The sequence below is a fragment of the Scyliorhinus torazame genome, chromosome 17, assembly GCF_047496885.1.
Source record: "Scyliorhinus torazame isolate Kashiwa2021f chromosome 17, sScyTor2.1, whole genome shotgun sequence".
NCBI classification, from domain to species: domain Eukaryota; kingdom Metazoa; phylum Chordata; class Chondrichthyes; order Carcharhiniformes; family Scyliorhinidae; genus Scyliorhinus; species Scyliorhinus torazame.
The window spans coordinates 181,111,067-181,178,887 of record NC_092723.1 but is presented as its reverse complement, the minus strand read 5'-3'; the positions used below and the strand labels follow the sequence as shown (position 1 = coordinate 181,178,887).

At 46.4% G+C, this 67,821-nt stretch overlaps 1 protein-coding gene across 1 annotated transcript; it reads left to right on the top strand.

Annotated features, from left to right (window-relative positions):
• The first annotated feature begins 7,308 nt into the window (after positions 1-7,308).
• LOC140394470 (small ubiquitin-related modifier 3-like) lies at positions 7,309-41,483 on the top strand. Its single transcript, XM_072481764.1, has 4 exons — positions 7,309-7,487; positions 18,527-18,670; positions 39,478-39,549; positions 40,293-41,483. Exons 1-4 carry the CDS (start codon positions 7,464-7,466, stop codon positions 40,353-40,355), a joined length of 303 nt encoding a protein of 100 aa, XP_072337865.1. The 5' UTR covers positions 7,309-7,463; the 3' UTR covers positions 40,356-41,483.
• Positions 41,484-67,821: the final 26,338 nt, after the last annotated feature.

Below are 67,821 nucleotides of genomic sequence, written 5' to 3'. Positions count from 1 at the left end.
ACTGACTTTGCACATCTTTGGGTTGTGGGGGCAAAACCCACGCAAACATGGGGAGAATGTGCAAACTCCACACCGACAGTGACCCAGAGCCATGAACGAACCTGAGACCTCGGCGCTGTGAGACTGCAGTGCTACCACTGTGCCACCGTGCTGCCCCCCTTCCTTAATCCTGGCCATCACGTGTGGTGATTACCCTCTTAATTCATGCTGAAGCTGGGCGAGTGAGATGTTTAACTCCGGACCGGACCAATTACTTCTAAAGTTAGACGTGTGCCATCTGGGGTGCCAATATGTTGCTGCCCTTTGCTGGCAGCAACTGACAATACAGATAGTTAAATTTATAAGGCTTTTAATATTTCTTTAAGACTTCAGTTATGTGTTTAATTAAACTGTTACATACGTTTCAAGGCTCACAACGTGAACAAAAATACTACCCGCTAGAGAGAACTTGGCCAGGCTCACTCTGGAGGCTCTGCTCTTGTGAGCTCGATACTCAGGTCTGCCTTGTGAATGTTTATCCCAGAATTATTGCTCGCTCAAATATCGAAGTGGCTGCTTTTTATAAGGTTTAAATTAAACAATCCTGTCGTGGATGGGCATCATTAAGCCTTGTTCTCGATGTTCCAAAACAAAATATTATCAGTGAAATGTCCAGTTGCAAGCCGCTGTCCTGTCTGTTCCCATGAATTTCATTCTGCTTAAGCTGCACTTTCCACACACACACGCACAAATCTGTTGGCCTCTTTTACCATCATGCCTCACGGCACAATGTTAGCCACCTTTCCTACTCAGCGATGGCATCGTGGTCTGGGGTCATACTCTGCAAGAACATGATGCACATCATTGTCTCAACCTGGACAGTCTCAGGACCGTACAGCTGAAGCTTAACCCAGCGCAATGGAGAATCAGGGTCAACCAGGTTCCTTATGTGGGCCATTTACTCACAGCTGATGGTGTAAAGCCTGATCCTAGCAAGACAATGGCTATACGACAGATGACCATTCCTGTTGTAAGGATCCTTCCTGTTGATTTCCTTAGTTCCCGTTTCTTTTATTGTGACTTTATCGTTTTTGGTCCATGGATTGTTGATGGAGACACACCTTTAAGTCGAGCAGAGGAAGTAAGGAACTCAAAGTGTCAAAATGGTACACTGCATTATAAAGTTTTGTATTTTGGACAGAAGAACCCAGGCTTTATGGCACCCAAGAGACTTAAAAATTTTTTTTAGAGTACCTAATTATTGCTTTTTCCAATAAAGAGGCAATTTAGCCAATCCGCCTAACCTGCACATCTTTGGGTTATGGGGGTGAAACCCACGCAGACACGGGGAGAATAATAATAATAATAGTAATGATAATAATCACTTATTGTCACAAGTAGGCTTCAATGAAGTTACCTGAAAAGCCCCTAGTCGCCACATTCTGTCGCCTGTTTGGGGAGGCCGGTACGGGAATTGAACCCACGCTGCTGGCCTTGTTCAGCATTACAAGCCAACTGTTTTGCCCACTGTGCTAAACCAGACCCTAATGTGCAAACCACACGAACAGTGACCCAGGGCCGGGATTCAAACCCAGGTCCTCAGCACCACAGTCCCTCAGGGCCACAGTCCCAGTGCTAACCACTGCGCCATGTGCCACCCGGCACCCAAGAGATTTGAGGGGTTTGTTCTGATTGGTTGGCTAGTGGTCAGATTATTGGCCAGTGACAGTATTCTGCCTGGCAACCGACAACGATTGTTTCCTGTCTGGTGGGGGGGTTCCAGAGAGAACCCAGGAGAAGCCACCGGACACTCAAGGTGGAAGCAGATCGCTCTCTCTCTCTCTCTCTTTTTCTCTCTGCTGCTTACTGCCTGAAGGCAGAAGCTTCTGGATCCTGAAAGAGGAATCTCCCTCTCCCTCTCGCTTTCTCGAATTCTGGCTGCCTGCTATTTCTGTGAGTCTACAATGAAAACCATTACAAACTGAAAGAAAAGATCACATCCGTCTGAAAGCCCAGACGTCCATCAGAAACCAAGACTTACTTTGACTTTCATCATTATTTTACACCCCTCTTTCCCCTCTGTGTTTGTTTGTCGGTGTGTGTGAAGATGGTGGGGTGCGTTAAAAGGAGGGGTTAGAGATTAGATAGTAGTTAACCAAACGCATCGGTGACTGTAGGTTTGGGCAGCTGAACACCTCATGTATTTAAACATTAGTTAATTTCAACCATGCTGTGACTACGGGTCAAGTGAGGCTGGAATTGGCTGCGCACTGACCCAGGGTCACTGTGGACAAGCACACGTTGCAGCCTTTTCTTGGTCTGGGAAATTATCTTTCGAAGTTAATTCCGTGTTACACTGAGGTCACTGGACCTTTTTGTCCACCGGGACATCAAATCGTGTCGGCAAGAGCTCCACACAGCGTCTTCGAGAGACTCAAACAGACCCTCGCAACCCCGGTGCCGCTGTATTGTGATGTTCGAGCACTCCTATTTATAGCAGCAGACATCTCCCAGCACGGACCTGGCACAGTCTACATCCAGAATGGAAGACTAATATTGATTCAAGATCCCTCACTGACACTGCGACTCGCTATGTACAGATCAGGAGAGAATTCCTGGCTTTCGTCTTCGCCTGTCCAAAGTTTAATGGCTTCATATGTGATTGTGCTGCAACTGTATCTTAACAAAAACTATTCACACTGTTTCTGTATGGTGGCGAAGCATGATGTTAAAACTGCAACATTACAATTACAGCATCATCTACAAACATGGTTAGGAGCTGTGCTTGGCTGATGCCCTCTCCAGGGCCGCCTTACCAACCACAGACCAGGCAGATCATGAGGAAGACATAGACATCATGACAATGATAATGACTGTGATCGAGCATCTTCCAGAGAAATATGCCCGTATCGCACAGATTACTATCCTGCACTCCTCAGCCTGTGAAATCAATCATGACAGGGCCTGTCCTCGTAAGCACAATGACCCTTTTCCAGGCGTATAACCACGGCTCCTACTTCTGAGGCTCTGCTGCAGCCCACTCAGGACCAATGTGAAGGATGCCCTCATGAAACGCCGATTGAGAAACAAAATATGCTGAGGGTGAGATGCCCACAGCCTCAGTCCTCTAACACCTGGTCAAAGGGTCAGGATTCAGGCCGCAGGTGGCCATGACGAGTTGGCGATGGTACGCAATAATGACCGGCAACCAAACAGTTACGTGGTTGCCTCAGATGGTGCCCACTATGCACACAACCTCCGTCACCTCCTACCAGTCCTGGAACCAGCACCAACAGATGATGGCGTCCAGCCTATGGCACAGGCCCTCAACACCAGTGGACATGCAGACTCCTACAGAGGCCAGCGCAGTGAGCCTGGCACCCATAGAACACACTGACGGAACGTTCCGGGTCATCCACACTAAGGACACCAACGAGAGAAAGACTATTACACCACCAACCGGTGTAACCAGATGCTCAATCGCCTGAACAAACCGAACACAACCAAAAAGGAAAAAAACAGTTCAGACCAGTATCGTACTTCCCAATTTTGACTGGTGTTCCATTTTAAGGTGCACAAGCCCAGTTCGGACCAATATTCTTATTTCCCCATTTTTATTGGGGGTTTTTTCCTCTGCGGTTTCAAGGCACTATTATCATCTAGCCTGGAACTGGCTTTCAAATCTCATATTTCTAAAATGAAAAGCGGGGATGGGGGAAGGAGACGCAATGAGTTTGCACCAGTTGCAACAGCGTAATACGTGCCTCACTACAATATGTAAATGCGTTGCTAGTTTGTTCAACTTGTATGTTGCAGAACGGTCTGTACATAGTTTCCTGTGGCGCACACTGTTACGTCTCATGCCACCATATGGACCACGTGGTTACGTGATGATGCAGCCACATAAGAGGTCATGTGCCGGGAGCGTGAGAGTCAGTTACCCCCGGACTACTCACCCTTCCCGTCCTTGTGGTCTGTGATCTGGAACGCAACATATTTGCAGTTGACTCTAAACTGCGGTCTGAAATGGCCACTCAGTTCAAGGGAAGTTAGGGATGCGCAACAAATGTTGGCCTCGTCAGCAACACCCGCAGCCCACTGTTTTAGACACTCCCTTCCAACCTCCCAATTCACACTGACTTTGTATCTCTCGTCAGTTCAACCTGCCATTCTACACCCGTTCCAATTTAGCCAGACTGGTAATCTATTCCACTTCCCCCATTGAAAAGGTGCCCTTCCCTCTCCCCCCACTGAGACACCCCCTCCCCCATGCTCGCTCCCCATTCCCTCGCACATAATGCTAGTATATTTCAGGTCATGTTTCTGGAGCAATGCTTGAATCGAGAGATGAAGTACAGGTCCCGTCCAGCACATTAGCCAGTGGACTTGGGAAAAGCAGGACAGGAATACAAAGGAGACTTGGTTGTGTACATTTATGTCAGCAAAACAAATATGCAGCGCCTAAACCATTTATATGCTGTATGTATGTGGGAGGATTCAAGTTTACTGACAGGCCCAACCTAAATATCAGTGGCTTGGGAGAACAAGCATTGTTTGTATTGATTTAATCCCATGAATATATAAGTAAATTCATAGAATCATAGAATGGTTTCACTTTAACTTGAACTGTCTTTGGATGCTCCCGAAGATCAGATAGGAGGCCAAAATACCAGACACTGAGGTGCTCACTCGAGCAGGCATGCCAAGCATCCAGACCATATTAAGACAGTCACAGTTGAGTTAAGCCAGTCATGTAGCCAGAACCTGATGCTCACTAACCAAACTAGATCTTCCAGGGAGAGTTTGAGTCTGGGCTGTGCTATCATGGTGGATAAAGGAAACACTACAAGGAAACTATGAAGGCGTTGTTTGGAGATTATGATATCAACCCTCAGTCCAGGCAGACGCTCGTCTGCAATCACTGCTGCAACCAAATTGATGCACGATCAATTACAATCAAAGACGAGGTAGTAACATAACTGAAGGCTTTAATAGACTAGAACTGTTCCCCAGCAGCTTTGGTACAGAATGAGGGCTGCTGGGACAGCACCGGTTCTTATACCCTGCCTGTCAGGGCGGAGCTACATACCAAACAGCCAATGGTAAACTCCTAGGTTTCACCAATGGTCTTCAGCCTCTCGGGTACTGCAAAACCTGATAATGCCACACAAATTAAAAATGATGTGCTCTCCTTTGAAAGCAGGTGCGTGTCAAGAGGCAGAGGAAACATTGCGAGAAGAAATCCCAAGCCAGTAACTCATCGAAAACGCAATTGTCTGTGGTATCCTGTCCTGTTTACAGCAAAACCTTCTGGCTGCGATCAGCCTTAGTAGCCACCTACATACTCACTGGAGCCTGTCCCTCCCAAATACCACACCTGATTGACACTTTCACCTTGGAGAATGCACAGAAATGACATATTGCCGAAAAAAAAGGCTTGTTGCCAAAACTTTTTGTCTTGCAGTATAAATTGTGATGTGGAGATGCCGGCATTAGACTGGGGTGAGCACAGTAAGAAGTCTTACAACACCAGGTTAAAGTCCAACAGGTTTGTTTCAAATCACTAGCTTTCGGAGCGTAGCTCCTTCCTCAGGTGAGGAAGGCTGAGGAAGGAACAGTGCTCCGAAAGGTAGTGATTTGAAACAAACCAGTTGGACTTTAACCTGGTGTTGTAAGACTTCTTACTGTATAAATTGTGATCGTTTGAAATTTGGCATTCTTCCATTTGTCCTGATGAGTGCAAAAAGAAAAGCTTGAGTACCATGTCTCTCATTTTAGCAATATTCAAGAACAATGTAATTATTATGTAAGTATGTCACTGTGCACTATACATAATAAGAAGTCTTACAACACCAGGTTAAAGTCCAACAGGTTTATCGCTGAGCAGAAACTTATAGCCAAGCTCCGCACACATGAGTAGGCCTCAACCGGGACCTTGGATTCATGTTGCATTACATTCACTCCCCACCATCTGGCCTGGGCTTGCAAAATCCTACCAACTGTCCTGGCTTGAGACAATTCCCATCTCTTTAACCTGTGATTATCCTTCTCTCCAGTTATTCCATCTGGACCTGTAGACTTAATTACCTGCAAAGACTCGCATTCAAAGTATCGTATTGCATCTTTGACTTTGTCTACGTATATCATCGAATTTACAGTGCAGAAGAAGGCCATTCGGCCCATCAAGTCTGCACTGGCCCTTGGAAAGAACACCCTACCTAAGCCCACATCCCCACCCTATCCCTACACCTCCACCCTATCCCTGCATCTCCACCCTATCCCCGTAACCCCACCTAACCTTTTTTGGACACTAAGGGCAATTTAGCATAGCCAATCCACCTAACCCGCACATCTTTGGATTGCGGGAGGAAACCGGAGCACCCGGAGGAAACCCACGCAGACACGGGGAGAATGTTCAGAGTCCACACAGACAGTGACCCAGCGAGGAATCGAACCTGGGACCCTGGAGCTGTGAAGCAACTATGCTAAGCACTGTGCTACCGTGCTGCCCTGTTTCTGGAACCCACCTCTTCATTCACCTGAGGAAGGAGCAGCGCTCCGAAAGCTAATGATTTGAAACAAACCTGTTGGACTTTAACCTGGTGTTGCAAGACTTCTTACTGTGCTCACCCCAGTCCAACGCCGGCATCTCCACATCACTGTATTAATGTTGCCATTCTTTATTTTGTGGGCCCGGAAACTTGCCATGGGGCTTTTTCTGCTCCCGTCTGGTGAGACTGCGAAAACTCAGCCCCCCCCCCCCGACAGGGGGAATCTGTCCCAAGATAGCGGGAAGCACCAAAGAATGGGTACGCGATGAGGGTGCCTGGAAACAGGTAACCCCGGGCTGGAGCTGATATGGGAGGCAGGGCAGGTTGCCAACTTTAATTAAATGTATTCCCTGGGTTTTCATCGTGTGACTTTATTGAACTGTACGTTCCCTCGGCCGCAGGAAAATACTTTTCACTGTACTTCGGCACATGTGACAATAAATATCAATCAATCAAAGTGTTAATGTAAGCCTACTTGTGTCAATAATAAAGATTATTATAATTAATTTCTCAATATTTCTATATCTAGTGAAAGGAAAAAAAAAACATTTATCTCCAGTTGTGTTCAATTGCTGGAGACTCCAGGCCAATCCTGGAGGGTTGGCAACCTGAGAATCACCTGGCCCCGGGTGTTGGGGGCGGAGGATGGGAGCACGTGACCGGAGGCTGTGGGGGCGGGGCTAGCGGGCGGCTGGGAGCACGTGACCACTCCCCGCCCCACCCCCTTCGCGCGCGGGGGCGGGACGAACGTGGCGACGCCGGCCACGTGACCCTTTGTGGGGTTGTCAGGCACGTGACGGGGTTGCGGGCCAATGGGCGAGCGCGGCTGGCAGCGCGCGCGCGGGGGACACGAGGAGAGGCCGCGAGACAAGGAGCGGAAGCGAAGAGGCCAGGCCGCCATTGAAAAGCCCGGAGTCCGACCGCAGCCGCGAAATGGCCGAGGATAAAGCCAAGGGGGTGAGCACCTGCAGCCCGGCCGCGGGTTGGAGTCCGCGGGCCTCCCTCATCCCGGGCCAGAGCCGCGCGGGGAATCCGAGGCCTACACGGGCGCATCCTGAGGCCTCGGATCACCCCCCAACCCGGCCCCCGGGTTGCTGGAGGCGGAGGAGGAGCGGGGCTTTCCTGCTCTGCAATGCCCGGGGCGGGGGAGACGGAGGGGGGGTCTCCTAAAGTCGCTGCAGTAGAATCCGCCGTCAAGGCCCGAGCAGCGCGGCTCAATCCCCGGCCTCGAGTTGCGGCCCGCCCGCTGCGAAGGCTGCACCGCTGCGGAGTAAACCCGCCCGCTCACTGATGCCTCTGCGGAATGTACAATCTTTGCTGCGCATATTCCTGCATTATTTTAGCTTCAATCTGGGGTTGAGATCTGGATTTCCCTTCGATTGAGAAAGCTGTTGATCGCCGTCAGGATGCGGTTGTCCCCCCCCCCCCCCCCCCCCAGAGCAAGAGCCTAACCGGAGCAGGTTTAATTCCTGCTCCAGGGTCGCGATGGAAGGCCGGCTGATCAATGCACAATAAACATGTCCGTGCTCCCAAAAAAGTCACAGTCCTTTCTCTGCCCAAGAGTCACCCAGACCCGAGACGTTCGCCCCCGCCTCAGAAGCTGTCAGACCCGCTGTGATTGTCCAGCATTCTCTGTTTCTGTCATAGTCCAAGGCTCATGATCACCTGGAAGAACAAACTGCTTTACTGTGTAAAATCCGCATTAAATAAATCGCAGCTGCCTTTAAATCCTTGTTTCTAGACAGCCCAACGTTTTGTTTGTGGGCAGGTGTACATACATACATCCTTATTTTTTTAAGAACAGCTTTGTTATGCAGAAGGTATTTTTTCTTTTAATGGGATCTTTTCCACCTGGATTAAATGCCCTTTTATGGATTTTAAATGATTTGTGTGTAACTTTGTGGCTCTCCTGTCACAGTCGGCCCACATTGGCAATGTTTTCACATTCTTCACCTGCATTCCGGTGATGGTTTTTTTCATTGTGCATGGTGGATAATGTTTGAATTAGTCTGATACTGTAGTTAGCTGGTTTTTGAAATTGCTTTCATAGAATCCCTGCAGTACAGAAGGGTCATTCGGCCTGTCGAGTCTGCGCCAACCCTCCAAAAGACAGGTGCTGGAATGTGGCGACTAGGGGCTTTTCACAGTAACTTCATTGAAGCCTACTTGTGACAAGCAATTATTATTATTACCTAGGCCCCACCACCACTCTATACCCTGCACACATTGGTCATGGCCAGTCCACCTAATCTGCATATTTTTGGATTGTGGAAGGAAAGTGGAGCACCCGGAGGAAACCCGCGCTGACACAAACCACGCGCACACACCGAAGCCCGGAATTGAACCCAGATCCCTGGGTCTGTTCTATTCAAAAGAGTGTTTTGGGGAGATCTGTATTTGACACACATGCAGGACAAGTGATCCTAGATTTCTTAAATTCAAAAAGACTGGATGCTGGATATCCAATGTAACAAAATGCTGGCAGAACTTAGCAGGCCAGGCAGCATCTGTGAAGAGCAAAACAATATTTCAGGTCAACATTCCCTTTTTCGGATAATCGCTGTGCGGCAGAACTCTGTTGCTTGCTCCACAGGTGCTCCTAACTTACTGAGTGCTTCCAGCAAGTTTCTGTTTATCTTCTGTGCTCTTCAAACACTTGTTCTGTCATTAAGTCTGGAACTTTCACTGCAGCATAGTGGTTAGCACCATGGCTTCACAGCACCAGGATCCGAGTTCGATTCCCGACGTGCTTCACTGTACGGAGTCTGCACGTTCTCCCTGTGTCTGCGTGGGTTTCTTCCAGGTGCTCTGGTTTCCTCCCACAAGTACCAAAAAGGTGTGCTATGGACATTCTGAATTCTCCTGTACCCGAACAGGCGTCGGAATGTAGCGACTAGGGGCTTTTCACAGTAGCTTCATTGCAGTATTAATGTAAGCCTACTTGTGTTAATAAAGATTATATTTTTTAAGAACTCATCGTTTTACCTCTGCAATATTGCTTTTAAAACACCCATTTGTATTTTCTTTTTTTTTAAATTTAGAGTACCCAATTGATTTTTTCCAATTAAGGGGCAATTTAGTGTGGCCAATCCACCTAATGTTCCACATCTTATTTTGGGTTGTGGGGGCGAAACCCACGCAAACACGGAGAGAATATGCAAACTCCACACGGACAGTGACCCAGAGCTGGGATTAAACCTGGGACCTCGATGCTGTGAGGCAGCAATGCTAATCACTGCACCACCGTGCTGCCCCCACTCATATTTTCATTATCTCTGGCTTTGATTCCAGCACCTACATCTCTTAAACCATCCAAAATACAACACTTGCTTGTTCTGACGTTTAAGTTCTGCTTGTCAATATACAGGCCAGCAGTGTCTAGTGTTACCGTTGGCAGGGGGGGGGGGGAAGAGAGAATCGTACAAATTCAACAGTCTAGATTCCTTTTTTTTGCCTCAAAGCATAAAACTTCAGCATAGTTTATTCTGGGCGGTGTGAATTGTATCATGCAGCAGGGGGTTGTGCAAATACTGCAGCCTAGATTTCTTATTTTGCCTCAAAAGCATAAGATTTCAGCATAAATTGTATCATAAATTGCTGCCAAAAGTATAGGCCTGGTGCTTGCTTAATCTATTGCATTATACTGAAGCTCTTCTAGTGAGCGGCTCATAATCTTCATCAACATGGTTATTGAAGCAGAAACCATTTTACACTGAACTCCAAATCTGAATTTTAATTCCCTCAATCATCGTGCACTTGTGGTTATTTCTACCTTTTTGAGATTGTTGGACTGAATGGTAATTCTTACAGATGCCATTACATCATTTCAACTAGGTTTAAAGCCCTGTTTTATAAAATAATCCACAATCCCAACGTGTTCTTCTATAGCACGATATTGTCATCCAGACACTTTTTAATTGACTACATTACTTCTGTGTTCTTGTTGCTTTATTAGTTTGGTAGCATTGTGGATAGCACAATTGCTTCACAGCTCCAGGGTCCCAGGTTCGATTCCGACTTGGGTCACTGTCTGTGCGGAGTCTGCACATCCTCCCCGTGTGTGCGTGGGTTTCCTCCGGGTGCTCCGGTTTCCTCCCACAGTCCAAAGATGTGCAGGTTAGGTGGATTGGCCATGATAAATTGCCCTTCGTGTCCAAAATTGCCCTTAGTGTTGGGTGGGGTTACTGGGTTATGGGGATAGGGTGGAGGTGTTGACCTTGGGTAGGGTGCTCTTTCCAAGAGCCGGTGCAGACTCGAATGGCCTCCTTCTGCACTGTAAATTCTATGAAAAAAAAACAGTAATCATGGGGGTCTTCAATATTCAGGTGGACTGGGAAAATCAGGTAGGGAGCACGGTTACACAGTGGTTAGCACAGTTGCTTCACAGCTCCAGGGTCCCAAGTTCGATTCCTGGCTTGGGTCGCTGCTGAGTCTGCACGTTCTCCTCATGTCTGCATGGGTTTCTCTGGGTGCTCCGGTTTCCTCCCACAGTCCAAAGATGTGGAGGTTAGGTAGATTGGCCATGCTAAATTTCCCTTGGGTGTCCCAAAAGGTTAGGTGGGGTTACGGGGATTGGGTGGAGGTGTGGGCTTAGGTCGGGTGCTCTTTCCAAGGGCCGGTGCAGACTCGATGGCCCATCGAGTCTGCACTGTAAATTCTATGAAAGAAATTTGTGAAATGTCTACGCAATAGTTTTGTTGGAGCAGCTTGTGGTGGTAGTGTCCACTAGTAAAAAGGCAATTCTGGATTTGATGATGTGTAATGAGGCAGATCTGATTAGGGGGCTTGAGGTGAAGGAACCCTTAGGGAACAGTGACCACAATATGATAAAATTCACCCTGCTGTTTGAGAGGGAGAAGCTGGAATCCGATGTAACGGTTTTACAATTGAATAAAAGTTACTACAAAAATATGAGCGAGGAGCTGACTGAGTTGATTGGAAGGGGAGCCGAGCAGGGAAGACCGTGGAACAGCAATGACAGGAGGGTTTGGGGGTTATTTGGGAGGCAAAACAGAAATTCATCCCAAGGAGGAGGAAACATGCTCTGAGGAAGACAAAGCAACCATGGCTGACGAGGGAAGTCAAGGACATCATAAAGCAAAAGAAAAAGCATACAGTGTGGCGAGGATTGTTGGGAAGCCTTTAAAAGCAAACAGGACAACTAAAAAAGCAATAAGGGTGTTGAAGATGAAATATCAATGAAAGCTAGCTCCTAATTTAAAAGAAGATGGCAAGAGATTTTTTCAATACATAAAGTGAGAGAGGGGCAAGAATGGATAATTAATCACTGGAAAATGAGGCTGCAGACGTAGTAATAGGTAACAAAGAAATGGCAGAGGAACTGAATAGGTACTTTACATCAGTGGCACACCAGAACTTCGAGAGAGTCAGGGATTAGAGGTGACTGGTGACTGTAGTGGCCATCACTAAGGAGAAGGTGCTGGGGAAACTGAAAGATCTTAAGTGGATAAATCGCCCAGAACGGATGGACTAATTATAAGGCTAATTAGAGATATGGATCAGAAATTGGCTAGCTGAAAGAAGACAGAGGGTGGTGGTTGATGGGAAATGTTCAGAATGGAGTTCAGTTACAAGTGGCGTACCATAAGGATCTGTTCTGGGGCCGTTGCTGTTTGTCATTTTTATCAATGACCTAGAGGAGGGCGCAGAAGGGTGGGTGAGTAAATTTGCAGACGACATTAAAGTCGGTGGTGTTGTCGACAGTGCGGAAGGATGTAGCAGGTTACAGAGGGACATAGATAAGCTGCAGAGCTGGGCTGAGAGGTGGCAAATGGAGTTTAATGTAGAGAAGTGTGAGGTGATTCGCTTTGGAAGGAATAACAGGAATGCGGAATATTTGGCTAATGGTAAAGTTCTTGGAAGTGTGGATGAGCAGAGGGATCTAGGTGTCCATGTACATAGATCCCTGAAAGTTGCCACCCAGGTTGATAGGGCTGTGAAGAAGGCCTATGGAGTGTTGGCCTTTATTGGTAGAGGGATTGAGTTCCGGAGTCATGAGGTCATGTTGCAGCTGTGCAAAACTCTGGTACGGCCGCATTTGGAGTATTGCGAACAGTTCTGGTCACCGCATTATAGGAAGGACGTGGAAGCTTTGGAGCGGGTGCAGAGGAGATTTACCAGGATGTTGCCGTGTATGGAGGGAAAATCCTATGAGGAAAGGCTGATGGACTTGAGGTTGTTTTCGTTAGAGAGAAGAAGGTTAAGAGGAGACTTAATAGAGGTATACAAAATGATCAGGGGGTTAGATAGGGTGGACAGTGAGAGCCTTCTCCCGCGGATGGAAATGGCTAGCACGAGGGAACATAGCTTTAAACTGAGGGGTGATAGATATAGGACAGAGGTAGGTTCTTTACGCAAAGAGTGGTGAGGCCGTGGAATGCCCTACCTGCAACAGTAGTGAACTCGCCAACATTGAGGGTATTTAAAAGTTTATTGGATAAACATATGGATGATAATGGCATAGTGTAGGTTAGATGGCTTTTGTTTCGGTGCAACATCGTGGGCCGAAGGGCCTGTACTGCGCTGTATCGTTCTATGTTTTATACCCCAGGGTTCTGAAGGAGATAGCTGACGAGATTATGGAGGCATTGGTGGTGATCTTTCAGGAACCACTGGAGTCAGGGAGGGTCCCAGAGGACTGGAAATGGTTAATATAACATCCCTGTTTAAGAAAGGAAGGCAGAGATGACTGGGATTTATAGGCCAGTTAGCCTGACTTTGGCTGTTGTTAAGATTTTTGGTCAATTTTAGCATGGCCAATCCACCTACCTGCACATCTTTGGGTTGTGGGGGTGCCCACACAGAAATGAGGAGAATGTACAGACACCACACGGACAGTGACCTGGAATCGAATCTGGGTCCTTGGCGTTGTGAGGCAGCAGTGCTAACGACCGTGCTGCCCGCTCATTGTTAAGATTTTAGCGCATTATTAAGGATGAGATTGTGGAGTAGTTGGAAGTGCATGATGCGATAGGAATGAGGCGGCACAGCTTCATCAAGGGGAGGTGTTGCCGACAAATCTGTGATAATTCTTTGAGGAAATTTAGACAAAGGAGAACCAGTGGACATGATCTATTTGGATGTCAAGAAAGCCTTTGACAAGATGCTGCACAGGAGGCAGCTAAATAGGATAATAACCCACAGTGTTTGGGGCCGGTACTGGCATGGATAGAGGATTGGCTGACTGGCAGAAGACAGAGAGGGGATAAAGGAGTCTTTTTCAGGATGGCAGCCGGTGACTAGTGGTGTTTCGCAGGTTGTGTTGGGACTAGTGGTGTTCCGCAGGTTGTGTTGGGACTAGTGGTGTTCCGCAGGTTGTGTTGGGACTAGTGGTGTTCCGCAGGTTGTGTTGGGACTAGTGGTGTTCCGCAGGTTGTGTTGGGACTAGTGGTGTTCCGCAGGTTGTGTTGGGACTAGTGGTGTTCCGCAGGTTGTGTTGGGACTAGTGGTGTTCCGCAGGTTGTGTTGGGACTAGTGGTGTTCCGCAGGTTGTGTTGGGACTAGTGGTGTTCCGCAGGTTGTGTTGGGACTAGTGGTGTTCCGCAGGTTGTGTTGGGACTAGTGGTGTTCCGCAGGTTGTGTTGGGACTAGTGGTGTTCCGCAGGTTGTGTTGGGACTAGTGGTGTTCCGCAGGTTGTGTAGGGACTAGTGGTGTTCCGCAGGTTGTGTTGGGACTAGTGGTGTTCCGCAGGTTGTGTTGGGACTAGTGGTGTTCCGCAGGTTGTGTTGGGATTAGTGGTGTTCCGCAGGTTGTGTTGGGACTAGTGGTGTTCCGCAGGTTGTGTTGGGACTAGTGGTGTTCCGCAGGTTGTGTTGGGACTAGTGGTGTTCCGCAGGTTGTGTTGGGACTAGTGGTGTTCCGCAGGTTGTGTTGGGACTAGTGGTGTTCCGCAGGTTGTGTTGGGACTAGTGGCGTTCCGCAGGTTGTGTTGGGACTAGTGGTGCTCCGCAGGTTGTGTTGGGACTAGTGGTGTTCCGCAGGTTGTGTTGGGACTAGTGGTGTTCCGCAGGTTGTGTAGGGACTAGTGGTGCTCCGCAGGTTGTGTTGGGACTAGTGGTGTTCCGCAGGTTGTGTAGGGACTAGTGGTGTTCCGCAGGTTGTGTTGGGACTAGTGGTGTTCCGCAGGTTGTGTTGGGACCACAGCTGTTCACGATATCCATTAACGATCTGGAAGAAGAACTGAGTGCATTGTTGCTAAGTTTGAGAATGATGCAAATGTATGTAGAGGAACTGGTAGTGTTGAGGAAGCTGGAAGCTGCAGAAGGGCTTGGACAGGCTAGGAGAGTGGGCAAAGAAGTGACCTATGGAGTACAATGTGGAAAAGTGTGAGGTTATGCACTTTGGTAGGAAAAATAGCGACATAGACTCTTTGCTGAATGGGGAAGGCTTCGGAAATCAGAAGCACGAAGGGTGTTAGAAGTCCTAGTTCAGGATTCTCTCCAGGGTTCTTTTAAGGTTAACATGCAGGTTTAGTTGGCAGTTAGGAAGGTAAATGCAATGTTAGCATACTTTTTTTAGAGGGCTTGAATACAAGAGCAAGGATGTACTGTTGAGGCTGTATACGGCTCTGATCAGACCCTATTTAGAATATTGTGCGCAGTTTTGGGCCCTGTATCTAAGGAAGGATGTGCTGGCTTTTGAAAGAGTCCTGAGGAGAATGATCCCCGGAATGAAGGACTTGTCATATAAGGAGCGGTTGAGGACTCTGAGTCTTTACTCAATGGAGTTTAGAAGGATATGGTCTTATTGAAACATATAGAATACTGAGAGGCCTAGATAGTGGACGTGGAGAGGATGTTTCCACTAGTAGGAGAAACTAGAAGCAGAGTCTCAGATTGAAGGGCCAATCATTTAAAACCGAGATGAGGAGGAATTTCTTCAGCCCGAGGGTGGTGAATCTGTGGAACTCATTGTCACAGAAGGCTGTGGAGGCCAAATCACTGAGTGTTTTTAAGACAGATAGATAGGTTCTTGATTAAGAGGGGGATCAGGAATTTTGGGGAGAAGGCAGGAGAATGGTGATGTGAAACATATCAGCCATGATTGAATGGTGGAGCAGACTCGATGTGTTGAATGGCCTAATTCTGCTCCTATGTCTTATGGTGTTATGATCTTAAAGGGGCACGTGTGCTGTTTTATGTTTTGTGACACTGGACCTGAGTGCATTCCTTCAAAGTTCTATTCAAAATAGGCCTCTGTACTTTCTCTCCCCCCCCCCCCCCCCCCCTAAAAAAGCAAAAGTATAACCATTTTGTGTTCCATTGGGAAAAGGAAATGTTTTCACTTGCATGAGTAATGGTGTCGGACTTTGTTTCTGTATGCAGGCAAATGGAGGAAAAGGCACTGATTCTGCTGAGATTCCAAATCAAAGCTGCTTGGCAGCAACAGCGGCTAAGATCGCCTTTCATATGTACTTGACATAATTGCCAAAAAGGGAGCAGTTAAATTGGGTAATATTCCAAACCCTGTCAAAAACAGAACTTGCATTTATATGGTGCCTACAGTATAGAGAAAACAATAATCCAAGGCCACTGAGCAGAGAAGGTTTTAATATCACGGTTGGTCTTGGATATCATGATGAGATTTGAGGAGAAACTTCCAAGTGGTAGGTCTGAAGTCGCTGAATGCTCTGCCACCAATAGTGGAGTGTTGGCGGTGGGGGTGTGGACGAGGAATGTAAAAAAATCCATCTGCAGATGTGGGACCTGAGGAGGTTGTAGAGATAGCATGGGACAAGTCTGGAGCTTTGAACATGTTGGAAAGAATTTCAAATTTATTATTGGACATCAAGGCCAAGCCTATCCAAATCAGCAGTGGGGGGGAACACTGTACTGTTGGAGGTACTGACCGTCAGTTGAGACTTTCAGCTGAGGTCCCATCGGCCTGCTTGGGTGGATGATGTAAAAGATCCCACAGCATTGTTTTTGAAGAAGAGCAGGGATATTAAACGCAGTGTCCTGGCCAATACTTGCCCCTCAATCAACATCAGAAAAACAGATTTGCTGGTCGGTATTACATTGTGGTTTCACTTGTAAAGAATGTGGCAGAATACAGATGTGTCTGTGTTGCCAACACAACCGGAGCAGTAGCAGATAATGGCTGTGGGGACTTGAGACTAGAAGTGGGTAGTGGAGTTTTGGAGATGCAGCGAATTGGAATGTGACCCCCGAATATGATGAAAATAAGTGTTGGGGTAAGGTGGGGACACAAACTGGCAATGCTACCAAGCTGAGGCTTGAGCTTCTGTGACATACAAGATATATCCCTGGAACTAACAATGAAAAGGAACAGAAAGCTAGAAATGAAACTAAAACTCAAAATGCTGGAAATACTCAGAAGGCTGGGCATCTGCAGTATTTTAGTTTTATGAGAAATGGAATTGTGTACTTTGTTCTCCACCCAGATTCTGCAGGTTTAGACTTTTATCCATTAATGACACTCCTGTGCATCCCCTGTGGATCTTTCCATGTAAATCTTCAGAAGGGAAGAAAGGATATTGAAGATCTGCATCTTTGTTTATCGATGTGCACTTGTGGAGCAATATGGTTCCGGAGGTCTCATTAATTTTAATCTTGTCATATGGGGTCTCCTGCAGCAGTCCTGCACCATTACATCTGGTTTCTGCCAAGGGTCCATTCTTGACTCCACCTCCCAGTTTCGCATCTGCATGCTGGCAGTCAATGACATCAAGTGGACTCTACCTCACCAACAATTCTCGACCCCTCACTCAGTGTCTAATTGCCATATCTCTCCCTGTTAACTATCTGAGGCTGAATCATCCTGTTTGCAAATGTATTTGAGTCCAAGATGAGATTCCAACTACTTAATCATGCCATCATTAAGACTGCCAGTTTCCATCGTTGTGACATTGCCCAACGCCACTCCTGCCTCAGCTCATCTGCTAAAACCCTCGTCCATGTTACCTCTAGTCATGACTAATCCAGCACACTCCTTATCAGCCTCTCATCTTACTCCCTGTATAAAATTAAGCTCATCCAAAACTCCCATTTCCTAACTAGCATCATCTTTTTCATCCATCACCTTTGTGGTCGCTGCCCCACAGTGGCTCTTGGTTGAGCAATTTATCAATTTTAAAATTCTTAACCTTGGTTTTCAGGCCCCTCTATGGCCTAATTCTCAATCTTTGTGACCTCTTCCTGCCATACAACCATCTGACATATCTGCACTTCTCCAATTTGTCTCTTGTGTAGCCCAATTTTAATCTTTCCACTTTTGGTGACTGAGCCTGCCCTAAACTCTGGAATTTCCTCCCTAAACATCTGCTTTACTTAACCTTGCTTTAAGATACTCCTTGAGATCTAACTCTTTGACCCCAGTTTTTGGTCCTCTGTCCTAATATCCCCTTATGTGGCTCCGGGTCAAATTTTGTCTGATCCATACTCCTATGAAATACTTTGGCATGTTTTGCTACACTAACGCTGCTGCATGATACAAGTTCTGAGAGTACAAGCAGTTGAAGCCTTCAGAATCGTTAAAGGCGACTGGACATAGCATGTGGTGTTTTCTTAACCAGAACAACGATTTATGAAATTGGATCAATTGCCCACTTAATTACTTTGGAAATTAAATTTACTGTTTCTGGTGAGGTCTGGATATTGTGAACGGTCAAAGTGCATTAGGAAAAGTACACCATGTGCCATGCCTGAGTTCCTATCTGGACTTTTGAGTTGCTGTATGGAACTGGTGTGATGCAGGATCCAATTTTATTTTTCAGCTTTACTGAAATTGGATAGTAGCTACCTGGCAATTGGAAGATTATATTTAAAGCAATGCATCTAACTTAATTTGAACAGGAACTTGTCCAAAGGCCATCGTATAGTTCCATGTTTCTTTTAGAAAACTTGGCTTTTCCCACATATTGATATGCGGCTAGTATTTGAGCAGTTTGTCGAACGTGGCTTGTCTTTTGTAGTCCTGGGTGCTGACTTTAATGTGTTCTTTATCCTGATTTTAGGAAAACGTTAAAAGTGAAGGGAATGACCACAGGAATGACCACATTAACCTGAAAGTGGCTGGACAAGATGGTTCAGTCGTACAATTCAAGATAAAGAAGCAAACACCGCTGAGCAAACTGATGAAAGCATACTGTGAGCGACAGGTTAGTGTTGATATATTGAAATAAGTGAAAGTAAGTCGGTATATATTTGGAATAATCTACGCTTGTTCCAGCAACACAGCTAGTGCTTATAGCTTGTCAATATTTATCCAAAATAGCAACTTGAAGTATTGTACAGAAATATGGATTGGCTGTTTTGAATCAAAGACCAAAGTAGATGCTGAAAATTTGGCATAAAAGTAGAAAATCTGGGCAGCACGGTGGTGCAGTGGTTAGCACTGCTGCCTCACGGCACCGAGGTCCCAGGTTCGATCCCGGCTCTGTCACTGTCTGTGGAGTTTGCACATTCTCCCCGTGTTTGCGTTGGTTTCACTCCCAGAATCCAAAGAAGTGAAGGGTAGGTGGATTGCCCACGCTAAATTGCCCCTTAATTGGATAAAAATGAATTGGGTACACTAAATTTAAAAAAAAAAGGAAATCCTGGAAACCATATCATCCAACATCTGTTATTGTCAAATCGTTTTCTTGATTTCCAAAAGAGGAACGTTCCACGTAAACAAAATACAATACAGCACCACAAAGCAATTTTTCTCCCTCTCTCGCCCCAATAAATCAACAAACAAACAAAAACAATACCAAAAATACAGAAACATTTGCAGTCGACAGGAATTAACTCTTTAACGAAAGAGACAAATTGTTGCCATCTACAAAATAATTGATCAGTGGATCCTCTTTTGGCATACTCTGATCTTCTCCAAATATAGAAAAGACATGAAGTCTACCAAAATGGGTGAGGCATTTGGGGACTTGCAGGTTAATAAAAATCTGCCTGCAAGCTATTAATGAAGCGTGAAATGACATCTGCCTCAATCTTGGTGAAACTGACCAGTGCAGATGATGCTTCCAATATGGCTATCAAAGGACAATGCTGTGGGTCAATATCTAGAACATTGAAAAGAGTGTCAAAAAAGGATGACCAAAAACCGGGCAGCTTCAGACAGGACCAGACTATGCTTCAGGCAGGACCCCTGGTCTGCAGGGGTGAGTGAGCCCCTGTCACATATGTTGCTTGAGTTGGAGAAAAATGTACTAATTCTGGCCTTGGTAAAGTGAATTCTGTGCAGAACTTTAAACTGAATTCATCTTAACCGATCACAGGAGGATGTGGAGTTGATCCTAAAAAGGGCCTTCTCCCACCAGTCGAGCCCAAGTTCTGCTTCCCAATCATTTCTTACCTTATAGAGAGGGGAGGGTCCAGAGGATATCATGAGATTGTACAACCTTGAAACAGAGCCACTATGGTTTGAGGCAATGCCAAAGTCTCTTCCAGCAGTGTACTTTGAGGTAGTTGAGGGAAGGATGGACCGTGCGAGCGAGAAAAAAAAGTGGGCTTGAAAGTAGCGGTAAAATCTAGATTCGGGTAAAATAAGTTTGACTGCAAGCTCGCTAAAGCTGACAAAATTACCATCCACAAACAGGTCAGTAAAACATTTGTGTCCCTTCTTCCTCCACAAGGTGAATGGTGTGTCAAGCATGGAGGGCAAGAATAAGTGGTTATAACAAATAGGACCAAATAGCAAAGGAGTGGAAAGTTAAAAATGCTGACAAAATTGATTCCACATTTTCTAAAGTAGAAATCATAACAGAATTTGACGTGTATTTAGAAGGGGGAGAGAGTAGCGGGGCACACATTAAGGCAGGCAGAGAGGATAAGCAACGGAAGTGGGCTTCCATAAAATACCAGTTTAAACTTGGATGGTTACTGGGAGTGCTAGCCCACCAACCTATTTCCCTGTTTGAATTACCACTATGAACTCCAGGAGGCCTGCCTGCCCAGATAAGCTTCTTGGCCATAACAAAAAAATAATTACCATAACAAAATAGAATGTGTGTGTGTGTGTGTGCGTGATCAGCATATAAGGTCACAGTTCTCTACAGCAGCTGGAAAGATACTCTTTAATAGTGTGGATGGCTATTGACAATTCTATCACTCGGGCAAAGAGCAGCGGGGACAGAGGGCAGGTTCCCCTGGACAAGGGGAAGTACTCTGAAGGTGGGGAGTTAGCGTGTACACCTGTGGTAGGGGAGGTATAAAGAAGACACATCCATGAAGTAAATTTTGGACCAAACCCAAATTTACCCAAAATTGCAAACATAATCACATTCCATCCAGTCAAAAGCCTTTTCCGCATCCAGAGATACAACAACTTCAGGGACAGTCTAGGCAGTTGGGGAAAGTATAATGTCAAGAAGACTATGTACGTTTGAGGATAGTTAGCGTCCCTTTACAAAGCCAGTTTAATCATCAGATGTTATATCCGGAGACATGGCTCCAAGCTGCACCTTAGCTAACAGCTTTACGTCAGTGTTTAAAAGAGAGATAGGCCGATATGGGCCACATTCTTCAGGGTCCCTGTGTTTTTTAAGTAGAAGCAAAATGGAAGCTGGAGTCAATGTAGGAAGCAGAGAACCATGAGATAATTAGTCGTTGAACGTATCTAGCAATCTTGCAACACCAGGTTAAAGTCCAACAGGTTTGTTTCGAATTATTAGATTTCAGGTGCTGAGGAAGGAGCAGTGCTCCGAAAGCTAGTGATTTGAAACAAACCTGTTGGACTTTAACCTGGTGTTGTAAGACTTCTTTCTGTGCCCACTCCAGTCCAACGCCGGCGTCTCCACATCATATCTAGCAATAAGGGTGCAAGTTGAGTGGAGAACCTTTTGTAAAAGTCAATAGGGAAACTGTCAGGGCCTGGGACCTTACACTGCATCAACATAATGCAGTTTGTTATTTTTTCCAGGCACAAAGGGTCATCTAAGTCTCTGCTCCTGTCTACATCTACAGATGGGATGTTCCAATTATTTAGGAAATCAGCTGTTGCTATGCTGCCTGTCAGGAGATCAGATTTATAGAGGTTATGATAAAGGGAAGCGAAGGTCAAATTAACATCCATGGGGTCAGTAGTAAGATTATGGGAGGAGTCGTAGATCTGGTAGGTAAACAGAGAAGCAGACTAGTGTTTGAGCTGGTGGGCAAGTAGGAGGTCAGCTTTGTCCCCATATTCATATAAAGTCTCCCTTGAACATTGTAATGTACACAGCTTTATTTGTGGAAAGTAAGTCAAGTTGAGTCTGAAGCTTTAACCTGTGAATATAACTCGGGTGGGAAAAATGGAATATTGACAGTCTATTTCTAAAATTAAATCCACCAATTCTTGTTTCAATTGTCTTTGTTTGATAATATATGCATTGTAAGAAATTACATTTCCCTGGAGAACCGCTTTGAGGGTCTCCCATAATACTGATCGGGTGATGGAATCAGATTTGTTTGTTTTAATAAAAACATCTATACTTTTAGATATAGATTTGCAGAAATCCTTGCCAGATAGTAGGCTTGTGTCAAATCTCCATGGAGGCTGACCATTAGCTTTGGACATAAGAGTCAGGTCAAGGCAGTGGGTTACGTAGACTGATACAACTGTGACAGAATACTCAGCAGTTTTAACTGGGGGGAGAAGAGCTCTGTCCCAAAAAAATAGTCAATGTGTGAGTAAGCAGGGTGGACATGAGAGAAGTAGGAAAAGTCCCTTGTGACCAGGTGGAGGAAACGCCAAGGGTCCACACAACCCAATTTAGTCATAAATGTGGAAAGAGCCTCAAACGGCGGAGAGAACGAAAGTGATTGGACCTGAGCGATCCAGCTGTAGACATAGTTTCGATCCCCTCTGAAAATAAGGTGGTGGGTGTCTCAGTTAGGAAGGGAAGATAGAAGCGATGTGATAAATTGTGCACCGTATCAGGTAGGAGCATAGATATTCACCAAAGGGTTTGCAAAAGTATGCCGCTAACTATTGTACAACGTTCACCAGCATTTAAGATTACATTTAAGAGGGAGAAGTATTCCTTTGTTACTCAAAATTGCCATCCCCCTAGCTGTGCCATTAATGTTGGAGGGCCAACCCATGCTTTAGGTAATCTCCAACACCAAGATGGGTTTCTTGAAGGAATGCACCATCAGAGTTAAGCCCTTGAGATGTGAAAACACTATGGAACATAAAGCAAAGCCAAAAGGATCCATTATGTAATGAAAACGGCCAAATACAAAACAGTCTTTTAATATTGTCAATACAGGAAATCTCTCCCACCCCATTGCATCCCCAGAACAATCGTCACACTCCCAGACCACTAGAACAAAAACCAAACAGTGTGATAAACCTTCAATTCAGTAAAACCATGAATCAAATTCTATGTTCGCCATTATAATCAAGACGAGCAGTAGCTATTCCGTCTTGTATGAAATCCGATGACTAACCAGCCTTGTTAATGGAGCATACCCCCACACATATGGGCTATGTTATAAAATGTGCCATTGGAAAGTTCCTTGTTCCAAGAAGGAAAGGATTTACCATGTCTGGTGTGTCAAAGAACTGATCCTCTCCGTTAAATGTGATGCGGAGACGCCTTGTACAGCATGAACCTGATGTTGTTGAATGCTGCATGCCTCCTTTCCAGGTCTGCACCCATGTCTCGCTAGATCCTGATCCATGAGTGGCCATAGTAAGCAGTGCTTATTTGCTCACCGAAAAACAAGCTCCTTATATTTGAAACGATGGAACTGGCTTGCGGAGGGTCACCAGGTAGAGATTTCAGCCGAAGGGTACAGTGGGCTCGGTCTCGCTTCGGGGGTTTAGGGAATGTATATTCGCCCGCCCCCTTTTTGAATAATTGCAACATGAGCTGTGTTGGGGCTTGGCTGTCAGTCCCTTGGTGCATAGGTTTTGTTTTGACTGGTTTTCCAGGTCATTGACATTGCCCCACAATGACATGCTGTCCTTAATCGCTGCAATCAGTGGGACTCCAGTCTGTTGATCCCATCACTGGTCCGAAAGGGTTGTCTTGATGTCGGTAAGGGTGCTGGTGTCAGAGTCGACAGCTAAACAAATGGTGTCAGAGGAGGACTGAATAGGACCCAGTGGTATTTCCAATGAATTTTTCAGCTCCAGAGCCAAACTTTGTCAGGATTGTTGAGCTCAGTGACCAGTATGTTGCTGAGTTTCGGTTGTTAGAAGCGTGGGGAAGCCGGTTGCCACCTTGGCTGTAGCTGTCTCGAAAGGAGCCTCTTTTTATCATTTAATATTTTGCAGCCTGTATGTTTTAAATTCTTGGGCACGCATTTTTTTAAAAAGCTTGTTCTTGAGTGTTTAAAATGATTTTTGCGGTGGCAAATAACAATATACTGGATCATTAAGAAAGAACTTGTAAAAAGGATGGTCAGGAGAATCGTCACGTGATCTTCCCCTGCATCACGCAACCGGAAGTCCAGCAGCGCTTTTTTGAGATGGGAACAGAATTCGTTTGAGGCCACTGACCTTTCATCCAAATTGCTGAACAATTCAAACATGAAAGATCATCAACCCTGAACCATTAATTCATCCTTCCATTCAATGCTGAATATTTCCAGCCTTTTCTGTTTTCATTTAAGGCTAAAGTAATGTGTTTCCTCTTTCTTTCTGCCCTACTCCCCTGACAGTGGGTGCTTATCAGCTTCAGCGCTCACAATGACAGTCGTCCAAGGCATGAGTTCATTTAAACCATATTGTTAAAACTAGTGATTTGAGATAATTTTTCTATTCATTGAGTTTGCTCGCAGCCTGCAAGAAATTGACAATATAAGTGTTCAACATAAATTGCGTGCTTCCATTTGGAGGGGGAGGGGACTGTCTGTCTGTTTACATTTTGGACTCCAATGCAAATCAATTTTCCATTAAAATATATGGGGCAGCTTCAAATCATTGGATTGTTTTAGAGTTGATTTTGGCATGACGGAAACCGCATGGTTTTTTAAAATCCAGATGTGTTTTGGTTTCAACATATTATTGGCATGTCCTAATTCCATGTCCAAGAATGTTCTCACTTGCCTGAATAAGAAAATTTATGGTGGCAGAATAGCACTACGATTTGGGTTTCAACTGCCAAACAAATTTAAATGGCATTAGATAAAGTAAATAGCAGTAACAGAATATTTACACAATAGCTTTTAATCTTAGATAGCTTCGCAAGTGGTATAAAAAAAAAGATAGAAAATGGGAGCAGAAGTAGGCAATTTGGACCTTTGAGGATGCTCAACCACTCATTATGCCCAACTCAGTAACCTGTCCCTGCTCCTTTCTCTCTTCCCCCCCCCCCCCCCATATCCTTTGATCCCTTAAGCCCCAAGAGCCATGTCTAACTCCTTGAAAACATACAACGTTTTGGCCTCAACTGCTTTCTGTGGTAATGAATTCTACAGGCTCACCACTTTCTGGGTGAAGAAATTTCTCCTCATCTCCGTTCTAAATGGCCTACCCTGAATCCTCAGACTGTGACCCCTGGTTTTGGACTCCCCCCAACCACCTGGAACATCCTTCCTGCATCTATCCTGACTCGTCCTGTTAGAAATTTATAGGTTTCTATTAGATTCCCCCTCATTCTTTTAAACTTCAATGAATATAAACCTAATCAACTCAATCTCTCCTCGTACATGTGACTTATATGTGACTGTTGTACTAAGCTATGAATAGGCATGGTCCTAGCTGAGGTCTGATAAATGTATGCATCAGTAAGTGAACTTTTGGGTTGATTGTGTTCCTGTAAGGCTCTGGACCATACTGAATGGTATATTTACCTGTTGAAATTCTGGTGTGTTACCAAATGCCGTCATATTTTTTTTTTGTGCTCTGGGTTTTTTTCAAAAAGCTCCTATCTCTGCCAGTCTGATGCCATCTTGGACAATGCTAAGAATGCAGGCCAGCAGTGAAGAACATGCTGTGCTGGTCTATATGGTAAGGTTGAGATATTAGTCTGCCTATAGCCACATAGTGACCCAAATTGATTTTCCATCCGTAGTATCACTATGTGTTGAATGTACCAGACCAAAGGACTCCCCCAAGAGAAATCTTGTTTTATAAATAAATTGAGAGTATTCAATTCATTTTATCCATAAGACATAGGAGCGGAAGTAAGGCCATTCGGCCCATTGAGTCCACTCCACCATTCAATCATGGCATTTCCAATTAAGGGGCAATTTAGCGTGGCCAATCCACCTACCCTGCACATCTTTGGGTTGTGGAGGCGAAACCCATGTAAACACGGGGGGAATGTGCAAACTCCACACTGACAGAGCCGGAAACGAACCTGGGATCTCGGCGCCGTGAGGCAGCAGTGCTAACCACTGCACCATCGTGCTGCACCCTCTCCGCACCCCCCAAAAGAGAAATCTTGATGCCTAGGCACAGTCTTTACTTAAGGGGCTGCTTCTACTTGCTTTTCAAAGCTGACCCTTTTATAAAAAAAATTTTTTTAAAAAGTAAACGAGCTATATAAACCCCACAATATAACTTTTAAACTTGCTTTAGGAGTGCACTGTACTAAATTATGGGTGCTCTTGTGCTGAAGAAGTTGCTGGAAGTGTTTTAAAATAACCTAAATATTGAATTTATGTAGTACAAGCACCCCAAAGTGACCATGTCATGAATTTTAGCAGGCATTGTCAAACTCGGGGGCGCGACCCACAGGTGGGTCGCGGGCGGGTGTGGGGAGAGTCGCGGAGACGTCCGTCGCGGCGCTCCCAGCCGCGCAAATCGACGCGCAGCAGCCGGCTTTTAATAATGCATGCCTGATCATCGGTGCGCATGTGCAAAACTATGCGCATGTGCTCTGGTGATCGGTCATGCATGCGCAGTGCGGCCGCATTTGTTTTTATTTGGTCGTAGCCTTTTTTTTTCAAGTTCGGGGGGCCAAAGGGACCCAAAACCATTTCCTCCATTTTTGTCAGCAACAAACGAGGTAAAAGAAAATGGTGGGTCGCGCAGGTTGGTCAGCGTGGGCCACGAAGGTCGGCCGGCGTGGGTCCCGAAGGTTGGCCGGTTGTTAAAAATTTGTCCCTGGAAAAAAAGTTTGAAAAACACTGGTTAAAACTCTGAACAAGGTCCCAAAAACAGCAGAGTTAAATATCCATGTAATTGTTTTTTTTGTTTGAGGAGCTCTGGGAAAACCCTCTCTTAGAGAATCTTTAATGCCCATTGAACGAGTATATTGTTAACTTAGTTCATTTCACATTTGAAGAGCAGGACCTCTTATGTAGCACTGCTTCTGTATGGGCCTAAATTATATCCTCAACTCCTGGCAAAGCTTTGCACCTAAAATCGCGAGAGGCGGAAGTTACCAGTAGGGCCAGGCTGACATCTGTGCCTAAATTCTTGAAGCATTCAAAATGGATGCTTGAGTCGGAATACTACTCGTATCGCTAGAGTTTAGGTGACTTCAAATATGAATATAACAAATACAATACAGGATACTAGAAAAGATAAAAATTTAATATCTTAGAAGCTAGCAGACCTGGATTGATATCCTGAGATCTAAAATTGCACTGCAGAGCATGCATAGGATTGGGTTTACCCTGAGGATCAATTACAGGCCAACAGGATTTAATTAAGGTATAATTAAATAAGAGGGGTAATATTAAAAGTGAAATAATCCTGGGTGGCTTCAATCAATTCCCAACATTCTTGTTTTTAAAAAAAAGTAGCTACAGAGCTAGAATAGAATCCCTACAGTGCAGAAGTAGGCCATTCAGCCCATCAAGCCCTACTGGCCCTTGGCGAGAGCACCCTACTTAAGCCCACACCTCCATTCTATCCCTGTAACCTCATCTAACCTTTTGGACACTGGGGCAATTTAGCACGGCCAATCCACCTAACCACATCTTTGGACTGTGGGAGAAACCGGAGCACCCGGAGGAAACCCACACAGACACGGGGAGAAAGTGGAAACTCCACACACAGTCACCCGAGGCCGGAATTGAACCTGGGACCCTGGAGCTGTGAGGTAGCAGTGCTAACCACTGTGTCACTGTGCCGCCCTTGGTTGTAATTTTCCAAACATCCTTGGATTCGCGAAGTACTAAAGGATCGGAAAACTGACAATGTGACACCTTTTCAAAAAGGAAGGGAGGCAAAAATCGGACAACTATAGGAAATTTGGAAAATCATAATTAGTCAAGTAGTCAGAATGGTTTAATGGAAGGGAAATCGTGTCTGACTAATTTATTAGAGTTTTTCTAGGCAGCCTCAACCAGATTGGATAGAGAGGAACTAGTAGAACATAACAGCGCAGTACAGGCCCTTCGGCCCTCGATGTTGCTCTGACCTGTGAAACCACTCTAAAGCCCATCTACACTATTCCCTTAACGTCCATATGTCTAGCCAATGACCATTTGAATGCCCTTAGTGTTGGCGAGTCCCCTACGGTTGCAGGCAGGGCATTCCACGCCCTTACTACTCGCTGAGTAAAGAACCTACCTCTGACACCTGTCCTATATCTATCTCCCCTCATTTTAAAGCTATGTCCCCTCGTGCTAGACATCACCATCCGAGGAAAAAGGCTCTCACTGTCCACCCTATCCAATCCTCTGATCATCTTGTATGCCTCAATTAAGTCACCTCTTAACCTTCTTCTCTCTAACGAAAACAGCCTCAAGTCCCTCAGCCTTTCCTCATAAGATCTTCCCTCCATACCAGGCAACATTCTGGCAACATCCTCTGCACCCTGTCCAATGCTTCCACATCCTTCCTATAATGCGGTGACCAAAATTGCACGCAATACTCCAAATGCGGCCGCACCAGAGTTTTGTACAGCTGCAACATGACCTCCTGGCTCGGAAACTCAATCCCTCTACCAATAAAAGCTAACACACCGTATGCCTTCTTAACAACCCTCTCAACCTGGGTGGCAACTTTCAGGGATCTATGTACATGGACACCGAGATCTCTCTGCTCATAACACTGCCAAGAATCTTACCATTAGCCCAGTACTCTGTCTTCCTGTTATTCCTTCCAAAATGAATCACCTCACACTTTACTGCATTAGACTCCATTTGCCACCTCTCAGCCCAGCGCTGCAGATTATCTATGTCCCTCTGTAACTTGTAACATCCTTCCGCACTGTCCACAACTCCACCGACTATAATGTCATCTGCAAATTTACTCACCCATCCTTCTACGCCCTCCTCCAGGTCATTTATAAAAATGACAAACAGCAGTGGCCCCAAAACAGATCCTTGTGGTACACCACTAGTAACCGGACTCCAGTCTGAACATTTCCCATCAACCACCACCCTTTGTCTTCTTCCAGCTAGCCAATTTCTGATCCAAACTGGCTAAATCACCCTGAATCCCATGCCTCCCTATTTTCTGCAGTAGCCTACCGTGGGGAACCTTATCAAACGCTTTACTGAAATCCATATACACCACATCAACTGCTTTACCCTCATCCACCTGTTTGGTCACCTTCTCAAAGAACTCAATAAGGTTTGTGAGGCACGACCTGCCCTTCACAAAACCGTGTTGACTATCTCTAATCAAACTATTCCTTTCCAGATGATTATACATCCTATCTCTTATAAACCTTTCCAATATTTTGCCCACAACAGAAGTAAGGCTCACTGGTCTATAGTTACCGGGGTTGTCTCTACTCCCCTTCTTGATAATTTGCTATCCTCCAGTCTTCTGGCACTATTCCTGTAGACAAAGATGACTTAAAGATCAAAGCCAAAGGCTCAGCAATCTCCTCCCTAGCTTCCCAGAGAATCCTAGGATAAATCCCACCCAGCCCAGGGGACTTATCTATTTTCACACTATCCAGAATTGCTAACACCTCCTCCTTATGAACCTCAAGCTCTTCTAGTCTAGTAGCCTGAATCTCAGTATTCTCCTCAACAACATTGTCTTTTTCCTGTGTGAATACTGACACAAAATATTCATTTAGCACCTCTCCTATCTCCTCGGACTCCGAGCACAACTTCCCACTACTGTCCTTGACTGGCCCTACTCTTACCCTAGTCATTCTTTTATTCCTGACATATCTATTGAAAGCTTTAGGGTTATCCTTGATCCTACCTGCCAAAGACTTCTCATGTCCCCTCCTGGCTCTTCTTAGCTCTCTCTTTAGATCTTTCCTAGCTAACTTGTAACTCTCGAATGCCCTAACTGAACCTTCATGTCTCATCTTTACATAAGCCTCCTCCTTCCTCTTGCCAAGTGTTTAGACTGCTTTAGTAAACCATGGTTCTGTTGCTCGCCTACTTCCTCCCTGCCTGACAGGTACATACTTATCAAGGACACGCAGTAGCTGTTCCTTGAACAAGCTCCACATTTCCATTGTGCCCATCCCCTGCAGTTTTCCTCTCCATCCGATGCATCCTAAGTCTTGCCTCATTGCATCATAATTGCCTTTCCCCCAGATATAACTCTTGCCCTGCGGTATATACCTATCCCTTTCCATCACTAAAGTAAACTTAATCGAATTGTGGTCACTTTCACCAAAGTGCTCACCTACCTCCAAATCTAACACCTGTCCTGGTTCATTACCCAGTACCAAATCCAATATGGCCTCGCCTCTCTTGGCCTATCTACATACTGTGTCAGGAAACCCTCCTGCACACATTGGACAAAAACAGACCCAATGACTAATGCTCTACTCCTCCCCCCCCCCTTCCCTTCTGAGCAACAGGGACAGACTCTGTGCCAGAGACCTGTACCCCATGGCTTACCCCTGGTAAGTGCCCCCCCGCCCCAACAGTATCCAAAGCGGTATACTTGTTACTAAGGGGAATTCCTGTACTGACTGCTTCCTCCCAGCCCCTCTCACCGTCACCCATCTATCTTTATTCTTCGGAGTAACTACATTCCTGAAGCTTCTATCGATGACCACCTCTGCCTCCCGAATGATCCGAAGTTCATCCAGCTCCAGTTCCCTAACGCGGTTTCTGAGGAGCTGGAGATGGGTGCACTTCCCACAGATGAAATCAGCAGGGACACTGAAGGCGTCCCTCACCTCAAACATTCTGCAGGAGGAACATTGCACTACCTTCCCTGCCATCCCCTCTAGATAAAAAAAGAAAGAAAGAGCTTACCTGTTATTCACTCCCCTACTCAGCAAGCACTCATTCAGCAACCTCTGCGCCCCGCACGATAACACCCGAGGGAAAATAAAATAAAAACTACTTACCAGTCACCAGCCAGTCCCTTACCTGCAGGCTGTGATGTCACGGTTCAACTTCTTTCGACTTCTACCTGCCCTTGAGCCTTCCTCTTGATCGTAACAGCGGTTGGGTTTTTTTTGGTTAGAGGGGGGGTAGGGAGGGAAACACTGAAGAGGTGTTTCGGGTTTAAGTGTCACTTGACAACAGCTCCACAAACCACCTTCAAGTTAGTGTGAGCACACGGACGTATTCAAATTTCCCCTGCAACAGCCAATCAGCAGCTCCGCTCTACTAGTAGATGTATTGTATTTGGATTTCCAGAAGGTGTTTGACAAGGTACCTCACAAAAGTTTAAGCCATAAGATGAGAGCCAATGGTGTTGGAGGTAGTATATTGGCATGGATAGAGAATTGCTAAAATGGGCAGGCAACAGCGAGTGGGGAGAAGGGGTTCTTTTTCGGGTTGGTGACCTGCAACCAGTGGGCCTCCAAGGGGATCAGTGCTGGGACTGCAACTGTTTACATATTTTAATAACTTGGGAGGAAGGAAGCAAATGTATTGTAGCCAAATTTGCAGAAGACAATAAAATAGGTGGAATGGCAAGTTGTGAAAGGGATACAAACAGTTTGCAAGAGATATTGAGAGGTTAAGTGGGCAGAAAATTGGTGGATGCAGTACAATGTGGGGAAGTGTTACGTTGATTTTGGAAGGGAGAACAAAATAACAATGTTATTGAAATGGAGAAAAGCTGCACCAGGAAGGGACTTCGGGGATACTTGTGCACGAAACACAGAAAGCTAGCACACAGGTGTAGTAGGTAATCAGGAAGGCTAATGAAATATTGGTCCTTATTTCAAAGGGGTTGGAGTATAATGGTCGGGAAGTCTTGCTGCAACTGTACAAGGTACTGGTGAGACCACATCTGGAGCATTGTGAGCAGTTTTGGTCCCCTTTATTTAAAGAAAGATAGAACATAGAACAATACAGCGCAGTACAGGCCCTTCGGCCCACGATGTTGCACCGAAACAAAAGCCATCTAACCTACACTATGCCATTATCATCCATAAGTTTATCCAATAAACTTTTAAATGCCCTCAATGTTGGCGAGTTCACTACTGTAGCAGGTAGGGCATTCCACGGCCTCACTACTCTTTGCGTAAAGAACCTACCTCTGACCTCTGTCCTATATCTATTACCCCTCAGTTTAAAGTTATGTCCCCTCGTGCCAGCCATTTCCATCCGCGGGAGAAGGCTCTCACTGTCCACCCTATCCAACCCCCTGATCATTTTGTATGCCTCTATTAAGTCTCCTCTTAACCTTCTTCTCTCCAACGAAAACAACCTCAAGTCCATCAGCCTTTCCTCATAAGATTTTCCCTCCATACCAGGCAACATCCTGGTAAATCTCCTCTGCACCCGCTCCAAAGCCTCCACATCCTTCCTGTAATGCGGTGACCAGAACTGTACACAATACTCCAAATGCGGCCGTACCAGAGTTCTGTACAGCTGCAACATGACCTCCCGACTCCTGAACTCAATCACTCTACCAATAAAGGCCAACACTCCATAGGCCTTCTTCACAACCCTATCAACCTGGGTGGCAACTTTCAGGGATCTATGTACATGGACACCTAGATCCCTCTGCTCATCCACACTTTCAAGAACTTTACCATTAGCCAAATATTCCGCATTCCTGTTATTCCTTCCAAAGTGAATCACCTCACACTTCTCTACATTAAACTCCATTTTCCACCTCTCAGCCCAGCTCTGCAGCTTATCTATATCCCTCTGTAACCTGCTACATCCTTCCACACTATCGACAACACCACCGACTTTAGTATCGTCTGCAAATTTACTCACCCACCCTTCTGCGCCTTCCTCTAGGTCATTGATAAAAATGACAAACAGCAACGGCCCCAGAACAGATCCTTGTGGTACTCCACTTGTGACTGTACTCCATTCTGAACATTTCCTATCAACCACCACCCTCTGTCTTCTTTCAGCTAGCCAATTTCTGATCCACATCTCTAAATCACCCTCAATCCCCAGCCTCCGTATTTTCTGCAATAGCCTACCGTGGGGAACCTTATCAAACGCTTTGCTGAAATCCATATACACCACATCAACTGCTCTACCCTCATCTACCTGTTCAGTCACCTTCTCAAAGAACTCAATAAGGTTTGTGAGCATGACCTACCCTTCACAAAGCCATGCTGACTATCCCTGATCATATTATTCCTATCTAGATGATTATAAATCTTGTCCCTTATAATCCCCTCCAAGACTTTACCCACTACAGACGTGAGGCTCACCGGTCTATAGTTGCCGGGGTTGTCTCTGCTCCCCTTTTTGAACAAAGGGACCACATTTGCTGTCCTCCAGTCCTCTGGCACTATTCCTGTAGCCAATGATGACATAAAAATCAAAGCCAAAGGTCCAGCAATCTCTTCCCTGGCCTCCCAGAGAATCCTAGGATAAATCCCATCAGGTCCCGGGGACTTATCTATTTTCAGCCTGTCCAGAATTGCCAACACCTCTTCCCTACGTACCTCAATGCCATCTATTCTATTAGCCTGGGGCTCAGCATTCTCCTCCACAACATTATCTTTTTCCTGAGTGAATACTGACGAAAAATATTCATTTAGTATCTCGCCTATCTCTTCAGACTCCACACACAATTTCCCATCCCTGTCCTTGACTGGTCCTACTCTTTCCCTAGTCATTCGCTTATTCCTGACATACCTATAGAAAGCTTTTGGGTTTTCCTTGATCCTTCCTGCCAAATACTTCTCATGTCCCCTCCTTGCTCGTCTTAGCTCTCTCTTTAGATCCTTCCTCGCTACCTTGTAACTATCCATCGCCCCAACCGAAACTTCACACCTCATCTTCACATAGGCCTCCCTCTTCCTCTTAACAAGAGATTCCACTTCCTTGGTAAACCACGGTTCCCTCGCTCGACGCCTTCCTCCCTGCCTGACCGGTACATACTTATCAAGAACACGCAGTAGCTGATCCTTGAACAAGCCCCACTTGTCCAGTGTGCCCAACACTTGCAGCCTACTTCTCCACCTTATCCCCCCCAAGTCACGTCTAATGGCATCATAATTGCCCTTCCCCCAGCTATAACTCTTGCCCTGCGGTGTATATTTATCCCTTTCCATCATTAACGTAAACGTCACCGAATTGTGGTCACTGTCCCCAAAGTGCTCTCCTACCTCCAAATCCAACACCTGGCCTGGTTCATTACCCAAAACCAAATCCAACGTGGCCTCGCCTCTTGTTGGCCTGTCAACATATTGTTTCAGGAAACCCTCCTGCACACACTGTACAAAAAACGACCCATCTATTGTACTCGAACTATATCTTTTCCAGTCAATATTTGGAAAGTTAAAGTCTCCCATAATAACTACCCTGTTACTTTCGCTCTTATCCAGAATCATCTTCGCCATCCTTTCCTCTACATCCCTAGAACTATTAGGAGGCCTATAAAAAACTCCCAACAGGGTGACCTCTCCTTTCCTGTTTCTAACTTCAGCCCATACTACCTCGGAAGAAGAGTCCCCATCTAGCATCCTCTCCGCCACCGTAATACTGCTCTTGACTAGCAGCGCCACACCTCCCCCTCTTTTGCCTCCTTCCCTGAGCTTACTAAAACACCTAAACCCCGGAACCTGCAACATCCATTCCTGTCCCTGCTCTATCCATGTCTCCGAAATGGCCACAACATCGAAGTCCCAGGTACCAACCCATGCTGCCAGTTCCCCTACCTTGTTTCGTATACTCCTGGCATTGAAGTAGACACACTTCAAACCACCTACCTGAACACTGGCCCCCTCCTGCGACGTCAAATCTGTGCCCCTGACCTCTCTACTCTCATTCTCCCTTACCCTAAAACTACAATCCAGGTTCCCATGCCCCTGCTGCATTAGTTTAAACCCCCCCAATATTATTTAATTGGAGGCGGTTCAGAGAAGGTTCACTAGGATGATCCCTGGTATGGAGCGATTGCTTTATGAGCAAAGGTAAACAGATTGGGACTCTACTCATTGAAATTTGGAAGAATAAGAGGTGATCTCATTGAAACATACAGGATTCTTAAGGGGCTTCACAGGGTAAATGCTGTGAGGATGTTTCCCCTCCTGAGAGAGTCTAGGGCCAGAGGGCATAGTCTCAGAATAAAGGGGTGCCAGTTTAAGACCGAGATGAGGAGGAATTTCTTCATTGAGCGTTGCGAGTCTTTAGAACTCCTTGTCACCGAGAGCTGTTGGGGCAGAGACCCTGTTAAGGCTGAAACAGATTCTTGCTCAGTAAGGAAATCGAGGGTTACGAGGAAAGGGCAGGAAAGTGAACATGAGGAATGTCGGATCAGCCGTGATCCTATTGAATGCTCGGCCAGGCTCAAGGGGCAGAACAGACGACTGTTCTTATTTCTTAAAGTTTCAACATAAACTGATACTTAAAAGCAGTTAGTCAATGCAATATAGAACATAGAAAATACAGCACAGAACAGGCCCTTCGGCCCACGATGTTGTGCCGAACCTTTGTCCTAGATTAATCATAGATTATCATTGAATTTACAGTGCAGAAGGAGGCCACTCGGCCCATCGAGTCCGCACCGGCCCCTGGAAAGAGCACCCCACCCAACACTAAGGGCAATTTTGGACACTAAGGGCAATTTACCATGGCCAATCCACCTAACCTGCACATCTTTGGACTGTGGGAGGAAACCGGAGCACCCGGAGGAAACCCACGCAGACACGGGGAGGATGTGCAGACTCCGCACAGACAGTGACCCAAGCTGGAATCGAACCTGGGACCCTGGAGCTGTGAAGCAATTGTGCTATCCACAATGCTACCGTGCTGCCCTTAAGAACAAATTAATCTACACTATCATTTTACCGTAATCCATGTACCTATCCAATAGCTGCTTGAAGGTCCCTAATGTTTCCGACTCAACTACCTCCACAGGCAGTGCATTCCATGCCCCCACTACTCTCTGGGTAAAGAACCTACCTCTGACATCCCCCCTTTATCTTCCACCATTCACCTTAAATTTATATCTCCTTGTAATGGTTTGTTGCACCCGGGGAAAAAGTCTCTGACTGTCTACTCTATCTATTCCCCTGATCATCTTATAAACCTCTATCAAGTCGCCCCTCATCCTTCTCCGTTCTAATGAGAAAAGGCCTAGCACCCTCAACCTTTCCTCGTAAGACCTACTCTCCATTCCAGGCAACATCCTGGTAAATCTCCTTTGCACCTTTTCCAAAGCTTCCACATCCTTCCTAAAATGAGGCGACCAGAACTGTACACAGTACTCCAAATGTGGCCTTACCAAAGTTTTGTACAGCTGCATCATCACCTCACGGCTCTTAAATTCAATCCCTCTGTTAATGAACGCTAGCACACCATAGGCCTTCACAGCTCTATCCACTTGAGTGGCAACTTTCAAAGATAATGAACATAGACCCCAAGATCTCTCTGCTCCTCCACATTGCCAAGAACTCTACCGTTAACCCTGTATTCCGCATTCATATTTGTCCTTCCAAAATGGACAACCTCACACTTTTCAGGGTTAAACTCCATCTGCCACTTCTCAGCCCAGCTCTGCATCCTATCTATGTCTCTTTGCAGCCGACAACAACCTTCCTCACTATCCACAACTCCACCAATCTTCGTATCGTCTGCAAATTTACTGACCCACCCTTCAACTCCCTCATCCAAGTCATTAATGAAAATCACAAACAGCAGAGGACCCAGAACTGATCCCTGCGGTATGCCACTGGTAACTGGGATCCAGGCTGAATATTTGCCATCCACCACCACTCTGACTTCTATCGGTTAGCCAGTTCGTTATCCAACTGGCCAAATTTCCCACTATCCCATGCCTCCTTACTTTCTGCAGAAGCCTACCATGGGGAACCTTATCAAATGCCTTACTAAAATCCACGTACACTACATCCACTGCTTTACCTTCATCCACGTGCTTGGTCACCTCCTCAAAGAATTCAATAAGACTTGTAAGGCAAGACCTACCCCTCACAAATCCGTGCTGACTATCCCTAATCAAGCAGTGTCTTTCCAGATGCTCAGAAATCCTATCCTTCAGTGCCCTTTCCATGACTTTGCCTCCCACCGAAGTAAGACTAACTGGCCTGTAATTCCCAGGGTTATCCCTAGTCCCTTTTTTGAACAGGGGCACGACATTCGCCACTCTTCAATCCCCTGGTACCACCCCTGTTGACAGTGAGGACGAAAATAATCATTGCCAACGGCTCTGCAATTCCATCTCTTGCTTCCCATAGAATCCTTGGATATATCCCGTCAGGCCCGGGGGACTTGTCTATCCTCAAGTTTTTCAAAATGCCCAACACATCTTCCTTCCGAACAAGTATTTCCTCGAGCTTAGCAGTCTGTTTCACACTGTCCTCTCCAACAATATGGCCCCTCTCATTTGTAAATACAGAAGAAAAGTACTCGTTCAAGACCTCTCCTATCTCTTCAGACTCAATGCACAATCTCCTGCTACTGTCCTTGATCGGACCTACCCTCGCTCTAGTCATTCTCATATTTCTCACATATGTGTAAAAGGCATTGGGGTTTTCCTTGATCCTACCCGCCAAAGATTGTTCATGCCCTCTCTTAGCTCTCCTCATCCCTTTCTTCAGTTCCCTCCTGGCTATCTTGTATCCCTCCAACGCCCTGTCTGAACCTTGTTTCCTCAGCCTTGCATAAGTCTCCTTTTTCCTCTTAACAAGACATTCAACCTCTCTTGTCAACCATGGTTCCCTCACTCGACCATCTCTTCCCTGCCTGACAGGAACATACATATCAAGGACACATAGTACCTGTTCCTTGAACAAGTTCCACATTTCACTTGTGTCCTTCCCTGCCAGCCTATGTTCCCAACTTATGCACTTCAATTCTTGTCTGACAACGTCGTATTTACCCTTCCCCCAATTGTAAACTGTACCCTGTTGCACGCACTTATCCCTCTCCATTACTAAAGTGAAAGTCACAGAATTGTGGTCACTATCTCCAAAATGCTCCCCCACTAACAAATCTATCATTTGCCCTGGTTCATTACCAAGTACTAAATCCAATATTGCCCCTCCTCTGGTCGGACAATCGACATACTGTGTTAGAAAAGCTCCCTGGACACACTGCACAAACACCACCCCATCCAAACTATTTGATCTAAAGAGTTCCACTCAATGTTTGGGAAGTTAAAGTCACCCATGACTACTACCCTGTGACTTCTGCACCTTTCCAAAATCTGTTTCCCAATCTGTTCCTCCACATCTCTGCTACTATTGGGGGGCCTATAGAAAACTCCTAACAAGGTGACTGCTCCTTTCCTATTTCTATATGATTTCTATTCTGATCACACATATGGTGTCTTTGCACCTTCATCTGATTCATAACAGAATTTATAGATTGGGTAGATGGGAATTAGTCACCATGGTTGACTTACGATTCAATCTTGAGATAATAAATCAGTAAACAAATGACAAAGGAATGGACAAAATATTAAATGCAACTATTCCTTCAGTTTAAGAGCGATTAAATGGTTTAAAATATATTGAATCTTGGATGAATATACATCTAAGACACGATTAACCTAAACACCCAAGCAGTGGATGAAAGAAAATTGAAATACGGATGAATCATAGGAAGAGGCAAAAGGCTGAACATTAGGAATGTACATGGCACTCCATATATATACCTTGAGGTGCAAAATGGTTCTGAAGGTGAGCATAGTTATAGAAGCCAAACAATGACATTTATCAGTGTTATAACACCAAAAGTACTTGGAAGAAAATACTTTATCGTTTGTGAAAGGAGTAAGAAATAGTCGGAGAGCTGGATTCTCAACTCACGTTCACATGCCTGTTGCTCTCCCTGGTGCGCACCCGTCTCTCTCGCACGTGCATGCCAGCCTCCAGCTTGCTCCCTCCCTCCCTCTCCTCTCTCTCTCTCTTTCTGACTCTCCCCCACACACATGCCGCCCGTCTCTCTCTTGCATGCGCCCCCCTTTAGGATCTGATACAAGATGGCCGAGTTACCGATTGTTTTGACCTAGCTCAAGAGAAAGGTTTTAAAAAAGATTTTAAGTACCCAATTCTTTTTTCTAATGAAGGGGCAATTTAGCGTGGTCAATCCACCTATCCTGGGTTGTGGGGGTGAGACCCACACAGGCACGGGGGGGGGGGGGGGGGGATGTGCAAACTCCACACACACTTTGGGCAGGGTACGAACCCCGGTCCTCCGTGCTGTGAGGCAGCACTGCTAACCACTGCATCACCGTGCCGCCCAAAGAGATAGGTTTCTGAATCAAGCTATGAATCATCTGATATGTCTTGCAAATTATTTAAATCAAAACTTGCAATGAGTTTGTTTTTGCTGTTCTACATTACTTTGCACACAAATCAATGCCTTGGTAGAAGGGAGTACAGGCTCACCAATGGGAACTGCTTTATATTGAGCACAAGGAAAAGTACCTGGAGGAACACATTGTATTTTTTTCTAAAAGCTGATGTAGAGAAGGTAGTTAAATGGAAATGTAGGAGTATCAAATAGTTTTAGGTGAGTACATTTTGAATATTGCTTTAAAATAAACGCAATAGTAAAATCAAAGTTTATACGATATCCGGACTCTAATCAGCCAAGCCTCTACTGCCTTCATAGAGGGGAAAGTTTCATGCCATCGATCTGAGGTGGCTCAGACCCAGGGTACAGAAATGAAAGGACAATGCCTTGTTGCCAATTTACAATGACAGAAGTGCCTGCCTACTGTAATTTCTCATCCTGAATATCTTTCTGCCTGCAGGGGTTGCAGATCAGACAGATCAGGTTTCGTTTTGATGGGCAGCCAATTAATGAAACTGATACACCGGCTATGGTGAGTAACTCTCCGCGGATTGGAAACAGCAGTGCACCAGGTGATGGAGGGTCATCTGGATTTAATTCTCGAACGTCAGGAATAAACTTGAAACTCCTGTCTTTACTGAAACGCTGACAGTTTAAACTCTCCTGTCTCGCTCACCAACGTGCGCTTTGATCGATTCCCACCCACCTAAATATTCATCAGAGAATGAGAAGAGAATATTGTCGCTCGAGTCTGCTTCACCATTCAGCCGGATCATAGCTGCTCATGATCTTGGCCTCGACTCCCTTTTCTTGTCTGTTCCCGTAAGTCTTGACTCTACTGTAGTTAAGACCTGTGTGTCAGCCTTGAATGTATCAATTTCCTGGGGAAACTGGCACACCTTCCAGATTGCCAGCATATTCTGCCATAGATAATGTGGCAGATGCCGTTGAGGTTTGTGATGCCATTAATGAAGCCAGTGTGCAGTAAGATGCATGATAGAGAGGTATGTTGGAATCTTTGAGCTGGCACGGGAGTTTTGTTGTTGGAAATTCAAGGTAAACAGGTCAGACTGGGGCAGAAAATTGTCGTAATAAAGTGACGGGTTGTTTGGAAGGGGGAGGGGGGGTGGATGTAGCAGATGAGTTACTCTGAGCACCTACAATGTTAAGAGCCACTTAAATGTTAATTTATTTGTTCTATTGAGCCGTTTGGATAAGAAACTAATCTTTTTATTTTCTAATCTTCCTCCCGCCCCCTCCCCAACCATTCTGCAGTTGGAAATGGAAGACGAAGACACCATTGATGTATTCCAGCAGCAGACGGGAGGATCTTGCTAACCTCATGACAGTAATTTAATGTAAATAACGTTCCACACAATGTACATGTTCTCGCAACACGCTGTATTTTACTCTATTTTGAACAATCTGCAACATTTGGAGCGATCGCTGTTATAAAAATGTTAGAGGGAGGGGTAACGAGCTCTGTGACATCTCTGCAATAAATTGCTTCTTTTTTTTTTGCATTGTTTTACTTTCTGGATACAGGGAATTTTCTTTGTATTTTGGATTAATCCCAATAAAGTTGATCTTGTATGTACAGTGTTTGGTTATGTGTGTTTCAGGTTATATTACTGAAAGAAATGAAGTAAACTACTGATTTTACATTGCAATGAACCCTTCGTGCAATTGCAATTGTCACTGGTTAGCCTCTAGTACCATACAATAAACATTGTGCGTTGTTGGACAATACTATCTTCCTGATCCTGTCCTTGCTGTGCACACATGCGGCTGTCTTCCGGCGGCTAATGGTACTGAGGCTAATTGTACTGCCCATATTGTGCATTCTGTATTCATGAGTAAGAGCCATGGCAGTTAAGGAGCAGAGTTTAAATCAGTGCTATTGTGTACGTCATAACAATATTGATATTAGCTGATTTTGACTTGGAGGCAATATGGCTGAAAAGGGCCTGTTCTGAACCCACAACCTTCAAAGCTTACTAGTACAAATCAGCAAATAGGAATTATACATGGAAAATGCGGTTGCTCCGCCTTTGCCAAGGATGAACGATTGCATGTGACTCACAGGCTGTAATTTGGGCAATCCTGAATGAAAGCGATACATTTTGGGGGTGAGACCTATAGCTTCCATAGTCTAAATGGGGGGTGGGCGGGCTGCAGAGGCCTAAATCCAAGTACTGAACTACACATCTCTGCAGAAGAAGAAACCTATGCTGAACAAACCTGACTTCAGTTGCTGCATTGTCTGCTAATAATTGATATGAGACCCTTCCAATATTGGCAAGGATAGTTTGTAAAGTTTTTCTTGGTATAAAAGTTGTGTAATAAAACAAAAGTCCAATACCAGTTCAGATTTTGCTTTTGGGCAATGTCATTGTTAATGTATGCAACCATGTCTTTAATGTAATAAAACATCTGGGGGGGAAAAAACCCCAGTGTTAAAAGCTTCATGTCTGCCTTGGATATTCACTTGAGTGCAGTGGTACTGTCTGTTTCCATAAGCAGTTGGAGGTTAGGGAAGATATGAAAAGGACACCGCAGGCTGTTTTGATAGTCTGGCACCTATGGAACTAGACATGGTGCACACTTAAAGAAACTTGCGATATGGTGATTGTAGGCTGTGTGTTTTGAGATAAAGAATTGCTTAATGTTCCTGCCTAATGAAATTGGGATCAGATACTTGTATCAGCTTTGAAATAAATCCGCTCATCTGCCTTTAACACATCTTCGATGCCTGTAGCCCGTGGCTATTTTTCTTTAAGACGTGTAAATTTACTTTGCTTGAAAAATGTAGCATGTAACGCAATCCCAAAATCGTCCCCATGGAGAAAGATTGATGAAAAATCCTGAATTACGGTAAGATGATGAAAATGCTATCTCCTGCACAACTTGGTTGTTACATTCGCCTACATGAGTGGCTGAACATCAGAAACCGCTCATTGATTGTGTGGCTTTGAAGATCTTGATCTGAAAGGCACCATAAAAAAATGAGGCTTTTCATTTGCCCTTCTGCTCAAGCTATCAAACATTGGCAAATAAGCAATCAAGCACTGTACCGCAGGTTAGCAAGGTCTTAAGAAAGCAAACCAAGCACTCTTTCGAGAGGCATAGAAATGAAAATAAAGAGCAGTTGTGCCAAACCTGTATTGAACCTTGGTTAGACCACACGGAGTTCTGGCTGTCATTAAAAAAATTTATAAAGAACTTGGAGATGGTGTTTAGAAGGTTTCCAAGAGAAATGCAAAATTGACAGGCTAGGTCTCATTGCTTTTGGGGGAAAAAGGTCGAGGGGTGACCTAATAGAGGTCTTTACATTTTTTTAAATAATTTTTTTTTTTTTAAATTTGTACCCAATTATTTTTTTTCCAATTGAGGGACAATTTAGCGTGGCCAATCCACTTAACCTGCACATTTTTGGGTTGTGGGGATGACACGGGGTGAATGTGCAAACTCCACATGGACAGTGACCCATAGTCCCAGAAGGTATTTAAATTTATGAAAGACTTTGATAAGAGTGGATGCAGAGCGAAGATATTTCCACTAATGGGGAAGGGCTCAACTGGCGGCCGTTGACATAAGATAGTCACCAACCATTCCAAAGAAACCTCTTTACCCAGAGTGGTGAGAATTGAATTTGCTCCCACAGCGGGTGGCTGAAGTGAGTAGTTATTGAAGGAGAAGGGAATAGAGGGTTGCAATGATGGATTGAGATGAGAAGGTTCCAGTGGGGCATAAACACCGGCAGTGACTTGGCTGAACTGTGTTTCATGTAATCCTATGTAAACAAGTGGTCTTGGGATCTGCAGGGATAGACGGGCAGTTGTAACAAATAAACATTTCCTGCTATTTAAAGCACTTGAGACGGCCAGTGCTTTAGCTTTGAGATCTCATAAGTAGGACCTTAATGCAAGTTAAGACTTGAGAACAAACTTGCAAAGGAAGTATCAATAGAACAGATGTGGCAGATGTCTGAAATGTTGCTGGCATTTCGAATGGCATTGTGCTAATCAAATTTGTTGTCAATGAGCTGGAGTAAGAGATTCTCACAAACTTTTCTTTTCCAAGTGTAAAGGTGACCTATTGAGATTTAAAGCTCCTTTCTTCCCACGCCCCAAAAGTCGTCTTCACCTCCTGCATTGCTCTTGGGATTACAAAATACATTGACACATGGCCAGAAGGCAAACATGAGGCTGGTTGGAGAACATTCCCATAGTTAAACCTGGAGGTGACCCCTGTGGATGAGATAGAAGGTAATGTTTGGGAAGTGGTATTGGCTGGTCTTTGTGACAGAGAGGTGGATTTTGGGTTGGAAGCCCATTTGGGGGGGTTGAACCGGGGACTGCGGTTGTAAACTTGTTCAGTCTGGTGTCAGAGAGGGATGGAGTCTGGGAAAGGTAGAGTTGGGTAGAAGACTTGAAGCTTGGCTTTGGTCTTCCCAATGTTTAATTGGAGAAAACTGAATTTGAGGAAAAGAAGGCAGATATGATTGAAAAAGATAGTTGAGCACATTCACGATGCAGTGGTATAATGAATGAGAGTATGGTGTGGGGAAAGGCTTACTGACGAATACTCAGCTGTAAGCAACTTGGGGTAAGTTAATTCTTGGGAGTGGATGTTGAAGGAAGTGTTTGTGTTTGCATCAAAACCCACTCTCCCAGATCTTCCAAACCAACACTTTGTCAATCACCAAGATCATGGGACAATGGAAGTCAAAGAATATGGATAGGAGAGTTGGAGTGAGGTCAGTGAATTGAGTGAGGATGAAGAAACAGATGAAGACTGAAATTGGAGATGATGATGAGTCACTCAATAATGCAGAGGAAAGACAGTGATGGGGAATGAACATCGTAAGTTGTAAACAACATAGAATGATTGAAGAGGGATAAGGGGAGAGACCAGGGTGTGACTGCCAGGAGCAAGGTATTGCCACCCATGAACCAGGTTTCGGCTAAACCAGAGTATATTCTTCAGTTCTCTGGCTGAAGGCAGGTCCAACCCACAGGTAGGACAAGGCGGAAAGTCCCAACTCTACCCCAGCCATGTGGGGATTGAACCCTGTGCTGTTGGCCTCCAGGTTTAACTCTTGTAACCTCCAATTTAATCCATGTTGGCTATCCAGCTGTTGTGGAGAGGAGGAGGATTAATATAAATAACCTTGATTTTTCTCTCTTACCCATGCACCTGTGAACAGATGCTTTAAAAAAAATTTTGATTGCCCCTTTAAAAGTGCTGCCATATTTTCCCCAATGCTTCAATTTGAGTGTTCCAGTCCTCTATGAATAACTCGCAGAGCAAACGTGAGATCAGATCAAAGATTTCACATACACATTAAACAAGGGAAAGGGGTTTTGCAATATCTGCCCCTTTTGCAATAAAAGAGCGATAAGGAAAGAGGTACAGTTCCAGACCACAATACCAATATAAGTTATGGTTTTACACTAGTCCAGAATCAAGTTTCCTCAGGCGGTGGGTTGGTGGCTTTTACAAGGGAAGAAGGCTCGTAGAGTTGGATTAGTCTTGAAAGCACCAATTTTAGTGCGCCAGTACACAGTTCACAGTGTAGATGAGGACCAGGTGATTGTAACTGGACAGAGCTCCTGTTACCCAATCAATGGTAAGATGGTAGACAGGCACAGGTTGCTGCCTGGAGTCATGCTCTCTTTGGAGGTCAAACTGACTGAAGAGGAGACCACTTAGTTGAAAGAAATCAAAGTTTCAGTCATGTGACTGGTTTCAGGTTGACTTGAAGCCCATTGTGTTTTGGAGTAGGTAACGGTCCGGCCATTAACACCACATTGGTTATTAGAGGTCACAAATAGCTGCTTTTGTCCTTGAAGACAGAACATCTCTAGTGACCAGAATTCTTCTTTAGAGATGCAAAGAAGCTTTGGGCCGCTCCAGGAATGGGCATTAGCACCTGGTTTAAAGGTATCGAGACTGCTGGTTTGTCTGAAGGTTAGAAATTCCTCTGATATCAGTCTTGGCTAGTCAGGGTAGCCTGATCCATTTTGTAAAACTAAAAATAATAATTTTACAGAGCTGACATAGATACGGATTTATGTTTTCCTCCGCTTCTCAATCAGGAAAGGCCTCCCCCATCAGAGAAAATTATATAATTCCATTTCATTTTTTAAAAATTCTGAATTGGTCTTGGGAAGGAAGGATAGGAAGTGCAGAAGTCTACAATCATTCTTTCACTCGTGCTGGCCCATCAAACACGCAGTTAGTATGAGAAATGGTTTCCTGCTCATTTTCTCTTTATTTAGGTTGAAACTATGGTTTAGGTATCAGCAACACCTGGCCCGGTCCTGGGATTTGGGATGGTTTCTGGTGAATTCAGAGGATTCGAAATTCACCTGCCTGAGGAAGTCTATTCAGTGCTAAAATTCAGACTTCATTTTCCTCTGCACTGCTGCCTATGGCGCTGAGGACCCGGGTTCGATCCTGGCCCCGGGTCACTGTCCGTGTGGAGTTTGCACATTCTCCCGTGTCTGCGTTGGTTTCACCCCCGCAAACCAAAGATGTGTAGGGTCGGTGGATTGGCCGTGCTAAATTGCCCCTTAATTGGAAAAAAATAATTGGGTACTCTAAATTTAAAAGAGAATTTTTTTTCTTTTCCTGGCCTCATCTTGGCCTTACTATCTTGCTTTACTAAGCGTGATACATTGGCGAGATCATGCAGACGCTGTGACAATGGATGAACGGACATCGTGCGACAATCGCCAGGCAGGAATGTTCCCTTCCAGTCGGGGAACACTTCAGCAGTCAAGGGCATTCAGCCTCTGATCTCCGGGTAAGCGTTCTCCAAGGCAGCCTTCAGGACGCGCACCAACGCAGAATCGCCGAGCAGAAACTTATAGCCAAGTTCCGCACACATGAGTACGGCCTCAACCGGGACCTTGGATTCATGTCGCATTACATTCATCCCCCACCATCTGGCCTGGGCTTGCAAAATTCTACCAACTGTCCTGGCTTGAGACAATTCACACCTCTTTAACCTGGGGTTACCCCATCTCTGGATCTGTAAAGACTTAATTACCTGCAAATGCTCGCATTCAAAGCATTGCCTTGCATCTTTGACTTTGTCTATATATATATGTTTCTGGAATCTACCTCTTCATTCACCTGAGGAAGGAGCAGTGCTCCGAAAGCTAGTGATTTGAAACAAACCTGTTGGACTTTAACCTGGTGTTGTAAGACTTCTTGCTGTGCTCGCCCCAGTCCAACGCTGGCATCTCCATATCATTACTATCTTTGAGCAGCTCTCACCTGAGGTCTGTCCCATCCTTTTGGGCATCTTGACCTTCTCCAGCTTTCTGCCCTTCCACAGATTTCTTCTGCTTGGTCTTGGCCTTGAGTCTTTTGCTGGCTAACATCTGGCTACCAGCCAAACTGTTTCCAAGGAGGAAATCATCCCTGCTACTGGCAGCTCAGGAACAATTCCTGCTGTTGACGGGGGCTGGAACAAGATCACATTCTAGGTGGACCATTTCCTGCAAACACAAATTCTCCCACTCCACTGATCGGGGCTTTAGCCTTCAGGGGGGACCTGCGGGCGGGGGGTTGGGGGTTGTGGAGAAAAAGGGGATTGCGGGGAGGGGGTTTAGGTTTCCCTCTAACATTAAGGACTGGGTGCCCCTGTCTCCCAGAGCATTTCAGGGCGGTGGAGGGACAAGGTTCCTGACCGGACCAAACTGGAGCCCTTCGAGAGTTTGTCCGGCTCAGACACACACATTGCCATGCTCCCCAAAGGGTAGGTTTCGAAAGTGAGAAGCTCGCTGTATTATCCTCTGGGCCGTTCTTTGGGCGATTACTACTCGGCCAACTGGCTTGCCTCGCAATCTCCAGCATTCAGGTCTGGAATGGCCTATTCTGCTGCAATGAGAACACACCAGCCCCCGGGAATTCTCCTTTCGGCTGCAGGAGGGTTTCCTGGATCCTCTTGCTTTGTCTTTCCTGGGTGCCGGCCCCTTTCCATCTGGATTGCCCTGCTTAAGTGTTCCAATGTTCATGAGGATAGTTTGGAAAGGTCTTGCTGGGGTTTACAGGCCTGTGAGTGTGGCCATTGCTGTACCCCTGTCCGAGTGGATTATCTGTCCCCCCCTAATGTAATCGCAGGTTGGAGGTAAGGCAATTTTTGAATTCCTCTAACAATACCAGCCCACGCAACCCCTCATAGGGGGGGGGATTATTTTTTTCCAAAATATTTTTATTGAATTTTTAATTTTGTAAAACACAAAATAAACAAATCCATTCAAATGAAATGCCATTTACAAACCGCTACCCTTAAAAAAACAAACCATAAATCCCCCCCCCCCCACCCACTGACCCACTGGCAGCGACCAATTCCCAAAGATGAATGGCAAAGCTCTCCACCTCTGGCTGGCTCAGGGCCAGGACCCACTCAAGACAGAACCCAACCCCCGCCTAGGGCAAGATACTTACAAAACCCTTAGTCGCAGTCAGATCTCCCCCCCCAGCCCTCCCCCTTCCCCACATAACCCTGAAAAAAGCTTTCCCCCAAAAAACTACTCCCTCCTCTCCCCCACCAGGCAAATAAGCTAGGCTCACTGAACCTGGCTCAAGCAGCTCTAACAGGCCGCAGCCCCTCCCTCCACTTCACTCCCGTTCACTAGCTCACACTTTACAGCTAGCAAAGGTACTCCCCCATCCAGGCTGTATGCACAAAGAACAATGAAAAATGACGTTCCCCCCAGTCCGTATCAGCTATGGTGCGTGACCAAAGTCCAACACGCTTGGGCGGCACAGGGGTTAGCACTGTTGCTTCACAGCGCCAGAGACCCGGGTTCAATTCCCGCCTTGGGTCACTCCCTGTGCGGAGTCTGCACGTTCTCCCTGTGTCTGCGTGGGTTTCCTCCGGGTGCTCCGGTTTCCTCCCACAAGTCCCGGAAGGTGTGCTGTTGGGTGAATTGGACATTCTGAATTCTCCCGCCGTGTACCCGAACAGGTGCCGGAATGTGGCGACTAGGGGCTTTTCACAGTAACTTCATTGCAGTGTTAATGTAAGCCTACTTGTGACAATAATAATGATGATTATTATTATTACAATAGTGCGTGGGATCTTTAAGGATCATCACCATCGGTCGAATGCAATTTGTTTCAGCCATTCAAACCCGATGCGCGTTTGGGTTAGTTTCTTGCAAACATTTCTGAATTGCTGACCATGTGCCTCTGGGACTAACTCGCAGGCAGTTAGTCTGCTCGTAATCTCGGGACACCTCAGAAGGCAGCATGGAATAGACTCTGGGGCTCTCCCACACAGCTGCCCTTGTATTAAAAATGTCCAGAGCTCTGAGGGCCCTTTTAGATGCCCTGCTCTCTTCCCAAAGGATTGGATTGGATTGGATTTGTTTATTGTCACGTGTACCGAGGTACAGTGAAAAGTATTTTTCTGCGAGCAGCTCAACAGATCATGAAGTACATGGGAAGAAAAGGGAATAAAAGAAAATACATAATAGGGCAACACAAGGTATACAATGTAACTACATAAGCACCGGCATCGGATGAAGCATACAGGGTGTAGTGTTAATGAGGTCAGTCCATAAGAGGGTCATTTAGGAGTCTGGTAACAGCAGGGAAGAAGCTGTTTTTGAGTCTGTTCGTGCGTGTTCTCAGACTTCTTTTTTTTTTAAATAATATTTTATTGAAAATTTTTGGTCAACCAACACAGTACATTGTGCATCCTTTACACAACATTGTAACAATACAGATAATAATGACCTTTTTTAAATTTAAACAAAAACAACAACAAATAAATAAATATTAAATAACAAAAAATAAAAACTAGCCCTAATTGGCAACTGCCTTGTCTCAGGCCACACCCCCCCATCCCCCCCCATCCCTCCCCCCCCCCCCCCCCCCCCCCCAAGTCCTGGGCCGCTGCTGCTGCCTTCTTTGTTCTCTCCTATCTATCTTTCCGCAAGATATTCGACGAACGGTTGCCACCGCCTAGTAAACCCTTGAGCCGACCCCCTTAGGACGAACTTAATCCGCTCTAACTTTATGAACCCCGCCATATCATTTATCCAGGTCTCCACCCCCGGGGGCTTGGCTTCTTTCCACATTAGCAATATTCTGCGCCGGGCTACTAGGGACGCAAAGGCCAAAACATCGGCCTCTTTCGCCTCCTGCACTCCCGGCTCTTGTGCAACCCCAAATATAGCCAACCCCCAGCTTGGTTCGACCCGGACTCCTACTACTTTCGAAAGCACCTTTGTCACCCCCATTCAAAACCCCTGTAGTGCCGGGCATGACCAAAACATATGGATATGATTCGCTGGGCTTCTCGAGCACCTCGCACACCTATCCTCCACCCCAAAAAATTTACTGAGCCGTGTTCCAGTCATATGTGCCCTGTGTAATACCTTAAACTGAATCAGGCTTAGCCTGGCGCACGAGGACGACGAGTTTACCCTGTTTAGGGCATCTGCCCACATCCCCTCCTCAATCTCCTCCCCTAGCTCTTCTTCCCATTTCCCTTTTAGTTCGTCCATCATAGTCTCCCCTTCGTCTCTCATTTCCCTATATATATCCGACACCTTACCGTCCCCCACCCATTTCTTTGAGATGACTCTGTCCTGCACCTCTTGTGTCGGGAGCTGCGGGAATTCCCTCACCTGCTGCCTCGCATGTTCTCAGACTTCTGTACCTCCTGCCCAATGGAAGAGATTGGAAGAGAGAATATCCTGGGTGGGAGGGGTCTTTGATTATGCTGCCCGCTTTCCCCAGGCAGCGGGAGGTGTAGATAGAGTCAATGGATGGGAGGCAGGTTTGTGTGATGGACTGGGCTGTGTTCACGACTCTGAAGTTTGTTGTGGTCCTGGGCTGAGCAGTTGCCATACCAGGCTGTGATGCAGCCAGATAGGATGCTTTCTATGGTGCATCAGTACAAGTTGGTAAGGGTTAATGTGGACATGCCGAATTTCCTTAGTTTCCTGAGGAAGTATAGGCGCTGTTGTGCTTTCTTGGTGGTAACGCGACGTGGGTGGGCCAGGACAGATTTTTGCAGATGTGCACCCCTAGGAATTTGAAACTGCTAACCATCTCCACTTCAGCCCTGTTGATGCTGACAGGGGTGTGTACAGTACTTTGCTTCCTGAAGTCAATGACCAGCTCTTTAGTTTTGCTGGCATTGAGGGAGAGGTGGTAAAGAATGACTGCATATCACTCTCTTTGAATTTGGGCAGGAATCTCGCGTCCATGAGGGGTTGCGAGAGTGGTTCTGGAATAGGGGGAATAAGGGATGCTACTGGGCAGAGAGATATTTTCCCTTGCCGCGCCCATCTGACCTCTCTCTCCCTTTTAGCTGCTAGCTCTCTTTCCTCCTGTTGAGCTTCTCTCTCTCTCTCTACCTCTCTCTTTCCCTCTCCCAAATTCTAGCTGCAATTTAAGCTTCTCCAGCTCACAATTGGCCAGTGGAGGGGGTTCAGAGTCATTGTTGAGCCCTTCACCTGGATCCAGCTGTTTTACCAATGCCAGGACTTAGGTCAATTTCAAATTGGGCTTTCTCAGATATGGGTTCCGAATTTCAGTTATGGCCAGGAGGGGGGTTTATTTAAACACCATTGATGACTCCTCTCACTACCTGTCTGTGAAAAGAAAGGCTTTAAAAAAGTTATTTTTGATTTCCCTCTTTATAGATGGTGCCGTATTTTCCCCAACCTTTAAACTTGAAGAGTTCTGATCCTCAATGAACAGCAACGTCCAGATAAGATCAAATAAAAGGATTGGTTTATTTAACGCACACACAAAATGCGGGAAACAGGTTTCACAACGTCCACCCCTTTTGGACTCATACAATAAAAGGGGGATAAGGGGAAAAGAAGGGGTACAGGGCCAGACCACGATAAAAATACAAGTTAGAATTTTACATGAGTTCAGAATCCAGAATACAAAAGTCCAATGGAGTGTTTCTTCAGAGGGTAGGTAGGTCGGTTGACTGTCACAGGGTGATCAGTCTTCCCAGTAGTGAGATGTCCGAGAGGGGAGAAGACTCGCAGAGTTGAATTAGTCTTGAGGGCACAACTTTCAATGTTCCAGTAGTTCATAGCGTGGATGAAGACCAGGAAATTGTACCTGGGCAGCGCTCCTTCTGCTGCTCCCTGTTCAATAAATAGATAGACCTTTCTTCAAAGATCAAACAGTGACTGAAGATAAGATTCAACAGCTCATTGATAAAAGGAATTCAGACAGCTCATGTCTTGTCCATGTGACAGTGTGGCTTTAAAAGGCCCTTTGCTGAAACCCATTGTGTTTTGGAGCAGGTAATGGTCGGGACATTAACACCACATTAGACAGTAGGAGTCACAAACAGCAATCTTTGTCCTTGGAGACACAGCATCTCTGGTGGCCAGAATTCGTTTTTAAAAATGCAAAGAAGCTTTGACAGTTCAAGGAAGGAGTAATAGTACCTGATTAAAGATAATGAGACTTGGCTGGATTGACTGAAGGCTGGAAATTCCTCTGGTATGAGCCATGGGCTGGAAAGTTCTGGCATTTGCGTCCTTCCTCCATAGAAGGGTATCACAAGACAGCATAAAGTGCTCATTAATTCATAACATTTTGCACTGATTTCTGACTGTCTTTCCATGCACCATAGAGAAGCAAGAATGACTAAATACAGTGTCTGGACCTCCACTTTATTCTGCATGCATTTGTTTTCCTCCCCAGTGCACAAGGTGTTTTCAAGAATTGACTTTTTTGTGGTGGGGAAGGTGCTGTTGGCTGGAGTTAAGAGGTGGGAGCAATTGGCAATTGTGATCTCGGATCACACTCCACATTGGATGGATGGGGCTTTGGAGAAGGGGACAGCCCAGAGTCCAGGGTGGAGAATGGATGTGGGGTTGTTCGCGGATTAGAGCTTTTGTGACAAGATAGGGAAGGTGATTGAGGAGCGTGTGGGGGTCAATTGTACTGGGGAGGTCTCACGGTCGGTGGTCTGGGAGCTCTGAAGACGGTGGTGAGGGGGGATGTGATCTCATTTAAGGCTAAGGAGGAGAGGGAGGAATGCCAATGACTGATAGGAGAGATTTTGGAGGTGGATGGGAGGTATGCGGGAGACCTGGACTCGGGGCTCCTGGCAAAGAGGAAGGCGTTGCAGGCAAGGTTTGACCTATTGTCCATGGGGAAAGTGGTGCATCAGTTGAGAAGGGCAAGGGGTCTGTCTGTCTACGAGTACGGGGAGAAGGTATGTTGGTTGGTCAGCTCTGTAGGTAGGCCGCGGCAAGGAAGATAGTTTGGGTACGGGACAGGACGGCGTCTCCGGAACAGATTAGTAAGGTGTATGAGGATTTAGGCTAATTTAGAAAGAAACGGTAAATTGCGCCAACCTCCGAAGACAATGAAACAAATACCTGGAAACTGCAGTGACTGATATCACTGATCAAGTTATTATCACTGTCGGATTTAGTTGAAGGAGATCAAAGAGATACACTGCTGACTAAAGGCACGTGAAGAGCTACAGAATGCAGATCCAAGAACCATTAAACTATCAGAATCGTTACTAAGTGTGCCTTGGGTGGTATTTAATGGAAGCAACAGGGGGTCTCGCCCACTGGCTGGAGAGCTGGAGACAGCCCTGCGTTGCCTCCTTTTGTGAAAGGTCTGCCGTATTAAATGCCTGTCGGGTATTTAACTGGGTGAAGGGGGACCTTCCTGGGACAAAGGACCCAAAGAGCTGGAATCTCCCCCACAACCCCGTGATACCTGCTGGCTAGTCAGAGGCCGGCAGGCAGGTGTGTACCACTCGGCAGCATCACTTTGCTGCGGCTGATAATGTACCCACAAGAGGCCCAGGATTGCTGCGGGGGCCCAGGCCACAAGGTGACACCTGGCTGGATGAGGCTGGGGTGGGGCGGCAATGGGTTAGAGGGGTCACCAGCAAAGGCAGTGGCTTGGTTCTCAGCACCCAACCCCCCCCCCCCCCCCCCCCCCCCCCCCCCACACACACACACACACCTTTCCCAGCACTGAATGGCTTTGAACAAAGTCTCTCCCACCCCTGGCAGGGTTTGCCTTCTGTGTTTGCTACATGGTAAGTGCTCCACCTGCCGCTGGGTGAATACCAGCGGTGGCAGGATGAGGTGTTTAATTGGGCATTAATTGCCAGCTTAATGGCCTCAATTGGCATCAGGGAGGAAAGGCCATTTTTGAACCTTCTCGCCCAAATTTGATTGGGGCAGAGGTAGGAAGGCAGCATTGTCCACACCCGCCACCCTCTGACCAGTGCCCTCCCACCACCAAACCTGCCCCCGGGGGGGGGGGGGGGGGGGGGGGGGGGGGGGTGGGGGGGGTAATAAATTCCAACTCTTGAAGCAGCACCTCATTTTTGAAAAATAAATTTAGGGAACCCAATTGTATCCAATTAAAAGGGCAATTTAGCGTGGCCAATCCACCTATGCCGCTCATCTTTGGGTTGTGGAGGGGAGAATGTGCAAACTCCACAGGGACAGTGATCCGGAGCCGGGATCGAACCCGAGTCCTCGGCGCCGTGAGGCAGCAGTGCTAACCGCTGCACCACTGTGCTGCGGCGGAGCAGCACTTCAGACATCTAAAGAGATGGGCCGGGGCGGGGGGGGGGGGGAAGGTGAATTGGTCAAGGAAACCTCCCTTGTAAATAGCAAGATCCCGGTTAAAATGCACAAGAGAAATCTAAAGTTTCAGTGTTTGAATAATTATGTATAAGGAATGCTGTAAAACGTAAACTAAACAAGCTGTGAATTCCACACCTTCATCCTTAATGAAAACCAGACTGCTCTCCCAGAAGCAATAACAAAACCTCTTTTCAGATTGTTACAATACTCACTAGCAGTAAGTTCCTAATTTAAAAAAAACCGAGGAGTTCTTATAATTTATAACAGACCTGACCCGCATAGTGATACATCATAACCTAATCTGGCAGGTATAAAATTGTAGATTAGGGTTGCATGTAGCAAAGCAATGGGGAATTTTAATTGTTACATTGATTGGGTGTAGCAGAATTATTTATTGTTCTTTCAGCATTTATTGCCCGCCCCTAGTTTCCCTCAAGATGGTGGGGGTGAGCTGCCTTCTTGAACCACGGTAGCCCATGTGGTGTAGGTACACCCACTGTGCTGTTAGGGATGAAATTCCAGGATTTTGATCCAGTGACGGAACGCCGATATATTTCCAAGTCGGGGTGGTGAGTGGCTTGGACGGGAACTTGCAGGTGGTGACGTTCCCAAGATCAAGGAGTGCATTCCTAGAACGTAACCGGGACCACTTTCTTGAACAATTTATTCTGGAACTGACACGGGAAGAAGCCCGTGACACAGCCAGATTTGGTGATGAGGAACAAATTAGAATTAGTATTCAATCTGACAGGTAATAAACATCGAGCAAATTTGACTGCAACATGATTGATCTCAATTTTTGGTCTGAGCGAGAGAAGGGAAAGCCATAAACCAAGGTTTCACATGTAAGTAAGGCAAATTCCACGGGGATTAGAAATAAACTGACCAGAGTAAACTATGCTGAACTGTTAATGGGTAAACCTACAGATAAACATTTGGAATTACTAATGAAAGTATTTGGGATGATAGGGTCGGTTAGCTCAGTGGGTAGGTGTATGTGATGTAGCTCAGTGTGTGATGTAGAATGATGTCATGGCGGTGTTCAATCCCTGTACCGGCTGTAGTTCTTCGTGAAGGCCCTGCGTCCTCGCCTTGCCCCACGCTTGTGAGTGACACTCCTCAAGCGATGTGTAGCCAAAATGTCTCCAATGGAGGGAGATGCCGACAGCCCTTTGGAACTATGGTTAGGTATATATGTATATTTGGGATGATACAAAACCAGCACAAAACTCTTTGTGGAAAAGGTTCTACTTTCGTAGTTAAGTGACCATAAAGTCACCACAGTCCAGGACGACCGCAGGCTGCTTTCCCCTTTGAGGGGGGTGAGCTGACTGGTGGTGATTTACCCTGAGGATCACCACACTTCAGGCGAGGGGCAAGGTTGAGAAGGCGGGGACTTTGTGAATAACCTCAGCCGGTACGGGGATTGGCCTCGCTCTGCATCACGAACCAGCTGTCCAGCCCACTGAGTTAATCAGTCCCCCATAGCCTACGAATGACGTACAAGATGGTAACCAACTATTTAGACAAATGTAAAGAAAAGTGGAAATGCAGTGGACAGGGAGAGTTATAAACCAATATATAACTCATGTTATATGGGTTATAATGGGTTATGACAATGGGTTATAATTTTATCAATAGGAGTTGCAAAAGAAGAATATGAGCCAAGACTTAAAAGGGCTATCAAAGATAACAGCAAACATTCTTTTAAAATGTCAATTAATCTTTATTAGTGCCACAAGTAGGCTTACATTAACACTGCAATGAAGTTACTGTGAAAATCCCCTAGTCGCCACACTCCGGGAGAATTCAGAATGTCCAATTCACCGAACAAGCACGTCCTTCGGGACTTGTGGGAGGAAACCGGAGCTCCCGGAGGAAACCCACGCAGACACGAGGAGAACGTGCAGACTCCGCACAGACAGTGACCCAAACCGGGAATTGAACCTGGCGCTGTGAAGCAGCAGTGCTAAACACTGTGCCACCGTGCTGCCCATTTTAACAGGCTGAGAGGAAGAGAGAGGCAAAGACGAATTTGGATTCATTAAAAACAGATGTGGGCAAGACTAGAAATGGACAACAAGGAAATGGCAGACTTATTAAATTAATACTTTGCAAATGTTTTCACAGCCGATGAAGTGGACAAAATACCAGAGGTATAAGGGAAACTAAAAATAAGCCAAGGGGAGGAACTCAGTTGATTGAATTTCAGTTAAAAGATGTTAGTAGAAAATATAATGAGATTAAGATAGAAAAATCTCCTGACTTGATGGTTTCCACCCCAGAGTGTTAAAGAAGTAGGGGAGGAAATTGCAGATGTGTTACTTAAATATTTCCAAAACTCTCTGGATTTGGCATTTGTGCATTTGGATCGGAAAGTTGCAATTATCAATTAATGACAAAAGAAAGGAGGGCGGCAGAAACTAGTTAACTACAGATCCAGCAGTTAAACATCAGTTGTGTGGAAATGACTGGAAACCACCATTGGCTACTGAGTGAGTGAGCACTTGGGCAAGTCAGAGCTGATCGACAGAATGAATACGTGTCATTTGGGGGAGCTTGGCAGGGTGTTTCTCGCTGGCATTTTGGGTGAGAGACACATAAATTCACCCACACTTAATTGTTTTTTGGGGGCCTTGGGGAGTCTCTCCCTGGTCCAGCCCACATCCTGCATGGGCAGCCGAAGACCCCGGCCAGACCGGCTCCGCAGAGATTGGGGGCGGTGGGGGGGGGGGGCATTTTGAAAGGGTGCCCTGATCTCTCAGTGAGCTTGAGGGGCCCCCACATCCCCCACCCATAGATAATATCACCCCACTGGCATGGCCATTACCCCCCCCCCCCCCCCCTCCACGTGAGGACACCCTCACTATGGAGTCGTTCAGGGCCCACCCCCCTTTTCAGGCCCTTCCACCCTCCCTTTCGGGAGCCCATCTTCATCCCCCCAACCTTTATGAGGCCCTCCTCTTCACCCACCACACCCTCTTATCCCTCTCACCCCCTCTTTCATAGGCATGATCCCCTTAGACCTTGACTCTTGGTAGTGCCAACCTGGCACCCAGGCATCATGGCAATGCCAGTTAGGCACCTTGGCGGTGCCGCAGGCACCCTAACCATGCCTGGTTGGCACTGCCAGGGTGCCAGCATATCAGGGGGCGTGCCAGGGTACTCACCCCAACCACCGGTGAGATTCCAATGGCTTCCCTGAGTGGCCACCACAACTATCTCTGCTTGTGGAGAGCGGTACTAACTGGCGCCTGGTTGAGGCCTTGCCTTTGCAGACAGTGACCTCCGGGTGCCGGGTGAAAATGGCGTCAGGATGGCCATGCATGAGGGTGGCACCGTGGTATAGTGGTTAGCACTTACAACGCTGAGGTCCCAGGTTCGATCCCAGTCCCGGGCCACTGTCCGTGTGGAGTTTGCACATTCTCCCCGTGTCTGCGTGGGTCTCACCCCTACAAGCCAAAAGATGTGCAGGGTAGGTGGATTGGCCACGCTACCCTGCCCCTTAAATGGAAACAAAATAATTGGGTACTTTGATTTATTTTTAAAAAGATGGCCACGCATATTTAAATGAGCCTAATAGCTAGCACTCCGCTGTCAGGGCAAGTGAGTACTGACAGTCCACCTCAAGGATGAAATCCACCAACCTCTACCTCCCCATTCTTCTAGCCTTCAGCTTATGTGCCTTTTTGGAGGTTGTCTCCCCTCTAATGACCGCCTTCTGGGCCTCCACAATATGGAAGCCGAGATAATCTCACTCAGATTGAACTCAACGCACTCCTCAATGGTAGCGGATACCCTCTCACAGAATCCTTTGTTCACCAACGACACCATATCCAGTCTCCACAGAGGCGGAGGGGGGGGGGAGTCGCTGAGAGGGGCTCAGCTCCAACATCAAATCCACAAAATGTGGAGCATGATCAGAAATATCTATTGCCAAATATTCTGCCCTCTCCCAGTGAGCCAGAGAAGGCACCGCCAGAGTGAGACAGAACCAAGAGTGAGTTTGGGAATTTGAATCTAGGTGGGAATTCGAAGCTGGGTGAGGAGGAAGTGCTTTTTATCCCTGGTAAGTAGTGTTTCTGTTTTCATTTTTTTTCATTGGTATATATATATATTTTTTTCTTCGTTGTTTATTTATTTATTTATTTGGGAAATTGTAATTGTTGAAGTTAACCGAAGGTTTAAGACATGGCAGGAGATCTCAGACCCATGTCATGCTCCTTGTATGCGATGTGGGAGCTCAGGGACACATCCACTGTCCCTGGATCCTTCACGTGCAAGAAGTGTGTCCAGTTGCAGATCCTGTTAGACCGCTTGACGGCTCTGGAGCTGCGGATGGACTCACTTTGGAGCATCCGTGATGCTGAGGACGTCGTGGATAGCACGTTTAGCGAGTTGGTCACACCGCAGGTGAAAGGTACTGAGGGAGATAGAAAATGGGTGACCAAAAGGCAGAGCAAGAGTAGGAAGGCAGTGCAGGTGTCCTCTGCGGTCATCTCCCTGCAAAACAGATATACCGCTTTGGATACTGTTGAGGGAGATGGCTCACCAGGGGAAGGCAGCAGCAGCCAGGTTCATGGCACCGTGGCTGGCTCTGCTGCGCAGCTGGGCAGGAAGAGGAATGGCAGGGCTATAGTGATAGGGGACTCAATTGTAAGGGGAATAGACAGGATTGCGGTTCTGTGGACGCAATCGAGACTCCAGGATGGTATGTTGCCTCCCTGGTGCAAGGGTCAAGGATATCTCGGAGCGGCTGCAGGGCATTCTGGGGGGGGAGGGTGAACAGCCAGCTGTCGTGGTGCACGTAGGCACCAACGATATAGGTAAAAAATGGGACGAGGTCCTACAAGCTGAATTCAGGGAGTTAGGAGTTAAACTAAAAAGTAGGACCTCAAAGGTAGTAATCTCAGGATTGCTACCAGTGCCACGAGCTAGTCAGAGTAGGAATGTCAGGATAGATAGGATGAATGCGTGGCTCGAGAGATGGTGCAAGAGGGAGGGATTCAAATTCCTGGGGCATTGGAACCGGCTCTGGGGGAGGTGGGACCAGTACAAACCGGACAGTCTGCACCTGGGCAGGACTGGAACCGATGTCCTAGGGGGGGTGTTTGCTAGAGCTGTTGGGGATAGTTTAAACTAATGTGGCAGGGGGCTGGGAACCAATGCAGGAAGTTGGAAGGTAATAAAACAGGGACAGAAACAAAAGGCAGTAAGGGGGAAAGTGTAAGGCAGAGAAGCCATAGGCAAAAATCAAAAAGGGCGACAGTACAAGGTACAGTGACTGAAGGGAGCTCAGTGAATAGGCCCATTAATACTAAAAGAAATAAAACGGAAAGTGAAAACATTAATGGTAAGCGAGGCGGCAGGTTGTTACATGAAGATATGGGTTCAACAACAAGGAAAATTAGGAGAAAGATTAAGAGGTAATATAACGGTTTTCCGGGTGCGGCAATGACCAGCTAAGTCGCACGTTTCGGCACCTCCCGTTTTAATGGACTTTAGGGCTCTTATCGGGAGCCCCAACGGCAATTTTCGAAGGCTAAACCCACTGTGAGGCGGCATAGAAGGGAGTCCCCCCGGATGTGAATGGACAGAAGAGATAATAGTGGCCATATTGTGGAGGATCCTCTGGAGCAGCGGCAAAGAAGGGAAGTGAGAAGCAAGGTGGCGGCGGAGGGAGGCCAGTTGGTATGGGGCCTGGAACAGCAGGAGTTCCTCCGGCGATGTGTGGAGGAGCTCAAGCAGGAGGTGCTGGCGCCGATGCTGCAGGCGATTGAGGGGCTGAAGGAGACGCAAAAGACCCAAGAGATGGAGCTCCGTGGAGTGAAGGCAAAAGCTGCTGAAAATGAGGACGAGATACAGGGCTTGGTGGTGAAGACGGAGACGCACGAGGCACTGCATAAGAGGTTTATGGAGAAACTGGAAGCCCTGGAAAATAGCTCGAGGAGGAAGAACTTAAGAATCTTGGGTCTTCCCGAAGGGGCAGAGGGAGCGGACGTTGGGGCATACGTGAGCGTGATGCTCCATACCTTAATGGGCGCTGAGGCCCCGACGGGCCCCCTGGAAGTGGCGGGAGCGTATCGAGTCCTCGTGAGAAGACCAAAGGCAGGAGAAATACCTCGAGCAATAGTGGTGAGGTTCCACCGCTCCAAGGACAGGGAGATGGTCCTGAGATGGGCGAAAAAGACACGGAGCAGCAGGTGGGAGAACGCGGTGATCCGCGTGTATCAGGATTGGAGTGCGGAGGTGGCGAGAAGGAGGGCGAGTTTCAATCGGGCCAAGGCGGTGCTCCACAAGAGAAAAGTGAAGCTCGGAATGTTGCAGCTGGCAAGACTGTGGGTTACACACCAGGGTAAACCCCACTACTTCGAGACGGCAGAAGAGGCGTGGGCATTTATTGAAGAGGAGAAGTTGGACTAGATTGGAGAAAGAGTGTTTGAAATGAAGTAGTGAGGTGGTGGCAAGGGACTGTGAATCAGATGGGGGAAAATTTTCTTTCCCCTCGAAGGGGGGGGGACACAAAGAAATGTGGGCGCCAGTGGGGAAGGGGAGGGGGAAGGAGAGAGGGAGCTGCGCCATCAGGGGCGGGGCCGAGAGGGAAGCGCGGGCTTTGTTCCCGCGCTATGGAAATTGTGGCAGGAAAAGGCGCAGGAAGGAGGGGGCCTCACATAATGGGAGGCTAAGGATAAACGGGGGAAGCCGAGGTCAGCTAGAGTTTGCTGACTTCCGGAAGCAATATGAGGGGAGCAACTAAGCTAGAGAGGGGGTCTAGCGGGGGTGGGGGGGGGGGGTTAACTGGATTGCTGCTGCTAAGGGGAAGGGGGAGCTGTTACGGAATGGGATGGTCGGGACGGGAGGGTGCCGTCGGGGGGATAAGCGGGTGCGTGGGAACCGGGTGAGGAGCTGGTCTAAAAAAGGGGATGGCTAGTCGACGAGGGGGGGGGGGTAAAGAGCCCCCCAACCCAGTTGATCACGTGGAACGTGAGAGGGTTTTGAACGGGCCGATTAAGAGGGCAAGGGTACTTGCGCACCTAAAGAAGCTAAAGGCAGACGTGGTCATGCTTCAGGAGACGCACCTGAAACTTTATAAAGCGTATGTTAAGGTGTATCCCGGACCTGGAGGTGGGAAAGTTGGTAATGGGGGGAGACTTCAACACGGTGCTGGACCCAGGGCTGGACCGGTCCAGATCTAGGACCGGGAGGAGGCCCGGCAGCGGCCAAGGTGCTTAAGGGCTTTATGGAGCAGATGGGAGGAGTGGATCCCTGGAGATTTACTAGGCCAAGGAGTAAAGAGTTTTCCTTCTTCTCCCATGTCCACAGAGTGTACTCCCGGATAGACTTCTTTGTCCTGGGAAGGGCGCTGATCCCGAAGGTGGCAGGAACGGAGTATTCGGCTATAGCCATTTCAGATCATGCCCCACATTGGGTAGATCTGGAAGCAGGAGAGGAAAAGGAACAGCGCCCACTCTGGAGATTAGATATGGGACTGTTGGCGGACGAGGGGGTATGTGTAAGGGTGAGGGGATGTATTGAAAGGTACCTAGAGATTAATGATGACGGAGAGGTCCAGGTGGGAGTGGTCTGGGAGGCGCTGAAGGCGGTGGTTAGAGGGGAACTGATCTCCATAAGGGCCCATAAGGGGAAACAAGAGGGTAAAGAAAGGGAGAGATTGTTGAGGGAGATTTTGAGGGTGGATAGGCAATATGCGGAGGCTCCAGATGAAGGGCTATACAGGGAAAGACGGAGATTACACACAGACTTTGACTTGTTGACCACGGGTAAGGCGGAGGCACAATGGAGGAAGGCACAGGGAGTGCAGTATGAATATGGAGAGAAGGCGAGCCGGCTGCTGGCCCAACAACTTAGGAAGAGGGGGGCGGCGAGAGAGATCGGAGGGGTTAGGGACGAGGAGGGAAAGATGGAACGGGGAGCGGAGAGGGTGAACGGGGTGTTTAAGGTATTTTACGAGAGGCTATATAAGGCTCAACCCCCGGAAGGGAAAGAGGGAATGATGCATTTCCTAGACCAGCTGGAGTTCCCGAAGGTGGAGGAACAGGAGATGACAGGACTGGGAGCGCAGATTGAGGTGGAGGAGGTGGTAAAAGGGATTGGGAACATGCAGGCAGGAAAGGCCCCGGGACCGGATGGGTTCCCAGTGGAGTTCTATAGGAAATACGTGGACCTGCTGGCCCCACTTCTGACGAGAACTTTTAATGAGGCCAGCGAAAGGGGGATACTACCCCCGACGATGTCGGAGGCGACGATATCGCTGATCCTGAAAAGAGATAAAGACCCGCTGCAGTGCGGGTCATACAGGCCTATCTCCCTCCTGAACGTAGATGCCAAGCTTTTGGCCAAGGTGATGGCGACGAGGATAGAGGACTGTGTCCCGGGGGTGGTACATGATGATCAAACGGGGTTTGTTAAAGGGAGGCAATTGAATGCTAATATACGGAGACTGCTGGGGGTGATGATGATACCCCCACCGGAGGGGGAGGCAGAGATAGTGGTGGCGATGGATGCAGAGAAAGCATTTGATAGAGTGGAGTGGGACTACCTGTGGGAAGTACTGAGGAGATTTGGATTTGGAGAGGGGTTCATTAGATGGGTTCAGCTCATATACAGGGCCCCGGTGGCAAGTGTGATTACAAATAGGCAACGATCTGACCACTTCCGACTATATAGGGGTACAAGACAGGGATGTCCCCTGTTCCCGTTACTGTTTGCATTGGCAATTGAGACACTGGCCATAGCGCTGAGGGGCTCTAGGAAGTGGAGGGGGGTACTTAGAGGAGGAGAAGAGCATCGGGTGTCATTATACGCGGATGATTTGTTGTTGTATGTCGCGGACCCAGTGGAGGGGATGCCTGAGATAATGCAGACACTCAGGGAGTTTGGAGAATTTTCAGGATATAAATTGAATATGGGGAAGAATGAACTGTTTGTGATGCACCCCGGGGAACAGGGCAGGGGAATAGATGATTTACCATTGAGGAGGGTAACAAGGGATTTCCGGTATTTAGGGATCCAGGTGGCCAGGAACTGGGGAACCTTGCATAAGCTTAACTTGGCACGACTGGTAGAGCAGATGGAAGAGGACTTTAGGAGTTGGGACATGGCGCCCCTGTCATTGGCGGGCAGGGTGCAGGCGGTTAAAATGGTGGTCCTTCCGAGGTTTCTTTTTGTGTTCCAGTGCCTCCCTGTACTGACTACAAAGGCCTTTTTTAAGAAGGTGGACAAGAGTATTATGAGCTATGTGTGGGCTGGAAAGACCCCAAGAGTAAAGAGGGGGTTCCTGCAGCGCAGTAGGGACAGAGGGGGACTAGTCTAAGTGATTATTATTGGGCTGCCAACGTGTCAATGATATGTAAGTGGATGAGGGAAAGGGAAGGAGTGGCGTGGAAAAGACTGGAGATGGCGTCCTGTTGGGGAACTAGCCTAAAAGCACTGGCGACGGTGCCTTTACCGTTCTCCCCGAAAAAATACACCACAAAACCAGTGGTGGTGGCAACTCTGAAAATTTGGGGGCAGTGGAGACGACATAGGGGAGTGACGGGTGCCTCAGTGTGGTCCCTGATAAAGAACAATCACAGGTTCGTCCCGGGAAAGATAGATGGGGGATTTAAATCTTGGCAGCGAGCAGGAATTGCAAAATTGAAGGACTTGTTGTTAGATGGGACGTTCGCGAGTCTGGGAGCACTGACAGAAAAATATGGGTTGCCACCTGGGAATGCATTTCGCTATATGCAAGTGAGGGCATTTGTGAGGCAACAGGTGAGGGAATTTCCGCAGCTCCCGGCTCAAGAGATCCAGGACAGAGTGATTTCGGGGGCATGGGTGGGTGATGGTAGGGTGTCAGATATATATAGGGAAATGAGAGACGAGGGGTAGACGATGGTCGAGGAGCTGATGGGAAAATGGGAGGAGGAGCTGGGGGAAGAGATTGAGGAGGGGCTGTGGGCAGATGCCCTAAGTAGGGTAAACTCATTTGGATCCTCAGGGGTTTTATGTGTGTGTTTATATATTAGTTATTTATATTAGATGTTACAAAGTTACTATTTTAGTTACTATTTCTGTTGTTTCTTATTTTGTTGTTGGCAGTTGCCGTTAGTTAGCATATTATTTATTTAAAAAACGATCAATGTATATATTATTACAAAGTTGTAAAATGGGAAAATTTTGTTTTTGTTTGATCTAAAAACTTTAATAAAATATATTTTTAAAAAAAGAGGTAATATAACTTAGGAGAGGTTACTGATCGAGGTGTTAAGATTCAGAACAGAGGTAAAAAAGCCAACATAAGTGTACTTTACCTGAATGCTCGTAGTATTCGGAATAAGGTAAATGAGTTGATGGCGCAAATCATCGTGAATGACTATGATTTAGTGGCCATTACTGAAACATGGTTAAAGGATGGTCACGACTGGGAGTTAAATATCCGAGGGTATCAAACTTTTCGGAAGGACAGAGTGGATGGTAAGGGAGGTGGTGTAGCTCTGTTATTTAAGGATGACATCCGGGCAACAGTAAGGGAAGACATCGGTGCTATGGAGGATAAGGTTGAATCCATTTGGGTGGAAATCAGGAATAGTCAGGCGAAAAAGTCACTGATAGGAGTAGTCTATAGGCCACCAAATAGTAACATTATGGTGGGGCAGGCAATAAACAAAGAAATAACTGATGCATGTAGAAATGGTACAGCAGTTATCATGGGGGATTTTAATCTACATGTCGATTGGTTTAACCAGGTCGGTCAAGGCAGCCTTGAGGAGGAGTTTATAGAATGTATCCGCGATAGTTTCCAAGAACAGTATGTAATGGAACCTACGAGGGAACAAGCGGTCCTAGATCTGGTCCTGTGTAATGAGACAGGATTGATTCAGGATCTCATAGTTAGGGATCCTCTCGGAAGGAGCGATCACAATATGGTGGAATTTAAAATACAGATGGAGGGTGAGAAGGTAAAATCAAGCACCAGTGTTTTGTGCTTAAACAAAGGAGATTACAATGGGATGAGAGAGGAACTAGCTAAGGTAGACTGGGAGCAAAGACTTTATGGTGAAACAGTTGAGGAACAGTGGAGAACCTTCCAAGTGATTTTTCACAGTGCTCAGCAAAGGGTTATACCAACAAAAAGGAAGGACAGTAGAAAGAGGGAAAATCGACCGTGGATATCTAAGGAAATAAGGGAGAGTATCAAATAGAAGGAAAAAGCATACAAAGTAGCAAAGATCAGTGGGAGACTAGAAGACTGGGAAATCTTTAGGGGGCAACAGAAAGCTACTAAAAAAGCTATAAAGAGGAGTAAGATAGATTATGAGAGTAAACTTGCTCAGAATATAAAAACAGATAGTAAAAGTTTCTGCAAATATATAAAACAAAAAAGAGTGGCTAAGGTAAATATTGGTCCTTTAGAGGATGAGAAGGGTGATTTAATAATGGGAGATGAGGAAATGGCTGAGGAACTGAACAGGTTTTTTGGGTCGGTCTTCACAGTGGAAGACACAAATAACATGCCAGTGACTGATGGGGTGGTCCCGGCGGATTGGAAATTAGCAAACGTGACACCACTGTTTAAAAAAGGAGGTAGGCAGAAAGCGGGTAATTATAGGCCAGTGAGCTTAACTTCGGTAGTAGGGAAGATGCTGGAATCTATGATCAAGGAAGAAATAGCGAGGCATCTGGATGGAAATTGTCCCATTGGGCAGACGCAGCATGGGTTCATAAAGGGCAAGTCTTGCCTAACTAATTTAGTGGAATTATTTGAGGACATTACCAGTGCGGTAGATAACGGTGGACCAATTGATGTGGTATATCTGGATTTCCAGAAAGCCTTTGACAAGGTGCCACACAAAAGGTTGCTGTATAAGATAAAGATGCATGGCATTAAGGGGAAAGTAGTAGCATGGATAGAGGATTGGATAATTAATAGAAAGCAAAGAGTGGGGATTAATGGGTGTTTCTCTGGTTGGCAATCAGTAGCTAGTGGTGTCCCTCAGGGATCAGTGTTGGGCCCACAACTGTTCACAATTTACATAGATGATTTGGAGGTGGGGACCAAGGGCAATGTGTCCAAGTTTGCAGATGACACTAAGATAAGTGGTAAAGCAAAAAGTGCAGAGGATACTGGAAGTCTGCAGAGGGATTTGGATAAGCTAAGTGAATGGGCTAGGGTCTGGCAGATGGAATACAATGGTGAAAAATGTGAGGTTATCCATTTTGGTAGGAATAACAGCAAAAGGGATTATTATTTAAATGATAAAATATTAAAACATGCTGCTGTGCAGAGAGACCTGGGTGTGCTAGTGCATGAGTTGCAAAAATTTGGTTTACAGGTGCAACAGGTGATTGAGAAGGCAAATGGAATTTTGTCCTTCATTGCTAGAGGGATGGAGTTTAAGACTAAGGAGGTTATGCTGCAATTGTATAAGGTGTTAGTGAGGCCACACCTGGAGTATTGTGTTCAGTTTTGGTTTCCTTCCTTGAGAAAGGACGTGCTGGCATTGGAGGGTGTGCAGAGGAGATTCACTAGATTAATCTCAGAGCTGAAGGGGTTGGACTACGGGAAAAGGTTGAGTAGACTGGGACTGTACTCGTTGGAATTTAGAAGGATGAGGGGGGATCTGATAGAAACATATAAAACTATGAAGGGAATAGATAGGATAGATGCGGGCAGGTTGTTTCCACTGGCGGGGGAAAGCAGAACTAGGGGGCATAGCACCAAAATAAGGGGAAGTAGATTTAGGACTGAGTTTAGGAGGAACTACTTCACCCAAAGGGTTGTGAATCGATGGAATTCCTTGCCCAGTGAAGCAGTTGAGGCTCCTTCATGAAATGTTTTTAAGATAAAGATAGATAGTTTCTTGAAGAATAAAGGGATTAAGGGTTATGGTGTTCGGGCCGGAAAGTGGAGCTGAGTCCACAAAGATCAGCCATGATCTCATTGAATGGCGGAGCAGGCTCGAGGGGCCAGATGGCCTACTCCTGCTCCTAGTTCTTATGTTCTTATGTTCACCCCAGGAAGGAGAGACCTGCCCACCACAAAAAGGTTAATCTGAGAGTCGACCTGATGGACATGGGAGAAAAATGAAAACTCCTTCTCACTTGGACGTAAAAATCGCCCCCCCCCCCCCCCCCCCGCCCCACCCCCACCCCATCTGTTCCATAAAAGCTAATTATGCCTTTGCCACTCCCGATAGAATCAAAGCCTTAGATGGTTCCCTGATATCCCCATGCTCCTGCTTTTTCCCCTTAACTCCTGTCCCTTATTAATCAAGAACCTATCTATCTCTGTCTTAAAGACACTCAGTGAATTGGCCTCCACAGCCTTCTGTGGCAAAGAGTTCCACAGATTCACCACCCTCTGGCTGAAGAAATTCTTCCTCATCTCTGTTTTAAAGGATCGTCCCTTTAGTCTGAGATGGTGTCCTCTGCTTCTAGTTTTTCCTACAAGTGGAAACATCCTCTCCACATCCATTCTATCCAGGCCTTGCAGTATTTTGTACGTTTCAATAAGATCCCCCCTCATCCTTCTAAACTCCAATGAGTACAGACCCATAGTCCTCAGCCGTTCCTCATACGACAAGCTCTTCATTCCAGGGATTATTCTTGTGAACCTCCTCTGGAGCCTTTCCAAGACCAGCACATCCTTCCTTAGATACGGGGCCCAAAACTGCTCACAATACTCCAAATGGGGTCAGACCAGAGCCTTATACAGTCTCAGAAGTACATCCCTGGTCTTGTATTCTAGCCCTCTCGACATGAATGCTAACACTGCATTTGCCTTTCTAACTGCCGACTGAACCTGCACGTTAATCTTAAGAGATTGTGAACAAGGACTCCCAAGTCCCTTTGTGCTTCTGATTTCCTAAGCATCTCCCCAATGCACATCTTTGGACTGTGGGAGGAATCTGGAGCACCCGGAGGAAACCCATGCAGACATGGGGAGAACATGCAAACTCCACACTGACAGTCACCCAAGGTCACAATTGAACCCGGATCCCTGGCGCTATGAGGCAGCCGTGCTAATCACTGTGCCATCCCAAAGTATCTTACGGCCTTGCCAAATATTGTGCTTTATTATTGGCTCTGCAGAAAGTAACATTAACTAATGGAGCCAAAAAGAAAATGCTGGAAAATCTCAGCAGGTCTGGCAGCATCTGAAGGGAGAG

Excerpts from the sequence above, each read along its gene's own strand:
- LOC140394470 (XM_072481764.1), top strand. The coding sequence starts at position 7,464 with ATGGCCGAGGATAAAGCCAAGGGG. Across the intron at positions 18,671-39,477 it reads AAGCATACTGTGAGCGACAG|GGGTTGCAGATCAGACAGAT; the intron begins GTTAGTGTTGAT and ends TTCTGCCTGCAG. Across the intron at positions 39,550-40,292 it reads AAACTGATACACCGGCTATG|TTGGAAATGGAAGACGAAGA; the intron begins GTGAGTAACTCT and ends ACCATTCTGCAG.